Source organism: Cygnus olor, chromosome 3 (genome assembly GCF_009769625.2).
Source record: "Cygnus olor isolate bCygOlo1 chromosome 3, bCygOlo1.pri.v2, whole genome shotgun sequence".
Taxonomy (NCBI): Eukaryota; Metazoa; Chordata; class Aves; order Anseriformes; family Anatidae; genus Cygnus; species Cygnus olor.
In genome coordinates, this window is record NC_049171.1 from 40,116,952 (window position 1) to 40,188,561 (window position 71,610).

At 39.0% G+C, this 71,610-nt stretch overlaps 2 long non-coding RNA genes across 2 annotated transcripts; one reads left to right on the forward strand and one right to left on the reverse strand.

The window, feature by feature from the left end:
* The first annotated feature begins 11,422 nt into the window (after positions 1-11,422).
* Positions 11,423-24,021, forward strand: LOC121068414. Its single transcript, XR_005818860.1, has 3 exons — positions 11,423-11,533; positions 23,413-23,530; positions 23,827-24,021. It is a non-coding gene; the product is annotated as an uncharacterized LOC121068414 (long non-coding RNA).
* A 28,387-nt stretch (positions 24,022-52,408) lies between these two features.
* Positions 52,409-56,507, reverse strand: LOC121068036. Its single transcript, XR_005818570.1, has 3 exons — positions 56,280-56,507; positions 55,200-55,349; positions 52,409-52,806 (listed from the first exon to the last, which is right to left on the reverse strand). It is a non-coding gene; the product is annotated as an uncharacterized LOC121068036 (long non-coding RNA).
* Between the last annotated feature and the right edge of the window lie 15,103 nt (positions 56,508-71,610).

Genomic DNA, 71,610 nt, shown 5'->3' on the forward strand with positions numbered 1-71,610 from the left:
TCTTTATTTTGATAGCTCTCCAAACCATCTTGCACATGGAAACAACATGCCCACTTTATGCCTCCTATTATTGCCCTTTACTTATTGCTTTGAAGGACAGGTTATCTCACAGAGAAAAGCCTTCCAACTGAGATTTTGGTACACTTTCTATCTTGTTTAAAACGCTGTCTTGTCTTCTCACAACTTACTATTTTAAAACATTGGATTTTAATGACATAAAAAAGCACTGAGCCAGCTGTCACTATATTACAAATGTGAGTTTGAAAGCAAAACTGATGAGAGCTAGAATCCACTAGGACTAGAATTATTGTGGAAGAGGTCTAAGGTCCTCTTCCTATACTGTTGACTGTGCAGACCTTATTGGATTGCAGACAGACATTTTTGAGTCAATGAGGAAGAAAATAATATTGTAATGATCAAGTGAATTATGTTTAAATGACCCTAACCAGACCCAAAGAGAACCCCCTTTCTTCTTCCTCTCCACCCTTACAGCCTCTGACAGGTTTCCTTTCTGACTTCAAATGTGGCAAACTGCTTACAGCTCTGAATAAGGCAAACCAGCCAGGTAGCTAAGAGTATATTGACAGTGAGGTGGAACACCACATCTATTTGTGTTAGCTTCAGAATAAAGCAATATTTCACTTGGTTTCTGCCTGACCTGAATAGCAAAGCCCAGATTCCTGGTTAGAGCCTGGTGCTGTACATTATTGTTGCCTGAGGTTCAAACTTCAGTTTCCAGAAGTTTGCACTGTGCTAGACAGATTTGCCAACCAGAGTAATGCTTCCTCAGGTGTTTGTGATATATTCTAGAAAGCTCAAATGACCAGGAGTTAGAAGGACAAAGGTCTTTCTTTTTATTTATAAATGAACCTCTAGCTTCTCAACCACTAAACTTCTAATTTTGATAAACAAACAAAAAAAGATTTAGATATTTTTGCTAATCTAACACTAACTATCCTCCACTTTCTTTTGTTTTGCAGAATTGGATGAAAAAGTGTTGAGGTCAAATGCTGGTTATGCTAACAATTTTTCTGCTGAACTAAGATATTGGAAATCCAGGACACAAATAGGTATATCTCTTACAATTCCATTGCCTTAAGTCAAAGCTGAATTCAGCAGGGATCTCATTTTATGATAACTAGTATCATTATAACATAAATTGAAATCAGAATAAATGTTGGTATGTAGTACTAAAAATAACATTTCATGCTGGCTTGGGATTTAGGAGGTTAACATGGGAACAGACACATTTTGCAAATGATTAAAATGTTAGACTTTTATCCATCTTTCTTTGCTATTCAGCTGTGTAATCTATTTTACTCTAACTCAGATTTTGTGCTGATACAACAGTGATGACCACAGATGTTAAGCCTTTATTTTTAAATGACTTCTCTGTATTTTATATCATATTTCTCTATAATCTGATCTATGAATGTTAAATAAGCCCTAGAGAAGCCTAGGTTGTTGGCAGGGGTATCATATATGCATCCTGAAACCACTGAGTAAAATATAATTGAAATATATGGAACAGCTAGATCAGTAAATCAGGTCCAGTATCATTTATTCCATGCTCAGTAATAGCCATTGAATACTATAATAAGTTGCATCTATATCAGTGCAGTTCTAGTGGAAAGGAGGCGCTGAGTTTAAACCTGGCCATAGGTCTCAGGCAACTCTGCTGAGTTTGGTGGAATTTCCTTGGATTCACAGCCACAAATATGAGATTTTATTCTAGTAGGATTTCTAACTGCAGAAGATGAATGCAGAAAGTTAAAACAGCTTCTGTCTGTTTTATCTTTACATGAAATTTCTGCAGGGCTGGGTAGGAAGGACTAAGAATGTGCTCTCCAATTTACCCTCTCCATATTGGCTGGAGATATCCTTTATCCCTTTAACTCATCAACTTGCGTGGCTACTCTTTGCTGTGTGAGTGTTCATTCTTTTTTTAAAGTTCACCACTAGTCTGAGTGAATACAAGAGGAATCTATTAGACAGCTGAAATGAGAAAATGTGTTCAACGATAGTCCTAAATTTACATGGAATTTAGTGCTAGAACTGAGACTCAAATTCTGCCCAAATGCAGGTTTATGTTAATTTTTTAAATTATGTTTTGATTGTCATCTGCTTGATATTTTGAAAATATTTAACCTCTTTTTTTTTTTTTTTTTTTTTTTCCTAAATTGAATTGGATCCAAATTAAGCCAAGGATATGAGAAACATTAAAAATGGGGAAAGTAGAATCTGAAATTAATGTACTGCTTCAAATTATTTTCCTTTTTTTTTTTTTTTTTGGTGGCTCTGCCTGTGTTAGAATGAACTCTGTGCCTTATTCAATTAATGTCCTCATGACAGCCCTTAGAATTGCAAAGAGTTAAAAACTCACAGAGAACTGTAATGGTAATGTGTCCTGAGAGATATTCATTTGGCCTCAGCTGTCCATTTTATTCCAAGTGCTAAATGCTTTAATATACATAGACTATCATTTACATAGCAAGTGGCTATGCGTGATGAATTATTTATTTTGTGACAAATACCTAATACCCAATGTACTGTCAAATACAAAGAACTTCCTTATTTGACCCCCATGTGTAAATTTGCATTAGAGAATTCATTATCTTTGCACATAAGTCACATTGAAGTTATGTGCAGATATCTGTCAGTGGAACTGCAGATTATCTCCGCTTTGATTTAATTGCACTATTTCCTGTTATGCCATACCTGTACAGCAAGGAACACTTTTTTTTTTTTTTTTTTTGAAAGCTTTGTGCCACAGAAGCTGGATTAGTAAAAGCTATACTTTCAATGTAAAAAAGATAGGTGAAATAGAAATAGAAAGTCAAATTATGATGAAAATATGATGAAAGTCAATAATTTAGGTGAGACAAATTGCACCAGGATTTCTCACCTCTGGAGGAAGACAGGTTGGAATGCAAAGCTCCTAAGTTCAACAAGACAGTGTCACAGAATCACAGAATGGCTGAGGCTGGAAGGAACCTCTGGAGGTTATCTGGTCCAACCCACTTGCTCAAGCAGGGTTACCTAAAGAAGGTTGCCCAGTCCCATGTCTGGGTGGCTTTTGAAGATCTTCAAGGAGGGAGACCCCACAACCTTTCTGGGCAACCTCTGCCAGTGCTCCATCATCCACACAACAAAGAAGTGCTTCCAGGTTGTGCCCATTGCTTCTTGTGCTGGCACTGGGTACCACTGAAAAGAGCTTGGCTCTGTCCTCTTTACATCTTCCCTTCAGGTATTTATACACATTGATAAGATTCCCCCCTGAACCTCCTCTTCTCTAGATTGAACAGTCCCAGCTCTCTCAGCCTTTCCTCACAGGAGAGGTTGTTCAGTCCCTTCACAAACTCTGTGGCCTTCTGTTGGACTCTTCCCAATATGACCATGTCTCTCTTGTACTGGATACCCCAGAAATGGACACAGTACGTCCATAGAGATGTGGCCTCACCACTGTTGACTAGATGGGAAGGACCACCCGCTGGTGATACTTTGCCTAATGCATCCAAGAATACTATTAGCTTTCTTAGCAGCAAAGGCATATTGCTTGCTCATGTTCATCTTGGCGTCCACCAGGACTCACAGGTCCTTTTCTGAAGAGCTGCTTTCCAGTTGGGTGGCCCCAGAATGTACTGGTGCCTGGGATTTTTCCTACCCAGGTGTGTGACTCTGCACTTCTCCTTGTTGGACTTCATGAGATTCTTGTCAGCCCACCTCTCCAGCCTGTCAAGGTCTCTCTGCATGGCTATGCAGCCCTCTGGTGAGTTTGCCACTCCCCCTACTTTTTTGTCATCTGTGAATTTACTGAGGGTACACTTAACCCCATCATACAGATTGTTAATGAATACGGTAAACAGGACTGGACACAGTACTGACCCCTGGGGTACTCTGCTCATTACTGGCTTCCAACTAGACTTTGCACTACTGACCCTTGCCCTTTGGGCCCAGCTCTTCAGCCAGTTTTTGATCCATCTCACTGTCTGCTCATCCAGCCCATACTTCAACAGCTTCTCTATGAAGATCTTTTGGGGAACAGTGTCAAAGGCCTTACAGAAGTGTCCTGGTTTCAGTTAGGACAGAGTTAATTTGCCTCCTAGTAGCTGGCAGGGTGCTATGTTTTGGATTAGGATGAGAACAGCGCTGATAACATGCTGATGTTTTAATTGTTGTAGAGCAGTGCTTACACCAAGCCAAGGACTTTTCAGCCTCTCTCTGTCCTGCTAGCGAGCAGGCTAGGGATGCAGCAGAAGCTGGGAGGGGACAGACCCAGGACAGCTGACCCAAACTGGCCAAAGGGGTATTCCATACCATCTGACGTCATGCTGAACAATATATAGGGGTGGCTAGCCGGGGTGGAGGGGTGGCCGGCTGCTCGGGGATAGGCTGGGCATCGGTCAACGGGTGGTGAGCAATTGCATTGTGCATCACTTATTTCGTACACATTATTACTATTAATACTATTATTATTATTATTATTGTTGTTATTCTTTTCCCTGTCTTAATAAACTGTCTTTATCTCAACTCACAGGCTTCACTTTCCCGTTTCTCTCCCCCATCCCGGAGAGGGAGGGGGGAGGGTGAGCGAACGGCTGTGTGGTGTTTGACTGCCAGCCGGGCTAAACCACAACAGCCCATTTGGCGCCCAACGTGGGGCTCGAAGGGTTGAGATATCGACAGATTTGACCAGAGTGTGTTAAACTAAAATTGGTATAAGTATTCGACCTGCTTAATAGTTGCTAGTCACAATGTTGATTGCCTTAATCTCAAGTCTGCTGTGCCTGTTTCCCAAATTGAGTTTTATAGCAAGTTACTTTCTGTATGTGCTCCCTGTCGTGCTGTTTACCCTTTCCGGGCCCTGGTTTAAGATTGTTATGGTACTGTGTGGTGTAACGATGGCTTATGAAATGATGAAGTATCTGGTCATGACTCTAACCTGGTATTTGTACTCAGCACTGTCGTCGACTCTATACTTCGGAAACCATATCTCAGAAACTATTAGCAATTACACCTATTGCCTTTTTTCATCAGGGAGTCAGTCTCTGGAGGGGACAGGGGAAGATATTTTTTCCTACCTGTTCACTCTCCCTTCCTCCTTCACCACCCTCTTATCCCCCGAGCTAGTTACGGTAGCTCTCCAAGATGTTGAATATCCTTGGGATACTCAGACCAGCATGTTCTTGTTGTTATGTCTCCTGAATGCGCTTCAGGTTTTGTTTAAGGTTAAACAACTACTTAGGAATCTCATCCGGAGATCTGTCTTGAGGCGGGATATTTGCGAGTGGCAGGGAGTGTGGGAGGATATGGGCAGGTTTCTAGGGCAGTGGGCACCTCCAGTGTTTTGGACATTCACCCCTGAACAACTGCAAAATCCTAAAAAACTGGTAGAATGCTTGAAAAAAAGGTGTCATGACTCTGGCAGTTCCAAAGTGACACAAATCACTGTGGCGTGCTGGGGTCTGGCTTGTGCCTATCGAGCTGCAATTGATGCTACTATCAACCTAGTGACAGACCCTGCGGCCGTTCCAGTCCCGGCTCCTGCAGCCACTCCAGCTCCAGCTCCCGCAGCCGTCCCGGCTCCAGCTCCCGCAGCCGTTCCGGCTCCAGCTCCCGCAGCTGTCCCGGCTCCAGCTCCCGCAGCCGTTCCAGCTCCCGCAGCCGTCCCGGCTCCAGCTCCCGCAGCCATTCCGGCTCCAGCTCCCGCAGCCATTCCCACTCCTGTGGCTGGGTCAGAGAAACGAACTGTAGCAGTGCAAGTTGCCCCTGCAGAGGGTACTCCAACCCCTGTGGCAGACCCTGTGGCTGGGTCAGAGAAACGAACTGTAGCAGTGCAAGTTGACCCTGCAGAGGGTACTCCAACCCCTGTGGCAGACCCTGTGGCTGGGTCGGAGAAACGAACTGTAGCAGTGCAAGTTGACCCTGCAGAGGGTACTCCAACCCCTGTGGCAGACCCTGTGGCTGGGTCGGAGAGGCGAGCTGTAGCAGTGCAAGTTGCCCCTGTAGAAAAGGTGAAAAAGTGGTATAGAGACTCAGGTCGTTTAGAACGCAGAAAGTCTTCTGCTAAGTCTGGGTCTGGAGAAGACGAGGCTGGGCCATCAAGTGTGCAGGAGGATGAAGATGAGGATGAGGATGTCAGTAAGTCAACAGTAACTACCCGAACCCTATACCAGCGTGAGCTACGAGATGTGCGAAAAGATTTTGGTCGCTGTATAGGTGAACAGCTTGTCACCTGGCTGCTCCGGTGCTGGGACACTGGAGCCAATGGTGTGAAATTAGAGGGCAGGGAAGCCAAGCGGTTGGGATCCCTTGCTAGAGATGCAAGCATTGACAAAGCAATTGGAGATGGAGCACGATCTCACAGCCTCTGGAGGCGTCTCCTGTTAGCTGTGAAGGGAAGGTATCCCTACAAGGAAGAACTTGTATGTGTACCAGTCAAGTGGACCACCATGGAGAAGGGAATTCAGTACCTGAGGGAATTAGCCGTACGGGAAGTAATTTATAAGGACTTAAACGATGCACAAACATCCACAGATCCAGATGAAGTCCAGTGTACTCGACCCATATGGCGGAAGTTTGTACGGAATGCACCATCAACATGGGCCAGCACATTGGCAATAATAACCTGGAAAAACGGTGAAGATCCCACAGTGGGTGACATGGCTAAACAACTCCGGGAGTACGAAGGAAATCTCTCCTCTTCCCTACAGGCCTGCGTCTCGGCTGTGGAGAAACTCTCTGAAGAGTTCCACCAACTTAAAGAGAATTTATCTTCCCCCCCACCTGAACAAACCAGTGGCCACCAACTAAAAGAGAATACTTTGGAGAAACTTTTTGAAGAGGTCCAGCAACTTAAAGAGAGTGTATTTTCTTCCCCACCTGTACAAACCAGCGTCTCAGCTATTAGGGGTAAACGTGCATCCATGCAAAGAAGACAATATGGTGGGTACACACCCCGCACCACCCTGTGGTTTTACCTACGTGACCATGGAGAGGACATGAGAAAATGGGATGGAAAATCTACTGAGACCCTAGAGGCACGGGTACGTGAGTTGCAAAAGAAAACAATCGGGAGAAAGGGGTTCTCTGAAAAGTTTGCTGCTCCAACTTCTAGCAGGCAGTCTTTTAAACACAGAAATGAAGATTCTGACCAGGACTAGAGGGGCCCTGCCTCCAGCCAGGGGGAGGAAAGGGACAACCGAGTTTATTGGACTGTGTGGATTCGATGGCCTGGCACGTCTGACGCACAGAAGTATAAGGCTCTAGTAGACACCGGTGCACAATGTACTCTAATGCCATCCAGCTGTAAAGGGCCAGAGCCCATCTGTATTTATGGCGTGACAGGGGGATCCCAGCAGTTAACTGTATTGGAAGCTGAAGTGAGTCTAACCGGAAATGAGTGGCAAAAGCACCGTATTGTGACTGGCCCGGATGCTCCGTGCATCCTTGGCATAGACTATCTTAGAAGAGGATATTTCAAGGACCCAAAAGGGTTCCGCTGGGCTTTTGGCATAGCTGCCTTAGAGACAGAGGACATTAAACAGTTGTCTACCTTGCCCGGTCTCTCAGAGGACCCTTCTGTTGTGGGGTTGCTGAGGGTTGAAGAACAGCAAGTGCCAATCGCTACCACAACCGTGCACCGGCGGCAATATCGCACCAACCGAGACTCCCTGATTCCCATCCACGAGCTAATTCGTCAACTGGAGAGCCAAGGAGTGATCAGCAAGACCCATTCACCTTTTAATAGTCCCATATGGCCAGTGCGAAAGTCTAATGGTGAGTGGAGACTAACAGTGGACTATCGTGGCCTGAACGAAGTCACGCCACCACTGAGTGCTGCAGTGCCGGACATGCTAGAACTCCAGTACGAACTGGAATCAAAGGCAGCCAAGTGGTATGCCACAATTGATATTGCTAATGCATTTTTCTCCATCCCTCTAGCAGCAGAGTGCAGGCCACAGTTTGCTTTCACTTGGAGGGGAGTCCAATATACTTGGAATCGGCTGCCCCAGGGGTGGAAACATAGCCCTACCATTTGCCATGGTCTGATCCAGTCTGCGCTGGAGCAGGGGGAGGCTCCTGAACACCTGCAGTACATCGATGACATCATTGTGTGGGGTGACACTGCAGAGGAAGTTTTTGAGAAAGGGAAGAAAATAGTCCAAATCCTTCTGAAGGCCGGTTTTGCCATAAAACAAAATAAAGTTAAAGGACCTGCACGAGAGATCCAGTTTTTAGGAATAAAATGGCAAGATGGACGTCGTCAAATTCCAATGGATGTGATCAACAAAATAACAGCTATGTCTCCACCAACTAGCAAGGAGGAAACACAAACTTTCCTAGGTGTCGTGGGGTTTTGGAGAATGCATATTCCAAATTACAGTCTGATTGTAAACCCGCTCTACCAAGTAACTCGTAAGAAGAATGCTTTTGAATGGGGCCCTGAGCAACGACAAGCCTTTGAACAAATTAAACAAGAAATAGTTCATGCAGTAGCCCTTGGGCCAGTCCGAACAGGACCAGATGTAAAGAATGTGCTCTACACCGCAGCCGGGGAGAATGGCCCCACCTGGAGCCTCTGGCAGAAAGAACCTGGGGAAACTCGAGGTCGACCCCTGGGGTTTTGGAGTCGGGGATACCGAGGATCTGAGGCCCGCTATACTCCAACCGAAAAGGAGATATTGGCAGCATATGAAGGAGTTCGATCTGCTTCGGAAGTGGTCGGTACTGAAGCGCAGCTCCTCCTGGCACCCCGACTGCCGGTACTGGGTTGGATGTTCAGAGGAAGGGTCCCCTCTACACATCATGCAACTGATGCTACATGGAGCAAGTGGGTTGCACTGATTACTCAGCGGGCTCGAATAGGAAACCCCAGTCGCCCAGGAATCCTGGAAGTGATTATGGACTGGCCAGAAGGCAAGTACTTTGGGATATCGTCAGAGGAGGAGGTAGTCCGTGCTGAAGAAGCCCCACTGTACAACAAGCTACCAGAAAATGAGAAGAAATATGCCCTGTTCACTGATGGGTCCTGTCATATTGTGGGAAAGCATCGGAGATGGAAAGCTGCTGTATGGAGTCCTACACGACGAGTTGCAGAAGCTGCTGAGGGAGAAGGTGAATCGAGTCAGTTTGCAGAAGTGAAAGCCGTTCAGCTGGCCTTAGATATTGCTGAACGAGAAAAGTGGCCAGTTCTCTATCTCTATACTGATTCATGGATGGTAGCAAATGCCCTGTGGGGGTGGCTACAACAATGGAAGCAGAACAACTGGGAACGCCGGGGCAAACCCATCTGGGCTGCTGCATTGTGGCAAGATATTGCTGCCCGGGTAGAGAACCTGGTTGTAAAGGTACGCCATGTAGATGCTCATGTGCCCAAGAATCGGGCTACTGAAGAACATCAAAACAACCAGCAGGTGGATCAGGCTGCTAAGATTGAAGTGGCTCAGGTGGACCTGGACTGGCAACATAAAGGTGAATTATTTATAGCCCGATGGGCCCATGACACCTCAGGCCATCAAGGTAGAGATGCAACATACAGATGGGCTCGTGACCGAGGGGTGGACCTGACCATGGACACTATAGCACAGGTTATTCATGATTGTGAAACATGTGCTGCAATTAAACAAGCCAAACGGTCAAAGCCTCTCTGGTATGGAGGACGATGGCTGAAATACAAATATGGAGAGGCCTGGCAGATTGATTACATCACACTCCCCCAAACCCGCAACGGCAAGCGCCACGTACTTACAATGGTGGAAGCAACCACCGGATGGCTGGAAACATATCCTGTGCCCCATGCCACCGCCCGGAACACTATCCTGGGCCTTGAAAAGCAAGTCCTATGGCGACATGGCACCCCAGAAAGAATTGAGTCAGACAATGGGACTCATTTCCGAAACAACCTTATAGACACTTGGGCCAAAGAACATGGTATTGAGTGGGTGTATCACATCCCTTATCATGCACCAGCCTCCGGGAAAGTTGAACGATACAATGGACTGTTAAAGACTACACTGAAAGCAATGGGTGCTGGGACATTCAAAAATTGGGAAACACATCTGGCAAAGGCCACCTGGTTAGTCAATACTAGAGGATCTGCCAACCGAGCTGGACCTGCCCAATCAAACCTGTTACGCACTGTAGAAGGGGATAAAGTTCCTGTAGTGCACGTAAGAAACATGCTGGGTAAGACAGTCTGGGCTACTCCCGCCTCAGGAAAAGGCAAGCCCATTCGTGGGATTGCTTTTGCTCGGGGACCTGGATGCACTTGGTGGGTAATGCAAGAGAATGGGGAGGTCCGGTGTGTACCTCAAGGGGACCTAATACTGGGTGAGAATAGCCCATGAGTTGAATTATAATATGTTAATCATCATATAACACTGTATGTCACCGCTACCATGGTTGCTATATATCATAGATGAAAATGGTGATTAATTAGAAAGTATTGGAAAGAGTGTAACCTGAGCATGACATAAATGGTATGGAATAAGGGGTGGATATCTGTCCTGGTTTCAGTTAGGACAGAGTTAATTTGCCTCCTAGTAGCTGGCAGGGTGCTATGTTTTGGATTAGGATGAGAACAGCGCTGATAACATGCTGATGTTTTAATTGTTGTAGAGCAGTGCTTACACCAAGCCAAGGACTTTTCAGCCTCTCTCTGTCCTGCTAGCGAGCAGGCTAGGGATGCAGCAGAAGCTGGGAGGGGACAGACCCAGGACAGCTGACCCAAACTGGCCAAAGGGGTATTCCATACCATCTGACGTCATGCTGAACAATATATAGGGGTGGCTAGCCGGGGTGGAGGGGTGGCCGGCTGCTCGGGGATAGGCTGGGCATCGGTCAACGGGTGGTGAGCAATTGCATTGTGCATCACTTATTTCGTACACATTATTACTATTAATACTATTATTATTATTATTATTGTTGTTATTCTTTTCCCTGTCTTAATAAACTGTCTTTATCTCAACTCACAGGCTTCACTTTCCCGTTTCTCTCCCCCATCCCGGAGAGGGAGGGGGGAGGGTGAGCGAACGGCTGTGTGGTGTTTGACTGCCAGCCGGGCTAAACCACAACAAGAAGTCAGTAAAGACAATATCCACTGCTCTGACCTCATCCATCAGGCTGGTCATTTCATCAGGTTGGTCTATCATGACTTCACCTTGGTGAATCCATGCTGATTACTCATTGATTTCCTTCTCCTTCATGTGCCTAGAAATAGTTTCCAAAATAGCTGTTGCATCACCTTCCAAGGTATCAGGGTGAAGCTGACCAGCCTGAAGTTCCCTGGGTCCTCCTTCTTGCCCTGATTGAAGATAGGAGTGACATTTGCTTTCTTCTAGTCTTCAGGCACTTCTCCCAGTAGTCACAATTAAGTGAAGACTACTGAGAGTGACCTCACAATCACATCTGCTATCTCCCTCAGCACTCATGGGTGCATCCAGTCAGGGACTGCATAATTCAGTCAGCTTTCCCCAGGCAATAGGTGATCTGTTCTTATGCAGCCAGCTCCATGTTTACATTCCAGAAAAAGGTAAAAGAAGTCAGCTTGCATAAGAAATTGTATCACATCAGATTTACAATTCTTATACTGCATACAGTTCTGTTCATTCTTACAAAATCTTACATTAAATTTTGATACTCTCTCTCCTTAGAATCTAAACCTCATATTAACTACATTTTAACCATTTATATACCTGTATTACTGTAAAGATTATAAATTGTATCCCAGGATAAATATCATACTGCTCAGCCTCATAACTGTTTGCCAGATATGACATTTGTCACCACGTACTTACATGACAGGGATGAGAGGAGAGGAGAGGAGAGGAGAGGAGAGGAGAGGAGAGGAGAGGGGAGGAGAGGAGAGGAGAGGAGAGGAGAGGAGAGGAGAGGAGAGGAGAGGAGAGGAGAGGAGAGGAGAGGAGAGGAGAGGAGAGGAGAGAGGAGAGGAGAGGAGAGGAGAGGAGAGTCCTCAGTGTTTAGTGTATCAAAGATGGAGAAAATGCTGAGTTCAGAAACATTGCATCTTCTCTCTGACATTGGATGGGTATACTTCAAAGGGTTCTGGGGTATGATTTAATTTGTGTGCACAACACACAAAATTCAGATATTTATTTGCATAATTTGGAGCCATAAAACATGATTAAAGATCTCACATAAAAAAACTACATCTTATTCATTTTTTTTTTCCTACGCTTACCCTTCTGGTTTGACATTTGACATAACATGTGGGAGAAAGAGTAAATAAAACATTTCTGAAACTTGAAAGAGATTTTGCCTGGGATGAAGTCAGAATGGGAAGGTCAGGTCAATTTTTATTGAATCAGTCCAGCTTCCCACCCTTTTCTGAGATACAATTTCTGAAGCTGCTGCCTTCTAGGCTGGCTCATTTTAGCAGTTAGCAGATGAGCTGACAGAGCATCAAATATTTTCATTCTGTAGGTTAGAAAGTTGGTAGAGTCACAGACCAAACTCAGCCAGAGGGAGTTTATGCCTGCTAAGTGAACTGAAAATTAGTATTGACCCTGAAAAAAAACTCCTCTGTAGTTGTAGAATTTGTTTATCTGCACTTTGACACATCTTGGATAATGAAAGCCTTTAAAGCACAATAGGCCAATTACAGACCTGGTGTGAATGGGCACAATGCCACTGAAACCAGACAAGCTGCGCCCACTCACACCAGGTTTGAGTTTGGCACATTGCCTTTGTCAATGGCAAAACAATGTTTTCAACAAATTTCCTGGCAGAAGCTATGCTGCATGGAAAATGCATTCACTTAATATGTTTATTTGCATTACAGCTCTGAGCTTCAGCAGAGCTTATTATTCATTATGCAAGTTCATTCCCTTCCCAGGCAGCTTTCTGAAATGCACATCAGAAAGTATAGTTAGAGTCTTTTAGAACTGAAGAGACATTCTTCTGTTTGTTTTTATTAGAGATAATACAGATCTTGTTATCTCCCCCTACTTTTTCCCCCACAAAGAAATGACTTGAATGCTGGGCCAAACCCTTCAAAAAATGAGAGTTCAGGAGTAGATAAAAATAAGGTCTTATTCAAAGACCTACTTGGTTTTCAGTAGCGTGGACTGCTCTCCGGCTCTTCTGCTGATGCATTCTTTGATTCTTAAACAATCTCAAAGAAACTAATAGGAGCTCAGATTTTAATTGGGCAGTGAACTAAATATGGATTTAGGAGACTGACTTCAGGCTTCTATTTTCAAGAATCGCTCCAGATTTTCAGAAAGAATGATCATTCAACTTAAATCCTCCAGTAAGAAAACTTCCTGTGGGAGGTAGAGGATGATGTATTTCTATGGGGAGAAAATATAGTTTCTTCTGCTACCCTATATGAAATTTTATTTATTTGGTACCATTCACTATTTAGTGATTTTCTACCTGCAGTTTTAAGGATTATGACCCTCTGAGCAGGCAGTAAGCCATGCCTTTTATTGGGAAGTATCTTAGAATCATAGAATCTTAGAATCATGGCTTGTATTGGAAGGGACCTTAAGCAAACCTCCCTAACATGGGCAGGAACACCTCCCACTAGATCAGGTTGCACAAAGCTCCATCCAACCTGGCCTTAAACAATTCCAGGGATGGGGCATCCACAACCTGTCCAGGCAACCTGTGCCAGTACCTCATCACCCCCATAGTAAAGAACTTCCTCTTAATATCTAATCTAAATCTACCCTCTTTTATCTTTAAACTATCACCCTTTGTCTTATCCTTACACTCCCTGACAAAGAGTCCCTCCCCAGATTTCCTGTAGGCCCCGTTTAGGTATTGGAAGGCTGCTATTAGGATGAAGGTCTGTTAGCAGAAAGTACACGCATACATATACAGATACACTGTATGTCCGCCTGCTGTCTTTAAACACCCAGGACTATCCAGTAGCTGGCCCTGTATCCCTTGTCTTCCCAGCTGCTGGCACCAGGATGCATGAACCCCCAAATACCATAGATCTACTTCATTTACTGTTGCTTAAACCTACACACGTATGCATGGACACATGCACTACGGATCCCCCCCCGGTAGCGGGCCTTATACTCCCATTCTAACCAGTAGCTACTGATGGGTTTCCCTGGTATCCCTGCTGCCTCATGCACAAACACACACATGCAAATGAGTCTTTCTGGTAGATGGTCCAGACTTATAACCTTGCCACTAGCCAATTCCCAGACCTTACCTTCTGCCCATATGCTGAATTAGACCTCCTGGTTCCTCCAGTAGCCAGCACTCTGTCTTTATGGTCTCTCTGACAGACTAATGGTTACTTCAATATCTGACTCCCAAACTTCTGCCCTATTCATGAGCTAGTCTAGCTTCATCTTTGCTAGTGGTGACAGACTGACACACACACTCATGCAATGTGCACACACTGTAGTCTCTTAAATTGCTGGCACCCTGGGTACGCGGTGCTTATGACCCATGGCCTCCACTCCAATTGATGGCACTTAGACCTCTATACACATACACGCACACACAGTAGAGTCTCCTTGTCCAGGAAAATAATTAGAAATGTAGAAGACAGTACAGACTGTACAGATCAGATGCAGGACATGACTAGACATGCACACTTGCCAGCAGCCTGTTTATGTGCTTGTCTGGTCCCTTTTATCACCTTATCCTTCAGTTATACAGGAGTCCCATACCACTGTGGCAGTATCCACCCTCAGACTGTAAGGTGGCCTGGAGAGCCTACCCCACTGTCTGATGGTGATGGGTCTTGTTCCTGGGCCATAGGGCTGACACCCTCCTGCAATGCTTGGTGAGAGGATGCGTCAGAGGCTCATTCCTCTCATTGTGTTACTGGGGTTCCACCACTTTCTGTTGTGCCTTTGAGCTCGTTTGTGTGTGTAAAGATGAGCCTTTAGTTGTCTAACCTAACGTTTTCAACACATAGATATCTGTACCTAGAGTCGAGAGAATTAGTGGTGTCCTGAAAGAAAACAGAAAGGGTGGAGGGGTGAGTGAACTGGGAACAGAAAATGAAGCCAGTTTCAACTCCAGTAATAAGAAAAAACAGCAGAGACCTACCCATTATCCAGTGGCTTGGGAAGAGTATCAAACTGTCATCTGCTTGCTTACTTTCTTCTTCTTCTTCCTCTTCTTCCTCTTCTTCCTCTTCTTCTTCTTCTTCTTTTCTTCTTCTTCTTCTTCTTCTTCTTCTTCTTCTTCTTCTTCTTCTTCTTCTTCTTCTTCTTCTTCTTCTTCTTCCTCTTCTTCTTCCTCTTCTTCTTCTTCTTCTTCTTCTTCTTCTTCTTCTTCTTTTTCTTTTAATATACAGTGCAGTTTGAAAAATGAGGCGTAATACAATACAGAGAGAACAAGGTTCAAAGACCAAGTGAACTGAAGTAGAGAGGATGGATGAGACAGAAGCATTATAAAGGAAGACAATAAACTGATGAGTCTGCCCCTGAGGTTTGGGTAACTGAAGGTGATCTTCAACATTCCTTCCCATTGAAGACATATGGTGGCAACATTTGCTGTGATACTGACTGTGAAGCATGCAATGAGCCTCATGTCCGCTAAAATATATGCTATCACTTAAAGTTTTGTAGAAATATGCATTGTTTATAGTTCTATCTGAATAAATACAGGAACAAACATTCCTATTTACAGTTTCAGAATGTGGTTAGTTTTACAGCACAAAATATTTTTCTAAGTCCTGTGTTGGGCAGTTATTGAGGTCATGAATTTTGTTTCCCAAAGCTGCATGTGCAAATTATTTAACTCATGTTGTTTCATATCCATCATATTCACCAAAGGTCCAGAACTGCAAATGTAAGCTTCAAGTTATACTTTACCTGTTTTTACAAGTGACCATTTTAGCACACAATGATAAATAACAACTGTCATCACAGAACTCAGAGGAAAAGGCTTTCAAATGTTTCTTAATATTTCTGTAGGAAGAAACCAATGATTATGTGGACTCAAAATAGAGTAGTAGCATCTTGATACTTTTCTTTTGTGTGTGTGTGTAAACACTATGAGAGTTTATGTGGGTGCTTATCTATCTATAGAACTATAAATAGTTCAAAAATAATTTAACATTCTTGGTATATATGTGTCCATTTGTTCTGTGGTGAATTTGCTGGTAGACATGATATTTGTAAAGTTGGCAGTGTGCATATTTATGACTGAGATTTTTCTTTTCTACTTAAAGAAAACATGCAATCAGTAAAAAGCTGTGTATAATCAAATTGAAAGAATTAATGTATTTCGTTCCTAAATAAAATACTTTTTTCTAGACCTAAAGCTTAGGATTTTAGTTTTCCATTGCCTTGTAGGGCTTTTGGTCTCAGACTCTGAACTGTCTATCTTGTTTGAATTGACATCAATGGGACTTTTATTTTTTAAAGCATAAATGAGGGAATGATCATTTAAGAAAACTGAGTAACATTAATCGGATCTGATATGAGATATTGTAAATCTCCAAATGCTCCAGGTTCAATCAAGAATGAACAAAGTCTTTTTCTTGTAAGCATGAGACAATAAAAATAATAGGGTGTTTATTATAAACTATGTTTCATCAACACATTTCCTGTTTAATTCAATGTTTTCTTTCCTTTTTTTTTTTTTTTTTTTTTTTTTTACTGTATTGTTGCAGATTCCTCTAACACTTTACCAGCTATGTTCTTAATGAATATTTTAATAGGTAGAGTAGATAATAAACGTTGTGTGCAGTAGTTTCATTCCAGTCCTTCCACAGCCTAGAACAGTAACTTAAAGATAGCCCTTCTGATATGATATGGAGTTGAGAACAGCCATTAACAGCAACAGACATGGACTTGGAGTCACTATGGTATTGTGGCTTCAGCCTTCCTAATTCAATTCCCATGTCATGAAACTTCATTTGGAGGTATGGATCCTTGATGTATTCAGCTTTACTGTGACTCTTTCCAAAGTTTTCATTTCACTATTCATAACTTGCCAGTAATAAGGAACCACCTCTAATGGATATTGCCAATTCCTATTGTACTGGAATCATTAGCACATGTGTTTGGCCACGAGCTTATGTTCCATTGAGATACTTCCTTTCAAATATCCACATTCTCCTCAGTTTATATTCTTCATGTTGAGTCAAATATATTAGCACATATATATTAACAGCATATCTTCTCCTTCTGATCTGAAATTATTAAATGATTACTCTAGGATCAAGCTATTTGCTCACATCTTTGAGAAAAGTAGGAATTTTGCAGTTTAATGATTTGTCGAAGATCACATTAGTTTCCTCTTCTACATTAATACCTTTAGTTGCACCAGAATTGTGATGCTCAGCCCAAGGTGGGGGACAAAAGGTGACATCTGAATACACTATTTACTGACTGAAAAAATGGACCGGATGAATTTAAAGCCACTTTCATTAGAAACCTTTTTTCCCTTTCTTTTGTATCCAGTGATTCATTACAGAGCTCACTGCAAAATTATTATTATTATTATTATTTTTTGTGTTGGGAATTGATCTGTTGTTTAGAGGAAATTATAGTGAGGAATAGCATTATAATCCATTATAACCCAGACTTTGGGTCTGCCAGTTTCTGATTTGCCTGAGATGTGATCACAGTTGGAAAAAGGATACCACTGCTACTTGAATGGATTACATAGCCTTGCTTTACTGTGCTTTAAAGTTTAGGTCAGTGGTATGCAAGGATGCAGACAGTTACTCTTTGATGTGAAATATTTAAATGGAAAGAGAAAATGTATAAATAATTAAACTATCTGCATTAGTTTTTAACTCCTAATCATGAACTGAAAATTAAACTGTTTGTCTTGCTGGAGAGAGAAATGTGCAGTATGCTCCAAAGATAGTTTGCAATAAACAAATGATTGTAATAAAGACAAACAATAGTTTGTTTTCTTTACTGTTTTAAATCTTTTCTTATATTTAAAACATTATGAAGCATCCATCATGCTATGTCCAGATTCTGATATGTTTGAATGAACAACAGATCAAAAAATACATTTATAGAACTATATGAGATAGTATTTATACATTTGCATTCTTTTTATGTTAACTACCCCAATTTAAAAAAATGGGAATACACCAACATGAAAATTGGGCTTGTAAAAACACTTAGGTACGAATGTAATGATGTTCACACTACAAGTTCTACCAATGACGTTATCTCCCCTGTAACATAAAGTACTGAAATTGACTGATGTTAAAACTGTGAAGAAATAGATGCTGTGTGACACAGGAAGAGATGGAAAGAGATGAAAGGAAAAAAAGACAACTCAGCCTCAGAATATGCACCAAACACGAGTTCTGTACTTTTAAAACTTGTAGAATCCCCACCCCACCCCTCTCCCACCACATTTTTTTTTCCTTTTAGCTTTGAAATGTGATTTGCAAACCCTACTGGGTTTATGGGGGAAGGTTTTGGTAACAGGGGGGCTGCAGGGGTGGCCTCTGTGAGAAAATCCCAGAAGCTGCCGCATATCAGATAAGAGCCAGCTCCAGATGGCTCCAAAAGGCACCTGCTCCTGGCCATAGTCAATCCAGTGAGCAATGCTGGGTGGGCCTCTGGGAGAGCAGATTGAATGAAGGGAAAAAAAACTGCTGTGTGACAGCATCTGGGAGAGAGGAGGGAGAAAATGGGAGAGAACCAGCCCTGCAGACCCCTCGGTCAGTGCAGAAGGTGGGCAGGAGGTGCTCCAGGCAAGGAGCAGAAGTTCCCCTGCGTCCTGTGGAGAGGCCCCTGGTGGTGCAGGCTGTCCCCCTGCAGCCCATGCATCCCACATGGAGCAGATATCCACGCAGCAGCCCATGGAGGAGCCCGCGGTGGAGCAGGTGGATGTGGCCTGGAGGAGGTTGCGGCCCATGGAGAGCCCCCACAGGAGCAGGCCCCGGGCCGGAGCTGCAGCCCGTGGAGAGGAGTCCACGCAGGAGCAGGGGGTCTGGGAGGAGCTGCCGCCCGTGGGGGACTCATGCTGGAGCAGTTTGCTCCTGGGGGATGGACCCCATGGTACGGAGCCATGTGGGAGCAGCTCTTGAAGCTCCCACAGGATCAGTTTGGGAGGGACCCCACGTGGAGCAGGGGCAGAGAGTAACCATGAGGGAGCTGCAGAGACAAGTGTTTAGTGACTGACTGCAACCCCCAATCCCTGTTCCCCTGCGCCACTCAGAGGGAGGAGGGAGATAGAGTGGAGTAGATGTGGGGAAGGTGTTTTTAGTTGGCTTTTCACTTGTCACTGCTCTAGTACGCTAGTGATAGGTAATAATTATTAATCTTCCTATGCTGAGTCTTTTTTGCTTGTGACAACAATTGTTGAGTGATCTCCCTGTCCTTATCTCGACCATTGAGCCCTTTTCATCATATTTTCTCCTTCTTCCCTTTTGAGGAGGGGAGTGAGAAAGCAGCTGTGGTGAAGTTCAGCTGCCCAGCCAGGTAAAACCACCACACAAACGTCTATCAGCTGGGTACTAGTTCTTACCATATTTTTTATCATTGTTCTTTTGGGAGGAATTCTGGATGCTGCAAAACAATATTCATTTGGCTGCTTAGTTTTCAATTAAATGGTGCAATATCAACTGCAGTAACACAGTCAGGGGGATGGTCCAGATAAACCAATGCTGTTTTGATAAAAAATTTTTTCTTTGAATATAGCAAAAAGCCAGATGCTGTGAATAAATGTTCTCTTTTTATGGACAGTTAAATCAGCACTTGTACTTCTGTTAAAAATTACTGTAAAGGAAATTGTAGATATGGGAGACTTAGTCTAGAAAATATTCTGTTAAAATGTAACCCATATATATAAAAGGCATGTTTAGTTTAACACTTTTACAAAGGTGAAAACAAGTTAATGTATTTTATAAACAACTCAGAAGGAAGAGTACCAGGAATTAAAAAAAAAAAAAGTGCTTGGGAAACAATGAATTATCTGCTATTATCAATCTATCAGCCTTAAATTATGATTCTCTATAGACTTATTAGTCATATGAAGACCTCCTTAACAATCTCAAATAAATCTGCCAGTCATAAATTCCCTGAAATGTTGAATTTACACTGTAACAGTTACTCTTACATGAAATGACACTTCTTTTAATCCTAGCTAGATCATAGAATCATAGAATCATAAAATCATAGAATCATAGAATCATAGAATGGCTCGGGTTCGAAGGGACCTTAAAAATCATCTAACTCCAACCCTCCTGCTATACTGGGTTTCCCAGTATGTTTTGCAAAGGTGGTTCCTTGACCAGCATGCTGGCACTGTCTCTGGGAGTTGTCATCTCTACTGACAGCTGCAGATGAAATGTTCCTCCTGCCAAAGTTGAACCCACACTTGCACCATTCTTGAGTTAGAATTGTTCATACAGGATTTCATTTAAGGCCTAGCTGTATTTATTACATAGACTTACAAGAAACTGCAGCTGTCACAAGAATGGGTGTCTATACCAACAGTAGGAGATAATTTAATGTACTTATGAGAATTCTGGAACTTGTCTCTTCTATACTTCTCTCTAGACAGAAGGAATTTACTCATTTTACTGTCCCTTCATCCTGGGTGCATTAATTTTTGAAAGACATTTCAATCACCCACAAATGAATACAGAAACCCATGCATTAGTTAGCTCCCTCATATTGTAAATATATCATCAGTACACAAAGGGCTCACATGTGAGCTGTACTAACTTATATGGACTACTAAAGAATCTGTGATGAGCGTAAAACAACCTTAGTATCTCTATCTCCAAGACAAAATTATTTCATAGTGACTGTATTTGTTTTCTATGTACTATACTTCTGATCAAGAAATCTATAACCAAACCTTGGTCAGTTCTTGCCTTGTGTCACCTGAACTTCATATCCCTTAGTAAAATATTATTTATAAAATCTTATGATCTGAGTCTTATTTTCTCTCATGTTGTAAAGAGGGTGATGAGGATGGTGCGCAGGCAAGCCCAGCAGTGCAACACATTGGATCATTCTTTACACGTCAGAATGGGAAGGATACTGTAATTGTGAAACAGCCCTCAGTGGAGGTTTTGCTGGCTACTCCAAACTCACAAAAATGCGCAGATGGCAATTTAAGCCTAAGGAAGAAGTTGGGATTATGAAAAGTTATAAAGTCCTTTTCCAGCTAATGAACTATTTTTTTTTTCTGTTTTCCAACTTATGACATCTAGTTTTTTTTAGTCTTTGTTTTCTAAGACGTTATTTTCTTGAAAATCTGTTGTATCATACATGCACATACTACTCACACACATAACATACCCCCCCCCAATTTAGTTCAAAATTTTCTCTTGTGATCCTTGTTAACAAACACTTGAGCAACTGTGTATTAGAAACTGGCTTCAGACTGTAAATATTTTTTCTTTCATGACTCTCATATTGCCCACAAAGTATGTTAAGCTTTATTTTATGATCCCCTGGATGTGTTATTCTGAATCTAAATATACATTCCTGATTTAGTCTTCATACTTTTCTTTAAATATATTAGATTTCAGTATACTTTGTGAATCAGGAAGATATTGCTTCTTTCTTTTCAAACAAGCAGTACCATTTAACATTGCTAGGAATTATAAACTTACTGTTTATATTTTAAATAGCATAGTAGAGTAGAGATGTTTGTCTACTTCTGAAATCCTATAATTTATAGAACACACTGACACCAGAGTTATACTAACTTATATCAGATCTTGGCTGTACATTTTTTTCAGGTTGTGAAAGACAGTTAATCTTGAAATTGTAACATCAAGTTGAACCAAAATTTAGTAGACTAATCAAAAAGTCATTATGTCAGATGACTTAACCTTATGTCTTTGCATTCTCTTGTTTCAGAAGAAAAGTTTGATCCCATGACTCTATCAAAGAGCATCAACTGTCTAAATGTTTGATTTTCATGAACTAGATACACATACTTTTCCCCAATAATCTGGATTTTTTTTGGCAAGATTTTCACAGGTCAAAAGTTCTAGGTGTCTAGAACAAGTAGGAGGAATCCACCAGCACAGGTTTATCCTGTTTTTACAATGCAATTTTAAAATATTCAGGTTATGAATATGCTATATTGAAAGCTATAGGGACTGGATTTCTACTTCCTCTTCACAGAATACATTTGGTGAAGGTACCCTCAAAAGGATTTTTTCCTGGACCCAAACATTCTATTTGTAGGGATAAGAAAATAGAAATTTAAAAGTATAGTTTCTACAAAGTTTCTTACATTACACGATCAACAGCAATGCAACTTATTTACAGTTATGCTAATAGGTTTTGTGATAAATATGAATGTCACATCGGACATAGACCATGACTGACTCATTTGTCACCATATAGGTTATACTACTATGTCTCTACCAGCCTCAAAAAGCTTAATGTGAATACCAAGGCAACTTCTCCACAGATTACAACCTATAAGAAACCATTTTTAAAACACATGTTGCCAGAAACTGAGGGTTTTACAAATTGCAGTATATTCAGCTCAAATTATTCCAATCAGTGAAGCATTTTTCTTGTACACTGTCAGGCTTCTACTGTAATTACAGTCCACATTGCATTTCTAGTGTTTTTTGCATGCCTATAAAATCAGAGCCTTTCAATACTATCTACTAGTAATTTCATAAACATTCATCATAGCTTTCTTTACTATTGGCTGTCCTCAAGTCTTCTGCCGTTCAATGTGCCTGCTTAGATAGCTCAGCAACACAATGTTTATTGACATTTCTTTTTGCTCTTCTGCAGCCATGCTCTGTAACATTTACTCTGTCAATTACTTTCATCTTGATATTCATAGTTCTATTTCTGTGTGACTTTAATTGCATTTTACTAAATTAAAGAGACATTATAAAGTTGTTATCATTTGATTTTATAGCTTTAATTTCACTTTTCTTTAATCTTTGGAGAACACCAGATTATCAATTAGCATAAGAAACTGGTCACTGTGGAATTTAGTAACAATCCTGGATATTCAGTGAAGTGAATCAACACATTTTATGTTTGTAGTATAACAACAGTATGTCCAATAAGCAAGAAAGTATCTAAAATCTTACTCACTGTTTCTACAATATTTCTATACATGAATTAAAGGATTTATTTATTTATTTATTTATTTATTTTTGGACAATGGTCTTCTTTTGAAAGTTTTATCCACTCAGAAGTTGTAAAAAATTCAGTAGATCTTAATTCTTTATATATTTTCTTCATGTTAGAAGGTGTAGTCACTGTTAATAGCAGGCTGAATAAAATCAGTTGATATTGTAGCACTATCTTAGAGAGCTCATTTCAAAATAATGACCTCTAAACTACCATTGGGTCATAGTATTTGCTTTATTTTAGTGGGCAATACTTAATAGCCTATTCCTTTCTGATACCCTGGAGAGAGTAATAACCTTTGTGCTTTTCCTGTAGTTGAGTTGAGCTTTTGTGTTTATTCTCCTAAATTATCCGGTTTTTGAAGGGAGGCCAATTCTACTGGTGCTTATTATGCATGCCCTGAGAACACAGAGGAAAATTAGAAAGCAACCTATTTCTTCTGTTTTGGTCTGTCTGCTTAGACAATGCTGAGGTCAGCCATAGTAAGTGACAGGATTCTAAGCATCTGCTTTATGATTTCTTAACCAAATGATGTTTGTAGTGGATTTAGACTCCAGGTTTATACGAAAGCCAAGAGGTTATAAAGTTATAAGTAGTCCAATTGTAGTATACCAAATATTCTATTGCATTCTGTGCTTTTTACTTAAAATGCAGAGGCTTATCAGGCCACAAAATATATGTTTCAAAATCTTCTAGGAATAGCAGACAACTCTAAGAGATGCCAATAGTTATTCATGCAATCTTTTAAATAACAAAGAGTCATTGTGGTTGGATACAGGAATTGTGAACAAGTCACTGCAATTACCCAAAGATTTCTGAAGCAGTTAAAGGAGAAGTGGGAAGGAATTATATAAAGAAAAGAAGTGAAAAAAGAAGATCAAGAAGAAAGAGCAGTCAATCTACACATTCACCAAACCAGTGGCAGTCCAGCTGTTTTCCCTATAAAGAATAAAAGTTCATTGTTACGAGGGTATAAGCTTTTCTGAGTCACTGTAAAAGATTTCTCTCTGTATCGTACCACAAAACCTTCTAAAAAAGTTTTGAAGGAACATACGCATACAATAAAAGGTGTTTTTTTGTTTGTTTGTTTGTTTATTTGTTTGCTTTTTTTGAATATTCTTTGTAATTTGGGTGTATTTAAGAGTGGCCTGCCTAAGTGTCTGCTTTTCTTTTGCTCATTGTCACCTCCTGTCTACAACAGAATTCTGCTGAAAGAGAAAAACCTTGGTGAGCTGAGTTCCTCTACTGTTGGTCCTGCCAATCCATTTCCATGGTCATTCTGGATGAGTCATTGCCAAGGACTGGTGAAATTGGCCAATGATACTTGATGCAGACTTGGCAGCTCCATGCTTCCCTGTCAGGTTCACCCTAGACAGAAAACACAGGGCTGCCAAACAGAATGGAGTCTATTTCACATGTGAGAAGTTGGGGAGAGAGATGTGAGTGAGAGCTCCTCTTCTGAAATATTTCAGTTAAACCATGTCAGTTGTTTCCCCTCCTCTGTTAACACCAAAGCTGAGCTTAAACATGCTGCATTCCAGACATCATACGCTTTCTATTTGTATTCATTGCAGATGTACACTAAAACTACTGCAAATAGTTTAGGTAATTGGCAAACCACAGGGGCATTTACCCTGTTCACTGGCCTATTTTAGGCGGGTTCATCATCACCATTATAATTGATGACAGATCTCTAGTTTTCCACTTGCCAGGCTGTAAGACAAGGAAGACTAATAAAGTATTCTGGCAGTGTGAATGTTGTAGTTGTTCCCAGCCTTTTGCAAACAAAGAGCTACTCCTGCCCCACCCCTGCTGCTAATGCACAAGTGATGTGGTGGGGAACTTTTTCAATAAAAGAATACTCTCTTTTCTCCATCCTCTCAGCCTATGCAATTACCTAATTCTTACACGATTAGGGCTTTTTTAATACAATACTGTAAGCTGTGACATTTTGTTAATACAAAGTAATGCCGTAAAAGTATATGACACTCTTATTGCAATAAATCTTTTCTCCCTTAAATAAAGAACATTTCACAAACTGAAATATGTTTTATTTAATGTTTTTTTCTTTTTTTTTTCTTTTTCCTTTTTTTTTTTTTTTTTTTTTTTCATTGTATTCCTAGATACTCAGCATTTATATTTATGTTTATTAGTTGGAAAAAATTCTCATATGTGTGATACTTTCTGCACAGACTCACCATAGAAGCCAATTCCTGCACCCCCAAAAAGCTCTCTAGCTAACAGGAGCAGAGATAATAGAGAACAGTATTGTTTCCACCGTACAGTGTGCAGAGGTACAGAACTCATGGAGCTGCAACAAACAAAGGACTCCTGGACCTATAAATTATTTTTCCTGTGTCTCCATTTTCCTGTCACCTTGTAGTGAAAATACTGTAGAATTTCTCTATAGTGTGCATAAGTCACATGAAGAATTAAATTCCTCAAGGTAACAAACCCCCAAACCCCACCAAACCAAACCAACCAACCAACCAACCAACCAAACAAAAAAACACAACACCAGTGCTTGCTGAACAGAACTAATGTTAGTCAACACAAAACACTAAGCACAAGTGTATACAACACAAACGACTGCATGTCACCTGTCATGGCTTGGCTCACAGTTTTAGATAAGCTCAAAGTTATCTCCTCAGAGAAGGCAGTGGAAGTGGCTCATGCCAAATTTTTGTGTAGCATTGTTGAACTGCGAGGACCTCACTTGTGTCTCTGTTTTCTACTTCTGCTCCCCCTGGTGCTTATCACATTACCACATTGTCTTTGAGCTGGAGTGCATTTGTCACTAGCCAGTAGAACAGTCAAAGGAAATGAAATGCTTAAAGTACTGAAGTCTTTTATAGAACATAACTCTAATGACTAATCCAAGATCAAGTACTTAACCTAAGGCATGCTTAATAATTGTGTATGCATTTCTCTTTAGTTGGTGTTTTATCCACCTTATGTTCAAAGTAAAATCTCATCACCCATCTAAGGCCATAATTTCATATATGACTTAAGTCAGCATAAGACATTCTGCTGTTGAAAGTGCTGCCTTCTGTTTGTTCTTTTTCTCTTTCCTTTTGACAGTGCAAGCATTTGAATGGCCACAATGTCCAAAAAAAAACCAAAACACAAACACAACAAAAAGAGGGCCATGGTATGACAGTAATACAAGAGACTCATAGAAAATTCACTCCAAACAAGGCATAGTAATACAAACTGGATAAAGGTTTCTTCCAGAGGAGTATGGGAGCAAAACCTCAGGAGGGTATGTGACTTGGTCTATTCAGTAGTAGACCTGGTCTATCTGTCATCACAGTTGGAAGAATCTGTTGTTGTGCTTGAAAGAACATCATGTTTACCATTCCTTTCAATCTCTTGAAGATATCTGGAGATAGGGTATGAATTTGTGACAAGGTGCATAATGTATAATTGCAAGACACGAGAGACCTAGGCTTGACCACAGTTCTCAGATCTTTTCGGAAGCTCAGAATTAGAATTCTTTCTTCATGGTTAGTCAAAGTCAAAATGATTTCATCACAAGTTAGCTACAAATTCAGTAAAAGACACAGCAACTTTTGACTGACTTGTTTAAGACCATTAAAATAATTCCCAGCACTTTAGTCCTGTTAAGCATGGATGAAATTCCTGTTACCCAGCATCAGATACTTTACGTATAGAAGCTTACTCTAAGAGAACCTGCTCTAAGGAACCTGCTTTGGCAGTGGGGTTGGACCCGATGATCTCTCGAGGTCCCTTCCAACCCCTACAATTCTGTGATTCTGTGATTACTTCTAAAAACTAAAGTTATTTATTGAAGTTACTTTCACAGTCAATGGAAATGTAATTCCTTATGTCCTAAAAAAAGCTTCGTAATATAGTACAGTGGAAAACACCTCATAAAAGTTCTTATTTTGTCCCATGACTGTACAGGGAGTTAAAAGAGCTAGCTTCAAATAGTTCACCTGACATTAGGTGAGATGAAGTACGCTTTCAGTGCCCTCATTTTAGGTGCTTCCTTTTGGCTCATGCATCCAACTTTGCACATTAACAGCAAAGTGACATGTAGTATGCTGTGTTTCATGGAAGTAGCAATGTGTGCTCTATTAATTTTTGTTCTGTTTTTTCCTACAATAATGATTCAAACAAAATAGAGTAGAACATGAAGACAGTCTTTATACTGTCTTTGGATGAGTCTCTATACTGTTCCTTGGATAGGAAGCTATTCCTTGGTCAGGAGACGTGTTTGAAATGTCACCAACTTCTTTTCTTCTTGGATTCAGTATTGCTGAATGGCAATATTGGATGGCTAGGGATGGAGTTTGAGTGAGTTAATTTTGGTATCACTTTCATCACACCATAATAAAGGTTAAGTTAGAGTTCAGTGACCACTATAAATTAAAACCACTATCCTGCTTGGGTTTCTGGGCAGAAACATACTTCTAGAACTTTTATAACAATATGCAAAAATATAAATAAAATAAAAATAAAAAATAAAAATAAATAAAAATAAAAATAAGGTTTCTATGCCTGATGTTTCACAGTTCCAGATTTAGCACTAAGTTTAGTACTAAATTTCATCACTCTATTCCAAAGACCACCCAAGTAATAAAGAAATCCTCTGAAACATTCGTCCCTGAACCTGTCAGCGTTAATTGATGCAAAAAAAGGAAAGGAGTAAGTGTTCACTGTATTTAACACTTCTCTAAATCAGGCCTGAAGGGAGAAATACACTATTGAAAGGGGAGAGCATAGAAGGGAGTGTTATTTTATTCATTATAAATAAATGTCTGGAGCTTAAACATGTTGACAAGCTAAAGCTCTATTCTGAGAGGCATTGAGTGCCCTTGAATCCCTTTGAAGTTAGAGGTAGGTGAGGTTACTCAGTACTCTACAGAACTGAGCCCTGAGGATCACCTACAAGGACAGCCACAAATTAGAATGATGCCTATGGGTTTTAAGCTGAACACTACTTCCACCCCATTCTTTCTCTCTCCTAAATCTATGTCTATCTAGACGTGTATGGTTAATTCATTTGAATGTATTACACACATACTAGAAGATTTACTGTGCAGTTCAGCATAGTGTCTTTCAGTTTAAATGTCTTTCAGTTTAAATGGCTTATTTCTTTGAGATGTGCTCTTGTGAGTGCCTTGGAGAGCAACGGAGGCAATGCTTGTGCAATCCAACCTGTTTGCTATGTACTTCAATCTTGCCACATAATCCTGAATTTCCCAGACTAATCTTGAAAATAAAAGAAGCTATTCCTGGAAATAAAGTGAAGATGGAATTTAATACCTGGGGAATTTAATGACATAAATATTTTAGAAAATATGAAGGATCTGCAGGGAAGTCCCAAATTATATTTTGTAGCAGTTCTTATACATCATGGTAAGGAAGTTCAGAACTGCTTTATCAGTTACATCAGATTCCTATCAAACAATATTCCTATTGTTTCTTGTGAATACGTTGCAAATCCTAGACTTCTCTCTGCAGCCTGCTCCCTCATTGTAACCACCCTTCTTGTAATGTATATTCCTTAAATTGAATTGGCATTTCCCATGTCCATTGCTTCTTGTCCTTTTACTGTGCACAGCTGGAAAGAGTTTGGCTGTATCTTTCCTATATCCTCCCTTGAGATAATTGTAGAGTTAAATGGTCTACACAGAAGCAAGAGATTACGTTGTTTCACAGCAGCTGTGCAATCTTATTGGTGTAGAAATTTCTTTTTGGTTACACTTCAAAATTGAGTAATCGTTTGCAAAAACTCTGAAGTGTATCAGTATTTGAGGAAAAAATGAAAAATCCTTCCAGGACCAGGATAATTGCCATATTTCCTGTCAGAAGGTGAGACTTCACACCTGCTCTTCTGAGCAGTGCAGGATGTTTCTGGGGCTCTTGGGCTTACACTAGATATTTCAGTTGTCCTTCGTCTTTTCTGAGGACTGGGTGGTGAATTTCTAAGTGCAAGCAGCTGTGGATACCACTATTGCACAAACAAATTACACATGTATATGCATGCATAAACATGTCCACATATGTATTATACACATGCTGTATATTTGTAGTTTAATTTATAGTGGAGACAATAATCAGATCCTATACAGTTTAGTCACATATGCTGTTATGTTATATACTTAGTGAATGGTTATTTATTTATTTTTTAAGCAATGACATTAATGACAGACTGCCTTTGATTTCAGTATTGATGAATACAGTGAGAAACAATTTTTCTTATGTGAACTCATCACAAAAAGCATCTAAAAGACTGGATAAAAGTACTCAAAATATTCCCACATTGCATGTGGAAATGATTGTCTACTGCTGATCTGAGGCTTGTGTACATTTTGTATTTAACCCCTTATCAACCTGTCAGAAGTCCAATAGTTCCTTTAGTATGGAAACTCAAGCCTCCTTTTATTGGCAGTAATTTCTCCATTTCCCACTGAAACCAAAGTGAATAGAGAACACTGATATTACAGTGACGTCTTTAATGGTCATACTAAGGAGAATAGCATAATATTTTTCAAAGAGATTTCAAAGATGAAATCATTTGAAATTTGAGCATTTCCACAGCTCACTACTGTATTTACTAAAAGTGACTGCTCTTGTTAGATTGATTTCCCATATGAATAATATAATGTGGAGTTTCAAAAACAAAACAACCAGTAATAATAATAATAAAAAACACCTCTTCAATAAAGTTTAGACCAATAGGCACTGAAATTAATATCATAGAATCATAGAATCATAGAATCGTTAAGGTTGGAAAGGACCTCCAAGATCATCTGGTCCAATCATCTCCCTACCACCATTATCAGCCACTAAAACGTCCCTAAGCACCAAGTCCAACCTTTCCTTGAACACCCCCAGGCACGGTGACTCCATCACCTCTCTGGGCAACCCATTTCAATGCCTGACTGCTCTTTCTGAGAAGAAATTTCTCCTAATTTACAACCTGAACCTCCCCTGGTCCAACTTGTGTCTATTCCCTCTTGTCCTATCACTAGTTGTCTGCAAGAAGAGGCTGACCCCCAGCTCCCCACAACCTCCTTTCAAGTACTTGTAGAGAGCAATAAGGTCTCCCCTGAGCCTCCTCTTCTCCAGACTAAACAACCCAGTTCCCTCAGCTGGTCCTCATAGGACTTGTGTTCCAGGCCCTTCACCAGCTTCGTAGCCCTTCTCTGGACACACTCCAGGGCCTTGATGTCCTTCTTGTACTGAGGGGCCCCAAACTGAACACAGTACTTGAGGTATGGCATCAACAGAACTGAGTACAGGGGGACAATCACCTCCCTGATCTTGCTGACTACACTATTCCTGTTACAAGTCAGGATGCCATTGGCCTTCTTGGCCACCTGGGCACACTGCTGGCTCATGTTCAGGCGAGTGCCGACCAACACCCCCAGATCCTTTTCCTCTGCACAGCTTTCCAGCCACTCTGCCCCAAGCGTTGCATGGGGTTGTTGTGGCCAAAGTGCAGGACCCGGCACTTAGCCATGTACAACCTCATCCCATTGGCCTCTGCCCATTGACCCATCCTGTCCAGGTCCCTCTGCAAGGCCATCCTACACTCTGGCAGACTGACACTTTCCCCCAACTTGGTGTCATCTGCAAACTTACTGAGGGTGCACTCAATTCCCTCATCCAAATCATCAATAAAGATATTAAAGAGGATGAGCCCCAACACTGACCCCTGGGGAGCACCACTCCTGACCAGTGGTCGTCAGCGGGTTTTCACTCCATTCACCACTATTCTCTGGGCCCGGCTGTCTAGCCAGTTATTAACCCAGCAAAGAGCGTACCTGTCCAAACTGTGGGCTTACAGCTTCTCCAGAAGAATACTATGAGAGACCATGTGAAAGGCTTTGCTGAAGTCTAGGTAGACTACATCAACAGCCTTTCTCTCATCCCAGTCATAGAAAGAGATGAGACTGGTCAGGCAAGACTTGCCTTTCATGAACCCATGCTGACTGGGCCTGATCCCCTGGTTGTCCCACATACGCTGCATGATTGCATTCAAGATGACCTGTTCCATCACCTTTCCTGACACCGAGGTCAGGCTGACAGGCCTGTAGTTCCCCAGGTCCTCTTTATGACCATTCTTATAGATGGGTGTCACATTAGCAAGTCTCCAGTCATCTGGAACCTCTCCGGATGACCACAAACGCTGATAGATGGTGGAAAGCAGCTCCACAATCACATCTGCTAACTTCCTCAGCACCCCTGGGTGGATGAGGGTCAAAACTCCTAGTGACTAAAATAAAAGCAAGTCAGAGTGCTGTGCAGTCAGAATTACTGTAAAGTGGGCAACCATTCCTTTCCCTCCTTCCTCATTCTCTCTGTGTCTTTCTATCAGCTGTGTGATCAAGTCATGGAGATGAGGAAATGTCAACCCTGATGCTAACTGAATAAGACATGGCTAGAGCCAGATGGTTTGCAACATTTGTGGAAAGAGATTGAAAGTATAATTCTGAATGTCATCAAGACTGCACACTAAAAATAAATATAGCTGATCATGCAAATGCAATAAAGAGATTAAAAAAAAAAGGACAGAAAGGAAGGAAGGAAGGAAGGAAGGAAGGAAGGAAGGAAGGAAGGAAGGGAGGAAGGAAGGAAGGAAGGAAGGAAGGGAGGAAAATCAAATAAAACTGAAAAGTACAACATCTGAAATGTATGGAAAAGTATTATTATATTTAAAACTGTTATTAGAATAAAAGATATTTTGACTTATATGTCATTTTTACTTAAAAATATTATATTAATTTGCAAATATAATCTGAGAGATACTAAAGATATATCACCAGATAACCCATTCTCTAGTTGGGTTTTCCTCAATCTAATCTTCAGCCCAAGCTCCTTAATCAAAGCACATCATGTAGGTTTTGCATTAGGGGCCACTGACCTGCTCTGTTAGTGAGCAGCAACAGTGAGAAGAAAACCCTGAATCAAAAATGTGGTGAAGATAGGGAAAGTCTTCTGTTTTCAGGAGAAATTAAGCTCATTTGTCTCTGAAGATAAGAGGCAGAGGAAATGCAAACAAGGAATGTACAAGACGTGTATGCTTATGGCACAGAATTCAACTATACTGGTATTCTGCTTGTGATCATTTCATCTCAAATATTCTTACAAACTTAAATCCTTGTTATACATTTCAGTAGTTAGCTTCCAAATGAACAAAGAAAACAATTATTGATAAGTATATTCTCTGTTTTACCCTGAATAAGTAGTATACTGAACTGTTAATGTCAAATCTGCCCATGGTCTGCTTGTTAGACTCATGAACTGTTTTTAATTCTGTCATGGAGTTCTGCTCTTGAGATCAACCAATGTATAACATAGGTATTATATTGGAAATTTATATGTAGTTAGTTATTTAGTTAGAGAATTTTCTATCAGGGAGGGTTAATCTTGCCAGGGTTTGCTTGCTAGAGATCCAGTGTCCTTCTCGCACCCACACAGCTGTCTGTCACAGAGCAGGTGAGCTCCAAAATGTGATGGCAGAGTGCTCAGAGCTGCTGCATGGATTCATGAAGATATTCTGCCTGACATGTAAGACAAGTTCTGCAAGCAGCTGCAGCTGTGTTGACTAAGTATTCCTGAGAGTCACATGTGATGCCACAAAATAGATGCACTGGGAACCATATTTTATGATGTAGCAAGAATTTTAGGTGAGTTTTAGCATGGTAAAGGCTTCATCATGCCGTAAAACAGACTCATGCAAAAGAAGAATGTATTTTAAGGGAGGTAATTCAACAAGCTCACTTTCTTTAACACTGCAAAGACCTGATTATATCTGAATGTACTATTTGTCATGAATACTTCTGTCTTGTCAATATAGTTCCTACTATATCTGTATCTATACCTGCATCTACGATAAATATTATAATTATTTCATCCATATGGTATACTATGTAGAGAGAATATATTATGACTGTAGGTAAAGAGAAACCTAATTATCAGAAATATTATAAAAACAGCATGTACTATGTTATGAAGAACAGCAGATTTCCTAGTTTAATGTATGGGGATATAGTCACACAACTCTTTCATACTAACAGAGGTACGTGGCCAAAGACTTTGCATCTAACGTTGAGTGATCTCCTAACAGCTAGTCTGTCAATAAAAACTCTGTATTTATATTTAATAATCTTAACACTTGTGTGGAGATATGAACATTTTGAAATTGTCTGATGGAACATGATGTTCTGATCTTTTGATCATTTGATTCTTTTTACTCTCTCACTTTGTCCAGGACATATTTCTTCCTTCATTCTCTTTCTTCCTTCCAGTCTAGAAGAATCACTTTTCAAAGACTTATGTAGCTATTTTTCAACAGGGTACACATTTGGCTGTGGAGGATTCTGCAAGATGGCCAAGTGAGTCAGTAAAAAAAAAAAAGTCTTAGGGAATTACTATACAATTGTTTCTGAACTGATGTGAGAGATACTTTTTTCCCATATTAATTGGATATTTCCAGCCCAAAAGAATGACTGTAATGACTCTGGCCAGCAGATGGTGAAAGCAAAAAGGGAAACGTGCTTTGGATATCTTTTCTTGTCATAAAGAGGCTTGGTTGGCTCAATTGTCCTGCTCAGATAAATTATTTGAATCATTCAAATTATGTTCTATCTGAAGCTTACCTACAACAAACAAACAAACAAACAAACAAAAAACACACCACAGTAAGAATAATCTTGTATCTCATGACACAAGACATGGTGAGATGCCAAGACTGAAGAAAAGCCATTAGAAAAAAAACAACCTAGCAAGAAATTTCATTCTTCCCTAAGCAATCTCTGGAGATTTTATTTTCTGCCAGCAAAGACATAAAAGCAGATGATTATTAATGTGTAACCAACACAAAAGCATGATACGCTTTGCTCTTAAATTGACACAGTTTAGATAACAATGAATAAATTTTGATAGAGCCGTCTTATTGCAGGCCTATCAACTCACCTGGCTCAAGTATTTACTTCAATTGATGGCAGAGCACAGAGCCAAAGAACAGCACAGATTTACTCACAGAGTCCTTGCAGATCTTCATTATGCTCTTGCAGATATCCATTATGCCCTACCCCCTTGATGCTGACCACAATCACCCAGGAGTTACTAAGCACAAAAAGTCTTGTTCTCTTCAAACTAAATAGAATGGGAACAAAAGGTGTGGATCTTCAGCACCAACTCATTAGCTCTAGAGATCCACTGGGTTGCATTGCACTGATCATTAACGTAAACATTACTTACTCTTCTTATACTCTGTTTATGCTCCTTTTCATGGAATCCTTCTATCCTTTTGCCTGCTGCCAAACATCATCAATAAAGAGATAACTATAAATTGAATAGAGTACCATAGGAAGAACTTGGGAACCACTCAACACAATAAAACACATGAGATTTTTTGCACATAAAAATATTTAACATGTCCATTGTCCTAGTCTGAATAGGTAGAAAAATAGCTTGAAGACTATAAGTCTTCCTCTAAAAGAAATCATGAGAGAGATGACAAGGAGTGATGATTCTTGTTCAGTATCAATTCTTACACTTACACACTACAGGAATCTCATTTTATTTCAGAAATTGTTGTGCCAATAATAAGGGATAGGCTTTTAAAGGGAGCTGGACACTATATACTTTTGGCTGCTGGAGAGGAACAAAAAAGTATAAGGAGAAAGAAAAGAAGGTACCCCCCTGCTGGAGTAGAATGAAAAATAATTTCACAAGGTATGTTCACTCATGACCATTAGAGAATGATTTTTCTGAAAGAAGAGGCAACTTTGAGAGCACATGGGTTCTTAGTGGACTTTAGTAACCTGAGTGCTTCAGCTTGGACATAAGGTAAAGTGTCAGAAGAGAAGAAAATATCCCTTTATTATAAGGGATTTTACACAGGACTAAATATTTGTAAATGAAGTAGAAAATTAACGAAGACAACTAAATGACTTTAGATAAGATATGTATCAGATTCTTCAAAAGACAAGGGAGCTAGGAATCCAGCAGAGTCCAGATCCAAACAAACTAAGCAGGTACTAAACTATATATGTACTAACCCATGTGCTAGAATAAACTTGTACTAAATATGACCACACATATTGAAACAAACCTAGGTAATCATCAATTTTAACCCATACAATTAACAGTAGCTTCATAACAAGCAATATATCCAGACAAGCTTCTGCTGTAAGAGATGCATGAATAAGAAACTATTCCAAAATTTATTATTCATGAAGAACAGTGAATTATTTTAATCACATTTTCTGCATTATGAATACTCTAAAAAGTGGTGCTGAAGGCAAATGAATGGCCATCAAATGTGTGATCATTCATACAATCCTTTTTTTTTTCCAATAAATTTTTTTTTCAAATTAAAGGGAAAAAATAATTATAGAGAAGTAAGTTGTGAAAACTATGAAGAAGACTTTGAAGACTACTCAGGAAATGACCATTTGCTCCAGAAGGACATCAGAAGCCTCTTCAGAGCAAAATCATATTGCCTGCATTAAATCTTTAGACCAGCCCCAGACAGTAACACTTGTCTTTAGAAAGTTTGTTAAAATGCTTTCAATTTCAGTACCAATTAATATATACTTGTGGGCTCTTCACTTTGCACAGTCACGGAAATAGTTTTATTCTGAGTAAATGGATAAATGAGAATCCACTAAAATACAATGAATGTGAATGTTTTGTTTTATTTTATAATTAGAAAGATAAATCAATGGCTTGGCTAAGCAAAGCTAGGTGAAGCTTGACTTTCAGGATGCTTACAAACTGTTTTGCATATGAATTAGTATTTTGGGTATTTTATAAAACTTCAATGTGTTGACATGTTTGTGTCTCAAGTATTTTAAAAGCATTCAAACGTAATTTCAGTTGTGTTTTCACTGAACAGATATTTAAAAAAACACAGCTTTTATGGACTCTAATACCTATTATTTTTCCTTTTCTTCTAGACTAAGGAATCAAATCCTGTGCTGAACATCATTGTCTCCAGAGGAAGGAGAGAACCACTAGGAAACTCCTTGAGGCCTTTAACATTGCCATTCTAAAATTCTGAGAGGTGCTAAAACTCTCAGAAAGGGACTAAAAAACCTCTAGACATTCTTTTTGTTCCTATATTCTTTAACCGTATATTCCTGTACTATCATTAAGGTTGCCAGTACAAAATGTAAATGGGAATCCCTAGCAGCTTTCCAAGCGAGGTATCTAGTCATTTTTCTCTTCTGAGGTTTAGTGACGTTATAAGCTTATGCCTCGTGTTACAAGGTTTTTGTTTATTTGTTTGTTACAATTTTAGATTTGTATCCTTCTTAGTAAGTTGTCACAAAGGTCTTAGCTCCAATTCCAATAACATACCTTAATGGACTGTTTCTAAATGCCAGTTTGCTGTGAGAATGACAACAGTATTGTCTGTACAGTGGAGAAATGCTTAGCCTGCATTAAGCTCCATACTGTCTTGATTAAACTGCTATCATACTAGACCAGTTATTTTAAAAATAGCTTAGCTGTGTAAGTTTGTGACTAAAGTATAGACCCTGTCATTGAATGGTCGATTAAAATGGATTTCATCATAATCAAAAGATGCTAAGCCTAAGGAAAAAAAAAATCAAGACAGCATCTTCTAAGTTGGATTCTCATGAAGGGCACAAAAAAAAAAAGACTTAGGGGAATTTATGCCAACAATATATAAATTTAATTCTTCAGGAAGGTGATTTAGCACATGTGGAAATGTGTCCAATACAGGCAATGTTCTCTGAGAAGGGCGCCTACATGATTTATGTAGAGCTAGAGAGCTAATCTGTATGGGACCAAGCTTTGGTGAGATGAACCCCTCTCAAAAGTCTTTTGAAATGGAGATGTCAGTAGGCATTTTTTGCTAAGCAAATGTAGCGTTTTGGGTAAGCCAGCAAGAAAATGACATAAAAAGAGTGAAAAGTATAGCTACTGTGAGACATTATTTGCTTAAATGAACTGGGGCCAAATGTTGGTTAAGAAGGTATCTATTGTCTTTACTACTATAGACCTCCTGCCATCATATTTTTCTTAGAGCTATTGCTGAAAATCGTATGCATACAGAGAAAAAAGTAAAAGCCTCAGAGCTAGACAACGGTTTATTCAGCCCCCAGGGAAGTGTACTGATCCTCTTTTGGCATGGTATGCCACAGCCAACTGTATTTAGTGGAGAGGAGCATTTTCAGAGATGTATTCCTTCATGCTGGTGACCAGGGAGACCAGGAGCAGGGAACACCTAAAGTCTTTCTCCACCTTTAGTGTACTTTCTTACATAAAATGTTGCAGAAAGAATATAATATTTTGGATGTAGATTGAGGTCATTCTTCTCTTTTGGGAAGCTGGGAGACTAAGAGAGAGGCTAAGAGTGACCCCCTAAGTTACCGTCTTGGGTTGATGTTGAGGCAACACCACTGCTCCATACACTGGGCTAGGCTGGAAGCAGTTTTAATGAATGCCCTCCAGTATTTAGTTTGTCACTTGCACCCACCTTTCCTTTCTTATTAAAAGGGAGATGTATTTCTCATCTTAGTGAAAGGAGAGAGCTCTGCTGATGGCATAGAAGCTGGATCATGCTGCAATACAGTTAATGTTACAGGACAGCACAGTGTTGCCAGCGAAACTAATCCTGGCAGTGGCATATCAAATCATCCCATTTCCATTTAGCATTGATTGGTATCATACACAGGCAGATATGGATTCTGTCCATGGAGTGTTATTTGCTTTTAAAGTCTTTTTTTTTTTTTTAATTATTACTATTACTATTTATTATTATTTTTTTTTATTCCTCTATACGTCATGTATTCGGCACTAATACAAGATTTCTGTTTAGGAATGAATTCATTTAGTTGCTGAACATGCATCAGCTATACTGCTGATCAGCAGTGTGATAGAGAAATTTTAGGTTTTCTCTTCTGCATAAACCTCATCTCTTTTTCTCTGCTTTGCCTGGCTGTTCATTTTTGACATGTAGCATCTTAGTTGCTGTAATTGTTCTGGAGATTGCTTTGATATTTGCTCTTTTGTTGTGCTAATAGAACAACTAGTCTCTCTTACTTTGACCTTGCATTATTTTGTCAAGGCTCTCAGGCTCCACAATCTTCTGTATAGGCAGTGCTAATTTTTGCAAAGCTTTAATTACAGATTAGCCCTTCCTGCAGCATTGGAAATGAATGTGTTTAGGCAGCTTTATAAAATACGCCAGAGAGAAGTCCAACATTATTATTTTTTTCTGGTCATGCAATTGGTTGTTATTGGATTTAGTTTACCCTTGTGTTTGTCATGCATCTTGGAACAAGGTCAGATATTTATTTTTTTGTGTGTATTTGGTTCTGATTCTTCTCTGTTGATTTTGTGGTTAGGCACCACTAGATGTAGCCCAGTCAAAACCTGTAGCTTTTCTTTTGGTTTCCAATGTACAGTAATCTATTTTGACATATAGTTCATTTTTCTTTCATTGAAGTATTTTCCACCAGAAATATGTCAGATGCTTCTGGACATACCACAAAGTGAAAAAAATAAAAAATAAATCTAGATCTGTCTCAGTATTGAGAATGCTGAATTTACCCCATATAAGAATTTAAAGCCTGGAATGAAAACTGTTCAAACACTATTGTGAGCTTGGAAATGATTTTTCAAAGGAGAACATGGATAGACATGAGAATCTGAACATTTATGCAACATTATTTCTAGGGTTCTTCTCACATCAAAATCCCTTTTATGAATATTCACATTACCACCTCAGTCACCTAGCACTTCTCAACTCTTAACCACAATCTCTGGCTGAATTTTGTGATGTTTCAGGGATGTACTGTAGCTAAATCTTATACAGTAGAAACGTGTTCTCTTTAATGTTTGCTTTTCAAAATGTTTTACTCTTGCTAATTAAATTTTGTATGGTGTCGGATAGGGAAGATTCCTTACAGTATGAAGATTTCGTTCCATTTTAAGGTTAAAGATTGAAGACATATTGAATTATCCATCTGATTCAGGCTTGTCTCTTTTGAATTTTCTGTTAGCATGTTTTAAGGGGAAGATATTCTTGTTTATATGAGATTACAATTATTCCTGAATTTTGCTAGATTACTAGTCTTGTATTGTTTCCAAATATAATTGTGTCATACAAGAAGATAATTCTGCTAATCAGATTTAAATTTCCACAATTAAATTTTATGTTCCTCTTTAACTTTCATAGAAAATCTCATACCTGCAAGTATCTGTGAAATAACATTTCAGCAAGGGAAAGCAATATTTTCATATAAATGTATGCATGTACATATGTCTCAGTCAGATTTATTGTGTTTCAGGCTTCCAGCATGAACAAATGAGTCTGACATATTGTTTTTTTGGGACAGTAAAATCTCCCTCAGGTCAAATCATATAGTATATTTATAATCTCAATTGTAACTTTTGTTTGTTTATTTTTGTTTTGTTTTGTTGTAATTAAACCACTTATTTTGTAAGATATTAACAATAAAACATAATGCAGATACTTTCCCTTCACTGTTTCTGTCTTTGTTTCTAACATAAACACCAGTCTTATTTTGAAAAAACAGCAAACAAAAAACACGTCAATAAAGAAAAAAATGTTACCTTATGAAAAAAAAGAAAGAAAAATGTAGCTGTAAACAGTACCTACTAATATTTCTAGAGGATCTACTCAAATACTATATGAAAAAAAATATTAAGGGTTTATTTTGTTCTAGAAACATTTATCATGCTTGCCTTTCTTATAAATAAAGCAATATTTTAAGATAGATTAAAGTAAGCAAACAAAATAAAAGTAGAATAAAACTTTTTGCCAGTAGACCTGTAAACAATTAGGAAACTGATATGAATCCATGTTTCTGAAGGTGTGTTGTACTTTAGCCCTGCCAAGTACCACACAGCTGCTCACTCACTCTCCCCAGGTGGGATGGGGTAGAGAAAGGTAAAAGTGCGAGAACTCATGGGTTGAGATAAAGGCAGTTTACTAGGTGAAGCAAAAGCTGCATGCACAAGCAAATAGAACAAGAACATTTGTTACTTCCCATTAGCAGGCAGATGAGGTTCAGCCACTTCCAGAAAAGCAGGGCTCATCACACATTTCTTGGGAAGACAAAAGCCATTATTCCAAATATCCCCTCACTTCTTTCTTTATCCCAGCATGATGGTATGGGACATCCCTTTGATCAGTTCAGCCAGCTGTCCTGGCTGTGTCCCCTCCCAGCTTCTGGTGATCCCCAACATCCTTGCTGGCAGGGCAGCATGAGAAGCTGAAAACTCCTTGGCTCAATATAAACTCTGCAACAACTATAAACACTGGTTTATAGAAAATACTGTTATCACCACTACTTTTATCAAAAATCCAAGACACAGCATCATACAAGCCTCTACGAAGAAAATTAATTCTATCCCAGCAAAACCATGACAAGGTATGACAAACTATATGGTATGACAAACTATACCATGTGAGATCAAGCATTGTCCATGGAGTTTTTGCAGCCTATGTCACTTAGAGTGTTTTTTCATTTTTCCATTTGCTCGTAAAGTCATATTGGCAAAAGCACTTTAATAGATATTGTTGTATTAGCAAACTATTTTTGAGCACAAATCTTTTTATTTTTTTTTGACCATTTGATGTTGGCTAAATCCAGGAAAGAACTGTTTCCAAGTTGAGGTATGTCTCTAAACATACTGGTTTGTTGCTATAGTTTTATTGGTATGACTACATTTACAATTCCTTTTGATTATACATAGGAGCTCAGAAGAAAATTGGTATCTGTTGTCTTTCTCTCACGTTCAAATTTCATGGCTTATATCAATAAACCAGTGGACTATCTCTCACCTTGAACTAGCAATGAACTAGCATTTTACCTCAAATGATTTCAGGTTGTAATGAACAGTTGATGGCTGAAAAGAAAAATAGAAGAAAAGCCAAAATGTTAGTCTACCATAGACTAAAATCCTCAGAAATATTTTCCCCTTCTTTATTCTTCTTGATTACAGCCCTGGAAGTCCTTGTTGAGTATGAACCATTTTCTTGACACTACCATGTAAAAATATCACTTAGGAAAAATAAAAGTATCTATTAACATGGCTCAGCTCTGATCTTTCTAAGGTTCCTAGGAAAGTAGGGCTAGTCTTATTTTGTCATCTTTTCTGAAGTCATATAAAATTTCTTTTATGTTTTTCCTCTGACACAGTGGTGGATATGGTAAACTTTCATTCTCTTTTGAAAATGTATAAGGTTGATATGAAAAAAACAGCATCTGTAAGGCCTGTGCACTTCTATGAGTCATGTTGTCTAAGAGAAAATCTGAGTCCTATTAGCATTCTCTTACGTATGTTCAAGTTTGGAAAAGCTTTTCTGTTTGTTCAGTTTTTCTTAGGCCTTGAGATTTAAGCATGCATTACAATATTCTATACATTTTATACATTTTCTAGTGAATAGTTTTGTTTAGTTTTGTTTTATTTTGTTTTGTTTTTTACCTCCTGGGAATGAAATGGTGAATTTGAGCCATGTTAGTGATAGACTCTGAAGAAAAATATATATAATATATATTTAAAGCATAATTTCTTTATGAATTAAAAAGGCCGTAAATGTTTGAATGCTTTCTGAGCATATATTTATAAGATTTGTAAGCAATTAGTAGCATTTACAGAAATAATAAAGTGTCGTGAATAAGACAAGTGCCATTCCTCCGCAGATCACTTGGACCCAACGAAATGAATATTATTCACCATGGAATAGTTCTATTGAACAGTTTGAATGGGTTAGGTTTGAATGTATTAAGACTGGTTTATTGCATCATTGGCCACTACAAGCAATATGTTCATATCTCATACCTTGGCCAAGAATTGTTTATGATTACAAATACATGTTTCTTCTTATTTTCTTTGGCATTACTTTTTCTGTTTCATCAGTATGACACCAGATAGAAAATTGTGGGAAATTAACGGGATGGAAATTAAAAGAGGATTCAGACTTTCTCCTAGTGAATTCTAAAAAAGCAGAAAACAATGTTTATCCACAGCAAATACGGAAGATATTTCATAATCTGCTTTTCAAATGGAACTTGTGACATGGTCCTGGAAAATTCTATTGTACTGAGCAAAAACTGGACTTTAGAAGAGAAAGCCCAATTGCATTCATATGTTTTCCGTCAATAGGTCAGGAACACTGAAAAATAGAAAAATACTTTTAAAAGCCCACTACAGTACCCATATTGCAAACACATATAAAAATTGTTTCATTCTATAACAAGGTATATTCTACACCCGACCACTTTTCCCAGTAGACCTGTTTGTTCTATTCCAGTTACACAAAATGCCATATTCCGAATTCACCTGTGTCACACACCACCCATCTTTCTGTTTTCAAACATTAGTTCACCTTAGGGCCAAATCAGACTTTTATTGTCATTATGGCTTGGACAGAAGAACAGGAAGGGCAAATTTTCAAATTTGCATGGCCAGTTACTTACATACCAGTTAATAAAAGTTGTAGGACCTTTCTCCCAAGCCTCTGCTGTTGTCACTAAGATCCTTGTCACTTCTTAAATTTAATTAATACCTTTGTCCTTGTTCATACAAGAGAAATAATATTGATGGCATTGGAATACATTCACATTAGACTTCACACATTTTCTCTCTTGGGGCATCTGTGCTAGGTATGAAGCAAAGTCTGCAGGACCAGCTGGCATTTTGGACCAATGTCCTAAATGGGACTAGTTTATCAGCCACTGTCTGTTTAGCAGCATAAGAGTTTTTATCTGGCTAGAAGCATCCATTAAAAACACACTGGCACAGAGAAGACATAGATCTTTTGTTCATCTCAGCTTTCTGAACATATTTTAGGGCCAGTTTTCTTTAATGTTTTCTTAAATTATCTGGATGCAGTACTCAAATACATATTAAATAAATTTGCAGACTACGCTAAATTAGGAGGAGCTGTTGACTCCCTAAAGGGTAAAGAATCTCAACAAATTAGGGATTAAGCAATCTTGCAATCTTGCAATTAAGCAATCCATCTACTTGAAATTTAACAAGAGCAAGTGCTGGATTCTATACCTGGGATGGGGTAATCATGGGCATATATACAGATTGGGGGGTGACAGGCTGCAGGGCAGTCCTGCAGAAAGGGATCTAGGGGTTCTGGTTGACAGCAGGTTGAGAATGACAGCAGGTTGAGAATGAGTCAACAGTGTGCCCTGGCAGCCAAAAGGGTCCACAGTATTCTGGTGTGCATCAGCACAGCATCGCTAGTCAGTCAAGGGAAGTGATTGTCCTGCTCAATTGTCCTGTGGACTCAGGGTGAGTCCGCACCTGTGATGATGTGGATTCACCTCGAGTACTGTGCGCAGTTTTGGGTGCCACAACATAAGGACATAAAACTACTAGAGAGCATCCAAAGGAGGGCAAGAAAGATGTTGAGGGACCTAGAGGGCAGGATGTACGAGGAGTGGCTGAAATGGCCACTTGGTGTGTTCAGCCTAGAGAAGAGAAAACTGAGGGGAGACCTCATGGCACCCTGCAGCTTCTTCATGATAGGAGTGGAGGGGGAGGTGTTGATCTCTTCTTTTTGGTGACAGCAACAGGACCTTAGGGAATGGCATGGAGCTGTGACAGGGGAGGTTCAGGCTGGACATCAGGAAAAGTTTCTTCACCAACTGGAACAGGCTCGCCAGGGAAGTGATCATGGCACCAAGGCTGCCAGAGTTCAAGAAGCATTATGACAATGCTCTCAGATACATGGTCTGATCTTTGGGTAGTCCTGTGTAGAGATGGGAGTTGGACTTGTTGAGGAAGTGTTGGCCCCTTCCAAGTTGGGATATTCAATGATTAATGATTCTATTACATGAAGGTGATATAAACCTGTATTGTTGGACTTAGATGTCAGAGAGAATTCAAAACACTGATCTATGTTTGAATATACCTGTTTAAGTGGAGTAATAATGCCTGTATGACATAGGCCAACTCAGAGATCTTTATGAGAACCTGTGCCTGGCAAAGCTGAGCACAATCTGCCAAGGTGGCACGACTGAAGCTTGCAGTAGGAAACATTCAAAACATCTTTTTTTTTTTTTTTTTTTTTTTTTTTTTTTTTAAGGTTTGTGGAGCTCTCTGGTTCTCTCCACTGTCAGAGGAGAATTTGAAGAAAAAGGTCTCTTCACATCCTCCTTGATAGGCTGTAGAAGCTTTTCAAATGTAAAAAAATGTTGTGGGAAGGAAAACCCAGCAAAGCCTGGTGAGCTTAGCAGGAGCTTTAAAGAGATTATACCCAAAGTTCACAGGCAGACTTATCAAAAGTTGAACTCGACTGTTATCTTGAAAAGCTTTCAAAGGCAGGGATCATCAACACCACCATGGCTCTCATCTCTGGCAAACAATTTCAAGCAGCTTTAGGTATCAGATAGTGTAGCCTGGGGACTCAAGAAAGAATTTTCATGACTGCTGTTTCTTTATAGGTTTCTGATTCAGAAGCAAAGTTTACCATTGCTACATGTAGAGGAAGAAAAATAGCAGTTAGATACTGAAGATGTATAAGGTCATTCTCTCAGTGTAGTCCATATTATTTTCAGTTGCAACAAGAGTAAATCTGAAATGATTTTTTTTTTTTAATTTATATATTATTTCTAGATCTAACTAAAGCAATAGGTGTGTTTGGAAATAGTACAATAGGAAACTCATCCCTCTGACAAGGATGGTGTATTGTCTGCTCAGAAGGCAGGCATTATTGGTGCCTCACAGTGGCTTGGTGAGTACATGAAATAAAATCTTGGCTTTCAGCTTGTTCAAAGGGAAAACAAAAAACAAAAACAAACAACAACAACAACAAAAACAAGCAGCACCACCATGGTACCTTTGTTGACAGTCTTATTATAAACATCAAAGATCGACTGAGTATGTTATCTGAAGTGATCGCTTAATGTTTTTTTAGTATTTGGTTTGTGGGACAAGTGACTGGGCAATGTTCCTTTCAAAAGACTGGCAGACAGAAAATGCTAATATAATTTGCTAACAAGCTCTTTTTAAAGTCCCCTGTGTTTTGGAAAACGAGAGATGAGGTTCATGGTCTTCATCCCTAGAAAGAATGAATAATGTATAATATAATTATGCCTGCCTACTGCAACGGTAAGCACTGCCACAAGCTGCCAGACCAGCAATGTGGGTGACACAGATGTCATAAATGGCAAACACTTATATAGTTCTATGTAAGATCACATTCTTCCAGACTACAAGTCTGTTACTAGTATTAAATACAGTTTTTAAATCAGTTAGTCAAGGCAAAGGTCAGCAGTAAAGATTGATTTGATGGTTTTAGCTTTTTTTGCTATGTTGCATGTTACAAAACCAGTGGCTCAAGTGAGATTTCACAAGTATCTGAGAGTCAGATGGAAGCATATTATAATCAGTTTGATCAAGCTCTCTCACAACTGATAACCTCTGCTCAAGCATCTTGGAGAATAATAACAAGAGTGACACGATAGTACTGAAGAACATTTGCAGACTCAAGGAAATGTAAATTTTCTTATCTTTAATTTATTCTATTACATCAAAAAATGTATGTAAAATTCAGTAATTTTAAGGGAAGAAAATAAAGTCAGTATCTAATGCATCTAGATGGTGCATTATTTTTTTAAATGTATATTCTGTTGTAGTGGCAAGAAGCTATCCCTAGCTACCATGCTGAACACTGTATTTGACAGCTGCATTCTCAGTAGCTGTTAAGAAATTGACATGTTCATTTTAGGAACTTCCCCTGACCTCCAGCAGCAAAGATTCATACAAACACTTCCTCTGCCTTCTATTACACGATGCTTTACCGGATCTCATATTTGCCAGTACTCAGAACAAAGACATGTTGCTTAGGTTGTTTTGCATTATTAACCTAGTCATTAGAATTTAAGCTGCAGTAAGTAACTTCTGTTCATTTTTATGATGTGTATACTCAATCTACTACAAGGAAAAATGTTGAGACAATAAGTTTTCCATGCTTATCTTAGCATTTATATAGTTTATTCATCATTAAAATCAATGTGTACTCATAACTGGATGTATGACAAGGCTGGCACACACAGTGACAGATCAAAGGAGGCAAGTCATTTACCTAAGTCTGTACATTTGGGTAAGACATAAAAGGCTATGGTGGTAAATTTTCCAAATGATAATTTTAAGCTAATTTTTCAATGCAGATTTATATAAATGCCCTTGAAATTTAGTACAAGGACAAAATATTAAAATATGTAACTAATGAAATATCTCAAAGTGCTAAGAATATGATAGGTACATGATAATGTAACTGCTTGCACCTGTAGTTTTCTTATCTATTTTAATCTATTTCAATGCTCACACTAACAGGTAATTAACAGGTCTTTTAACAAACTGGGACTAAACATATGAATTAGTAGTCTGTCCATGACAATAAGAAATCTGAGATGTTGTATATTGAATGTATAGAATAATGTATAGAATAATGTATAGAATGTATAGAATAAACATGGGTCCATTTCTTAGTCTTTATCCAAGAACTGAACCATATTTTACAGAAGTTAAGCATGAGCTAAATCCTGTTGCCATTGTAGTCTCTGAAAAGCTTACAGACTCTCACCTTTTAGTGAAAATCTTTTCACAAGCTGACAGCAAAAAGCTTTCAGATGAGAAATGAATCAGGTGCTGAATGACTGCAGTGCTACAGAAGCAAGCTTTGAGATGTTTCCCATTGATTTTGATGAAGAAGGCACTTAGCACCTCTTTGTAGTTTATAAAGGACCAAGTGGCAATATAAAAATTACTTTGGGGCAAATACATCCTTGATTTACCTATACTTAAATCTCAGACACTGGAAGGTTTTTTTTTTTTTTTTTTTTTTTTTTTTTTTTTTTTTTTAAATTCTTGATTGATATCAGCATTCAGTACAGAAGGATTTTCACACAGCCAGGAAGGCACCATAATTGTTTCAGATCGAATAGTGGGTGCCTTGCAGATATGGGTACATTTTTTGTTGTTGTTGTTTGTTTGTTTGTCATATAGCAAGCTACACACAACACTTTTTTTGTTTTGTTTTGTTCTAGATCATAAAAAATTTTAACTAGTTCTATGAACAGCTGTATCATGTTTACTTTGAATGACTTACTGTAGTGGGTTGACCCTGGCCAGCAGCTAAACACCACACAATCTCTCCCTTACTCCTCCTCTCTGCAGTGTGACAGGTGAGAGAATAGCAAGAGCAAAAGCAAAAAAAAAAAAAAAAAAAAAAAAAAAACAACACCCACCACATTGGGTTATTATTACTGTTTTAGCCACAAATCCAAAACACAGAACCATATGGGTATCTATGAAGAAATTTAACTCCATCCTGGGAAGACCCAGTACATTTTCTTCCCTAGCAGAGGTATACCACAGACACTGACAATGGCAAAGACAATGAACCATTCAAAACAGGATAGCTAAGATAACACAGCAGTAAGGATTGAGACTGGCAGGTAGACATGTGTGCTAAAAACAGCAAAGTAAATAATTTTGTCTGGAATATTTATTTATTGTAGCACTATTTATTTATGGTGTGCAACCCAATTAATTTGGATCTTAAAAGCACACGACAAAAGAAAGTAAACCCAACTTTCTTACTAAAGTCTTTGAAAACAAGTAGCCAAATTATAAGCATACTTCAAGGTTTCTATATTTCACTGAGTTTTATTTTTAAATAAGAGTTCACATGGAGTTTACTGGACACCAATGTGCTTATTGAAAGCCAGACACAGGAAATGCTGAAGGTGGAGGTAATATTAGGTCGATTTGTCACATATTATTTACTCCTCCATAAACTGTGCAATTATTGAATACACCTATTTAGAGTTCCTACCACAACCCTAAGGTTTTGAATTCAACCATCATATAACTGTATGCATATTATAATTATATGTGCATAGTGGGAAAAGAGGATGAATTAATGTTTCTGAATGATGTAAGGAAACTGATAACTGTTTCTGTTGGCTAAATGGAACATCTGGAAGAGATGAAAACTAATGACATTTATACATAAAGATTACTTAATGAGTCAGTGCTTCAAGGCACACTGTCTCCTCATGGGTATTGAATGTCCTCTTCTCTAATTTAATGAGATTTTCAAAAGCATGGTGAAAGCAATGTGGAAGCACTTGCCACAGTTCCCTAGAGGGAAGGAATGGGTCTTAATGCTTGCAACTTAAAGAAGATATTCAGCATGATTATGAAATGAATTGCACTCAATGACACATTGAATGGCAAAAACCATAGTGATGTGGTCTTTCCCCCTTCCCCCAGTAATCTGAATATCTGAATTTTCTCTCCAGCATGTATATTGTGGTTCAGGAGAGAAACAGTAGAGTTCTCCTTAGCTTTCATAAGATTTCTAGGTGTCTGTTAGAGTCAGCAATGTGTGCCGTTATATTGTGGAAATATGTTTATGTTGAGTTGATTTTCTTACTAATTTATTTTCTGCAGGATGTACCTTTATACTTAATTATGCACATGGACAACCTGGGAAGCAATTTTAAAAGAAATGTCAAATGCATCTACAAATGTATGTCCCTTACAATGTGTGTGTGTGTGTCACTGGAGAACCATATCTTAGAGTTTGGATAGTATATAAAAAAAAAACTAATAGCTAACTAATAAACTAATAAACTAATAGCATTAGATTATAGTCATTTCAGGAGTGGTGCTGAGCTTCGTTACTTTGAGAAAGTGAAGAGACGATTATGCCTTAGCAGTCAGTCTTCCCTAAAGTTTTTTGTTGCATGCAGAAAGCATGCTCTTACTACAAGATTGCATACATCTCACCAACACTTAAACATTTCCAAATCAAGGTGTCTTTGAAACACAGGATGAATTGCCTTGTAGAAGTTTTATTTCTTGATTACAGAGGGAGCCCAGAGAGTGCCTTTGTTTAGATGTTTATTTTCCCAGATGAATGAAGGTAGACAAAATGAATCCAATCTCTAATGTCTTCTGGTATAGTTTGACTGAGATCTTTCTTATACTGTCTTCATCTTTTTGCTCTCTGGATGGCAGATTTTGTAGAAAGCCCTTGCTTTTGCATATGGGTATGTTCAAAGGGCAGGAGTTTCTCATGTGCTCTTATAACATGCCCATACGCTGAATTTGCAGGCTGTGTGCAGGAAAAAGCTACTTTTTTTTTTTCCCCCAAAAAAAATTTTGTTCATAAACTACTAAACCTTCTAAATGTTTTTTTTTTTTTTTTTTTTTTTTTTTTTTGTATGTGCATATATATATATATTTATAAAAAATCCTAGTAAGATTAGACAAAGCTGGTCAAAAGACAAATGCAAGTTATTTCAGGGCCAAAGCAGCACATGAAGATGTATCATTTGGCAGAGTAAGACACCCTGCGGGCTGAGCACTGTTTGGGGATATAGATGGTTAAGGTTCTGCTTGTTGCTGTGCTGGTCTAGACTGATTAAATAAGGGTTTGAAACTAATCTTCTGTTAGCTTAGCAAAGTTCCCCAGCCAACCAACTGTGTGCAGAAACACCCTTGCTTTTCTGAATCTAGAGAGAAAATTGTGTCTCGGTCTGAGAACAAACTTGCTGACACATCTATTTTTACCTTGAAGAAAAAAAAAAGTTGATTCCACAACAGAACCACCATGTTAAAGATGGTCCTTTAGGAAGATCACCTTGGAGCCTGCCTGAATTATCACACTAGTGACTAAGGAGTATAAGAAAGTTATTTCTCCTCTTTCCTTTGATAACTGAAGATCCTGGAAAATTTCACAGGTCAATTTCCTCTCCTAGATCAGATAATAATGTTTTTAAATGCTAGGATTTATAATGTTTTTAAATGCTAGGATTTCTTGTGGAACAGCAATTCTGTAGATGAGCAGGCTGCTAGAAATTCTGTGTTAAGAGGATTTTGCAAGACTGGGTGCAGCAATACACAGCAGCTGGTCTAGTACAGAGATTCTTGGAACTACAGTAACTGCAATAAAAATTACATATATTAAAGATGCTTGGGAAAGAAAGAAATGAGATATATTACATTATATCTTTTGAAGCAATATGCCAGACTGCGGTAACGTTAAATGTCATCTGTTCCATTTGACAAAAGTAGTGATAGATTCAAACAAAAAGAAAACCTTAAGCCCATCACTGATCTATAAAATATATATTTCAGCTACAAATGAAACATTTATTGCCTTTTTTTTTTTTTTTTTACAATTTAAACGTCTATTTAATATTCCTCAGAAAACAGGATTAAGAAGGATGCAAAGGTCTCCTAAGATCTGCACATTCTTACTTTTGCAGCATTTAGTGTCTTTTTCCTGTGCAGTATGTATTGACACTAGATTTGCTCTCTTTTCTCCTCTGTCAAGCACCCTCTTCTTGGATGTTTAGTCCTGTATTCCATGGTAGCTTTCTCTTCTGCTTCTTTCTCAGACAGATATCTGTGCCCTATAGATGTATTAACATTTGGTATATTATGTACCTAAATTGTTTTATCTATGTATTGGTTTGTAAATTCCTTGATTCAGAGACAATGTTTACTTACTGGTTTGTCCAGCATCCAGCACCCAGCACCCAGCTGATGTATACAAAAAGAAATTAGGTCTTTAAAGAAAACTATTAATTTTTAAGCATCCAATTTAATACACAATTAATGGACATGCAAATCAGGAGATGCTGAGCATCATCATTAAATAGTATCAGCCTTAAAATTACTGGTGTAGGTAATGCTGATGACAGTAACTAGCTGGAGTTCTGACCACTGCTGTGTTTTTCCTTCTCTGAGAGATGAGGTGATGTATCTCCAAGGACTTAGAGTTCTCGAAAGACTCATAACCCAGTTTGAGACCTCAGTAGAGCCCAGAACTTAGACAGCCTCTTTTATCCAAACTGGTGATCCAAATATTGCTTCAACATGCTACTAGGTTTAAATTTCTTATCTAGAAACAGCATTGATATCTATGTTCTTAGGCTTCTTACATGTAGGTAATCTATCTCATGTTGCAGTGGTTTTGCTCCAGTCTAAAGCCAAAGGTGTTAATGAGGCGAAAGCTTTCACATTTTTTTTTTTCCCCAGAAGTGAGCTCTGCTTACATTTGCTCTAAGAGTCTGTGAAAAATAACCGAAAGCAAAAGAATATATTTTTGCAACATGTATCAATCTTCAGGTAGTCTTTGATCTCTTTAACGGTATTCACGGTCTAAATGATTACCACACTTTTATAGAAATAACCAAAACCTGGATTTGAAATAATTGACACCAAAGGGAAAACATTAAATACAGTAATCTCTACCCATCACTTAATTTCTTTTCCCAGTGCCGACATTAAAGTTAAACTAATATTTTTTTTTTTTTTTTTTTTCTTTCTTGAAAACCTGAGATTTAGCCAAAGTAAAGACAATACACTATGAAAGCAGACATATACACTATTCACAAGGAGGACACCTAACAAAGATGTAAGAAAAAAAAGATTTATGTCAACAAAACAAGTTTCCTTAAGCATTTTTTTTGTTATCTTTTGTTTGGGAGATTTTTCTTTTTTTAGTTCTAAGTCGTAAGTGAAAATGAAAAACAAAACAAAAGAAACCTGTAGCACACATTGTGTTCAGGTACAGCTTCAGAAAGTGCAAGAAAGATGTATTTACCTTTTATAAATTTGCTTTTTGCAAAACTTGTTGAGACTTTGTGGCAATGTAATTTCTCTTTTACATTTCTGGAAAGAACTTTTGATTAAAACAGTCAGTGGGAAAATAAAAACATGGAGGACTTGCTTCTACTGGTTTGGGCAGATTTTATAACAGAGGAGGGTATTTATTCTTGCAGCCTCTGTTGAATTTCATGGGCCAGATCACATAATGCTGTGCAAAAAAAAAAGCAATGTGATGCCCAGAGTTAATCAATAGAGTATGGCATGTAGCTCTTTGCTAGAGATATAGATGCTGAATGAAGCAGATCTCCGAAAATTCCCTGCCTAAGAACAATTTCTAAACAAGCAGGGGAAAATAAGGCATCTAAGAACCCCTGTGGATTGTTGGGACTGACAGAGGCATCTGCAATGGGGCTCAGGGTTTCCTGGTTGCTCTGTCAACTCTGGTGGTAAAACTTCTACCTCCTGGGCCCACGCTTTCCACAACATCATAAAAACATTGTCTATAAAGACATGATATGGCAAAGCACTGAGATGCATCAACTATGTGCTAGAATTCCTTTAAAAATGAATACCGACATCATCAGTGTTCAGCTGAAGATAAATTCTTCATAGGTATGTCAGAGGGTACTGAGGTGATAGGTAAATTATTTTTACTTTTTCCCCTTTTTCTGTTCATCCGTACTTGAAACCATGATCATTAAGGTGGCAGGGAGCTGCTGTGTAAGAACAGAAATTCAAAGACTTTTACCTAAAACTAATGATAGAGAATTGAAAATGCGACAGAATGTAATTAAATCACATCCAATTTAGAAAGTAATATGAATGCCTTTATTCAGCGCTAATGCCTAAATTTCACTTCTCTAAAAGAAAAGTAGTAGCCCCTAATATTAGTATTTGACATAGTAGCTTGTAATTCATTTGGGATCTTGATTCCATTTTTATAGGATATTCTTCATCCTTGTTATATCTTGCCTACTTCAGCCAAGAAGAAGAACAGCTTATTGAAGATGCCACAGAAGAGGTGGTTGAATCAGTCATCTTGGTAAAATGTTCAGGGTTAGGCCAGGTTCATCTGTGGTCAGGCATTGCATCGTTTTTTATTTCACGGACATCTCATTCACTGATTACAAAAAAAAAAATAAAAATGTGTTGAGATCAAAACATGTATCAGAGGTAAATCCAGTTGTTGGAATGGGGGACACCTGAAACCATTTGCCTCTGACTGCAATCTCCATGTTACACAACATTTGAAGTTCAGAAAAATTCACAGATTCACAGATTAAGCCTTTTTTTCCAATAATTGTTAAAGCTCTCTTAGTAGATAGAAATATAATATTGAGCTCATTGTCATTCTCCTTAGATGTTAACAACAAAGAAAAAGGAATAAAGTTCAATGTAAGTTTTGAGAGATTTCCAAAGAAAAAAAGTAATTATAACTTCTCTTTTCCAAAGGGTCAGTTGTTCATTGAGGCAGTCTTTGAGGGTGATATTACATTATTATACCAATTTGTCACCTAAATTAAATCCATTTAGCCTGTTATTTAGTGTGCAGCTGCAGAACTGATGTATTTTATTTTATTTTTAATGTTTTTTTTTTTTTTTTTTTTAACAGATGGGAAAAAGAAAACTATGTGGAGGTTAAAATCACATCAGAACCCTCTAAAGATGTTGCTCATGATAGAAACTGTCCCTTACAAGAGGAACAATAATCTAAACAGATCAAAGTGCTCTCCTTTGTTACATATATTGTATTTGTTGGTTAAAAACACAGCAGTACAGAAATACTCCTTTACACAGCTATATCATTTTCTTTAAGTCTGTTCTGTTTTTCTGACAATGTGGTTTCTCTAAAACAGGTGTAAGTACATTCATACATCCACAGGAACTACTTTGTCATGATATGGATAATGTTGTCCTAATTATGAAATTGCTTAATTTCTCTTTTATATGTTGGTGCTAGTATTATTTTATATGTTTATACATTTTACTTAATGTGTTTAAAAAGTTTGGCCATTCTATCAGGCATAAGAAACAATATCAACAAGATAGATGACCATGTGCAAAATAGTTACTGGAAAAAAAGCAAAAAAATTTTAAAATGTTGTAAGATGAAATATGAACAGCTCTACTTCCCCTTTAATCTAGCTAGAAGCATCTTCAAAATTTCTTGAAACACTGGTCTAATTTTTATCCTTTTATTACTTCACAATCCAGAGTGATTATCAACATACTGTATTAACCAGAGACATCATTTGTGTCAAGATCATAAAATGGAATCCTAGCTGGTCAACTCTCCACATCTACCAATGGTTTTGATATACAAAACCATTTAGATATACTAAACAAATTTATTTGCCTGAAGTTCCTGAATTTTCTTCCTGTTTCTATACCTAGCATTTATTCCGAGAGTTGTTGGCCTTCAAATGACCACACTCTTCCTATTCTTTTGCTCCCTTTTTTGTTTTGCACTAAAGTATTTTTTCTTCCATTCCTTCTTCTTGTTTTCCCTTCAGTCTCTTTGCTTTTGATTGATTTTCTAAATTGCACTTCAGCTTTTGGTGTCTCCTCATTATAACTCTGTCATCTTTTCTTTCTTTTTTTTTTTTTTTTTTCCTTTTTTTTCTTTTCAAAGAACTGCATTTATGTGTCAGAGAATAATAGTGCTGGATTATTCTTATAACAATGCTCATGTCTCCTTTTATTCAACCCGAAGTAATTGTCATGTGGTACAATCTTATATGTGAAGACTCTGTACAAGTCATTTACTTCCAGTTGCACTCTGTTATCTTACTTTAAAGCCTGTCAGCTCCATTTGGCATCTTTAAATCTGCACAAGAGTAAATGCACAGTATTTATAATTTTTATCAACATACACACTCACAAACAGGCATATCATGGAGTCATGTTTTCCATGGGCAATAGACATGGAATTAAATCAAAGGGGTGCCAAGCTGTAGGGTGAAGCTATAATGAATAGCATCAGGCTGACTTTTTAGTGATGCAATCATACACAAAGAGTATAGGTGCTGGCAGTTACTGGAGTGAGCTTGGATTAGTTATGAAGGCTCATAGTTCTGCCCTCTGACAGAGTTGTCTGATGGCTGGTAAATCCCAAACTCTTACAGTTTGGTTGCAATTAAAAATAATTTCCTCTTTCTGCTGCTGAATATGACACTGGGGAGTATGGGGAGACCTCAGATTAAAATTCAACACTACCTGTTTCTTATTTCTGTCTATTGAAATGAAATTTTTGAGATATTTTCTGAAATGATTCATGACCCATCAGTATTTCACTGAGGTGTTGTTGCTAGTCTCTTTAAGAAGTCTTCCTTGTATAGTGTGATAGGAAGTAATGTCAACCTTGATAGAAGGACTCAGTAGGGAATGTCGTAGCACCCTGTCAGGCATCTCTGCACCTTTTTATCATAGCATAAGCAGAAAACACTGCTTTGTAATGATAACTCACTGCTTTTGTGCAGTTCAAGAGAAAACAGTAGCAAAAATACTACTCACATCAACTAGTTTCCTTCCTGCCCCTTGGAATTCTTCATCTGTATACAGGCTTCCATTCTTTTTGCATCATGAGGCAATTCCCTTTCAGCAGAGACTCATGCTGTTAGAAAGGGCCTAACTCTTCATTGCATCCCTGAATTTTCTCTGTTGCTGAAAAACAGGTGAATTTTTGCATATTTTTTTTCAAATTTTTTCTCATCAGTTCCTCTCTTATGAAGAGCTCCTTTCCTATGATACGGCTGTAAGAAATATGTTTTCCTCAGAAATGTCTTTTTGATTTCAACTAATCTAGCAAATCAGAGTTTAAACTGCAAAATTAAATTAATTTGTTCATCTAGGTGCTTAGTGTAATTATATTTTGACATATCTGAAAAAAAAAGAAGCATCTAAGTTGTGTAAAAAAGAAACAGAGGGATTCAAGTTCTTTCTGATTTGTAAACAATGTGAGGATCTGCAGTCTGACAGTCTTTCTGCCAAAAGCTCCAACTTAAACAATTAACATTTCCTTCCATCCATATTAAGAAAACAGACTTATTTTAAATAACACTTTATTTAAATATTAATTATTTAACCTTTCAGTAAAAAAAATTATATATATATTTTTCATCTTATAAAAATAAATAATACCAGAAATTATATTTAAATAATAATATATATATATATATTACTTAAATTAATGCAAGGCAAGGAGATCTAAACTCAAGTTGAAAGTATGTTATTTGTATTCAATTTAAAATAAAATAAGCCAAAGAACAATGGTAGAATAGGAAACAGTCATGGGAGGTACAGGGATGATAAATGAATTATTTTGAGGACCTTAAACATTGTTTGTTTGTTTGTTTTTAAGTCCTCTTTCATATCAATTATTAAAAACAGCCACAATAACATACCTCTGGAAGAAATAGTTTCTTTAATTCTTAAAGCTTTAAGAAATTTAATGTAAATTTTTATTAACTTCTTAAACATTTCTTTGACCAGATCTGAAAGGCGTTGGCATATTAAAAACTAAGCAATACAGGTAACCTGATCATAAAGACAAAGCAGATGAGGCCCTTTACAGACAGATAAAAGCAGTCTCACCTTCCCAAGCCCTGGCCTTCATGCGGAGACTTCAACCACCCTGGTATCTGTTGGAGGGACATAGCAGGGCATAAGTAATCCAGAAGGTTCCTGGAATGCACTGATGGTAACTTCCTTTTTGAAATGATAGAGGAGCCAATGAGGAGAGGCTCTATGCTGCATTCTCACCAACAAGGAAGGTGTCCTGGTTTCAGGTAGGACAGAGTTAATTTTCCTCCTAGTAGCTGGCAGGGTGCTATGTTTTGGATTAGAATGAGAAGAGCGCTGATAACATGCTGATGTTTTAATTGTTGTAGAGCAGTGCTTACACCAAGCCAAGGACTTTTCAGCTTCTCGCTCTGTCCTGCTAGCGAGCAGGCTAGGGATGCAGCAGGAGCTGGGAGGGGACAGACCCAGGACAGCTGACCCAAACTGACCAAAGGGGTATTCCATACCATCTGACGTCATGCTGAACAATATATAGGGGTGGCTAGCCGGGGTGGAGGGGGGGCCGGCTGCTTGGGGATAGGCTGGGCATCGGTCAACGGGTGGTGAGCAATTGCATTGTGCATCACTTATTTTGTACACATTATTACTATTAACACTATTATTATTATTATTATTATTATTATTATTATTATTATTATTATTATTATTATTATTATTATTATTTTCCCTGTCTTAATAAACTGTCTTTATCTCAACTCACAGACTTCACTTTCCCGTTTCTCTCCCCCATCCCGGAGAGGGAGGGGGGAGGGTGAGCGAACGGCTGTGTGGTGTTTGGCTGCCAGCCGGGCTAAACCACAACAGAAGGGCTGGTGAGGAATGTGAAACTAAAGAGCAGCCTTAGCTGTAGTGACCATGAAATGGTGCAGTTCTGGATCCTGAGGGCAGTGAAGAAGGAGCACAGGATGTTCACTACCCTGGACTTTGGGAGAGCAGACTTTGGCTTCTTCAGAGATCTGCTTGGTAGAATACCATGGGACAAAGCCCTGGAGGGAAGAGGGGTCCGAGAAAGCTGGTTAATATTCAAGGATCACCTCCTCCAAGCTCAGGTGCGAGTTATCCCAAGAAAGAGTAAGTTGGGCAAAACCACCAGGAGGCTTGCTTGGATGAACAAGGAGCTCCTGGCCAAACTCAAGCAGAAAAAGAAGGCTTACAGGGGATGGAAGCAATAGCAGATATCCCAGGAAGAATAAAGAGAAATTGTCTGTGCAGATGGGGATCAGGTTAGGAAAGCTAAAGACCTATTAAAATTCAATTTGGCCAGGAATCAAGGTCAAGGGCAACAAGAAAGGCATCTATTGGTATGTCAATGATAAAAGGAAAACTAGGGAAATTGGCTCTTCCTGTAAGGAAACAGGAAACCTGGTTACCTGGGAAAAAAGAGAAGGCTGAGGTACCCAATGATTTTCTTTGCCTCAGTCTTCACTGGCAAGCACTCAAGTCACATAGCCCAAGTCCCATAAGGCAAAGGCAGGGACTGGAAGAATGAAGAACCACCCAGTGTAGAAGATCAGGTTCGAGACCATCTAAGGAACCTGAAGGTGCACAAATCCACAAGACCTGATGAGATGCATCCACAGGTCTTGAGGGAACAGGTGGATGAAGTTGCTAAACCACTGTCCATCATATTTGAGTAGCTGTGGCAATCCAGTGAAGTTCCCACTGACTGAAAGAGGGGAAACATAGCCCCCATTTTCAAAAAGGAAAAAAAAAAAAAGGAATACCCAGGGAACTACAGGCCAGTCAGTCTCACCTTTGTGCCTGGCAAGATCATGGAGCAGATCCTGCTTGAAACTATGCTGAGGCACATGGAAAATAAGGAGGTGCTTGGTGACAGCCAACATGGCTTCACTAAGGACAGATCATGCCTGAAAAACCTGGTGGCCTTCTACAATGTAGTTGCAGCTTTGGTGAATAGGGGAAGAGCAACTGGTGTAATCTGCCTGGAATTGTGCAAAGCATTTGACACTGTCCCGCATGACACCCTTGTCTTTAAATTGGAAAGACAAAGATGGGATGGATGGACCACTCAGTGGGTAAGGAATTGGCTGGATGGTTGCACATGTGTTCTTGTGGTCAACAGCTCAATGTCCAAAGGGAGATCAGTAATGAGTGGTGTTCCTCAGGGGTCTGTATTGGGACTGGTGCAGTTTACCATCTTTGTCAGAGACATTGACTGTGGGATCGAGTGCACCCTCAGCCAGTTTGCCAATGACACCAAGCTGTGTGGTGTAGTTGACACACTGGAGGGAAGGGACGCCATCCAGAGGGACCTGGACAGGCCTGAGAGGTGGGCCTGTGCAAACCTCATGAGGTTCAACAAGACCAAGTGCAAGGTCCTGCATCTGGGCCAGGGCAATCCCAAGCACAAATACAGGCTGAGTGGAGAATGGATTGAGAGCAGCCCCAAGGAGAAGGCCCTGGCGGTATTGGTTGATGAGAAGCTTGACATGAGCAGGCAATGTGCACTTGCAGCCCAAGAAAGCCAACTGTATCCTGGGCTGCATCAAAAGAAGCATGGCCAGCAGGTCGAGGGAGGTGATTCTCCCCCTCTACTCTGTTCTTGTGAGACCCCACCTGGAGTACTGCATTCAGCTCTGGGGCCCCCAGCACAAGAAGGACATGGACCTTACTAGAGCAAGTCCAGAGGATGATCAGAGGGTAGAGCACCTCTCCTATGAAGAGAAGCTGAGGGAGATGGGGTTGTTCAGCCTAGAGAAGAGAAGGCTTTGGGAACACCTTACAGTGGCCTTCCAGTACTTAAAGTAGGCCTACAGGAGAGCTGGGGAGAAATCCTTTATCAGGGAGTATAATGCTAGGACAAGGCGTAGTGGCTTTAAACTAAAAGAGGATAGATTTAGATTAGATACTAGAAAGAAATTCTTTACTCTGAGGGTGATGAGGCACTGGCATCAGTTGCCCAGATGAGTTGTTGGTGCCCCATCCCTGGCATTGTTTAAGGTCAGGTTGGATGGGTCTTTGAGCAACCTGTTCTAGTGGAAGGTGATCCTGCCAACGACAGACGGGTTGGAACTAGATGATCATTAAGGTCCCTTCCAACCCAAAACATTCTTCGATTCTATGATTCTATTTGTCAAAATTTGCTGTTTTAGCAAAGCTAAAATAATTTATGAAGAGATAGCTGGATCTATGGCATTTTCAGAGGGAGGCAAAGACCAGAATAAAGTATCAAAGACAGAGATTCAGATCCTTACTGTATCTTATTTGGAGTGATTTTGGGGAAATCATTTAATTTTTAATCAGAAAAAAAAAAAAAAAAAAGTCCACTTGCCGTTTTCTCCTTCACTACCTTTGCAAATGGACTAAGACATCTTAAAGGACACATTTCTTTAAAACAAAATGAAAAGCTTCTATTTCTACACGATGGGAAGAGAAAATAGAAAATTTTGTAACCTTGATTCTTGTTATAGTAACAGAGTGTCATTTACTTTGCAGATCTATTCTAAGGGCATCTTTCTATACGTTTTATGAGTATACTGACTCATATACAAACTCCAGCTCATGGTTCAGTTGACACGTCCCCACCTAGTGTATGTTACCTGGCTTGCAGGTGCTGCCTTTGAAGATATCCCCTAATGCTTGTGTCATGTCCAACAGCTGCATGTATATGTTTTGGATATTGTAGGATGTCTCAGATGAGACTGGTTATTTATGTATCCACTAAATTTGTTAATTCTACTGCTGGCAACACCCATCCCATCCCCTATTTGTTTTTCACTGGTTTAAAGGGAAGTGTCTTGGTTAGATAGTCTTCATACACATAAATAGGGATTAAGACTGCATTTCTGAGGTAGGTCCCTGTATGTAGGCAGCATATGAATGGAAAAATCAGTTATGACTGGTTCATCTTATCTGGAATAGCAGTTTTAAATAAGTTAATTAGGTATATACTTAATTAGGTGTTGTATTAGTCATGGTACTGTTTAGTGAATAAACTTTTTGAACTATATAAATGATTTTAGAATGGTCAAACTTTTGAATGCAAAAGGCTGCACAAGACTGTTCTATAGAAACAATGGTTCTTTAGTCATCCCTCAGAAACACTACTGAGAGGGAGGCCATACCAAATATCTGCATCTGTCTAAAGAAGCCTTTGTGTATAGAGTGCTTTCTTTTATATTCTTCTAATTCTCTCTACCTCCCTCTTCCCTGTTTTAAGGGAATTTAGTATGAAGACAAGAAACTAACCTGGGTTGCAAATATACTTAGAGTTTATTTGAATACTGCTAAAGCTGAAGAGGTAAGCTTTACCTGAAGGTTGTTTCTTAAACCTGCAGCTTTCTGATTATGATTCCTTCCTCTTACCACTATCATTAGAAGTCACTCTGCGAAGAAAGATGAAAAGTAAGTGGGTACCATATATTATTTCATTCAGAATCCCTGGAGCACACTGAAGATGGGAGGAAAATCAAATAACTTGACAGATATCAAGTCCATAACTTTCTCCATTTTACCCTTCTTCGCTTTCCTCTACTCCCCCAGTTGAGATAAACAGACCTAGTATGCACATGGATAACAGCTCTCAAATTCATGGAACATCCAATTTGATTTTGCTTTATTATAAAAGCTAGATGAGAACATAAGACCAGAATACTATCAATCAAATGGGGGCTCTTTTTAGCTGAGATAGCAAAAAAAAAAAAAAAAAAAAAAAGTATTTGTGAACCAATGCTGAGATGTTTTTTACACAAATTGCAAATTCAAGTTTTGTATGAAAAACAGTTCAGTAATAATATATCATCCTAGAGTAGGTTTTAAAAAACCTTATGGCTAGAGTACTACTAAGTTTGCAAAGGCAAACCCTTCAACATTAACAAAAGATTTTTGACTCAGCAACTTTAATTTAGATTTGTTTATTTCCTATCACTGTAATTAAAGTGATCATGTAACTTTTTTTTTTTTTTTCCCCCCCATGGGACTCCATCCTTATCTGATGCTCAGAGTACCATGCATTAGACAGTGGATTATCTGTTTTAAAAAAAAAATCATTAATCACATATGAGATGTTGGAGTAAGCAATAGCACTGATAGGGTTGCCATCTTTTATTTGGACAGATTTATTGAAATTTGTTTTTTGTGGTGAACCAAAGACTTCCCCATGCAAATTTCCTCATAACAGTTTTAAGTTTGGCAGTTATAAAAAAAATGAAAACCCAGATCCTATGATAGATATCCTATGATATCCTATGATATTTTCCAGGTGTATTTCATTAACTGTTAATATGCCAAAGAACAGCCAACAATAGTAATCATTGTCTTGGTGTCAGATTTTGTTACATACAAACAAGTCTCATTATTTTTTGAAGGAGCCTTTGGAATGAATTGTACAAAGTATGCTAATACATTGTAGATGGTAATAGGCTTAGCCAAATGAAATATATATTTAGCGTTTAAAAGTTTTTGAAATCTCATGGAAATTGTATTGTGTTAAATCAATCAGCTTTTTATTTTATTTTATTTTATTTATTTTATTTTATTTTTTTTAGCCAAGAAGGTTGAATAGAAATGTGGAAAAAAATGAGGCATAATTAAAACTTACGTATTAAATGATTCTCATTTCTAAGGGTGTAAGAAAGTAACTACGGTATCTAATACCATTTTTCTTCCTTTATCTCCAGAACTGCTAAAAGAGCAGTGGGAAGTAAAGGCCGTGACACTGAGCTGGAGCCGTTGTAGACGAGTTCTGTTCACAGCTCTGAAAGTGGTTTGCTTTCTGACCTCTTCACCTTCTTTCTCTCCTTTTAGACTGTGATAGTTTATATATATAAATATATATATATAAATTATTTTTTTTGGTGTGTAGTATCAGAAATGTTATACCTTGATAAATCTTTTATGTATGCCTAACCAAAATAGGAATCTATACAGAAAAACAGACAATAATAAGAAAATAAAAAGTTATATTTAAACCTCACCTTTTTAATAATCCCTCTGAAAAGAACAGAAAAGATTTGATTTCATACATTTTTAATATTCCATTTCTAATTTTGGGAATCTTCAGGTTCTTATTTAAACTATGACTGGTACTGATAGAAAACTGTCTATAGGACTTGCATTTTATCCTTAATGTATTAAGATACTTTGAGATAAAGTATCCATGGTATTAAAACTGTGACAGTCTTGGCCAAATTGTACCCTATCTGTCTTTAACCACAGTCCAGAAACTGCCAGTAGTTTCAGCACTCAAAGGAAAGGCTGCCGTTATTGTTGATGCTAACCTTGGCTTAGAATGTCTAATTTGTCCTAGCCTTACAGGTAGCTTGTCAGTTCTTCTGGTCCCTACCACATTTTAGTAACTAAAGCTCATCTAAAGCTTCTGAGCAGATGAGGTTAAAAGCTACAGCAAGTCCAAATATTGGGCCTACCTCACTAATCTCTACCAACATTTTTTTTTTTTTTTTTACCTAGACCAGACCAGATGAGGGCAAACGTAATGAAAAACTAGTTTCCTCTTCTAGATTGTTTCCTAAACTGTGATTATAGGATGTAAGCAGACAGAACTTTAACTCAGCAACCTGTGAAAAACATGTTCTTTAGCAATAGTATTAGTTTAGTGGCTTTTTCTGGTTTGAGCTCTAAACTCTTGAACTCTACCCTGCTTGAACTTTGCAGAGTTGACTGTGTCAAGCCTAGCCTAAAACAAACAAACAAAAAACATATAGAAATAAACAATAGAAAAAACAACAACAACAAAAAACAATAACAGGTTTTCAAACCTTGCTATATTTAACCATTATTCCCAAATCCCTACTATTCTACTATTTTGTTCTTATCCATCTACTTCTCTGTGTCTTAGCCTTAGACCTAGTAAAAACTCCTTGGATTTTGCAGTTTACCTAGTCTGTTGCACCTTATTAGCCAAATATTTTTTTCTAGCTTTGCAGAAAAGGACCTGGGGGTCCTAGTGGACAACATGTTGAACATGACCTAGCAATGTGCCTTTACCAAAAAGAATAATTATATCCTGGGCTGCATTAGGCAAAGTATTGCCAGCAAGTTGAGGGAGGTGATCCTCCCCCTCTATTTGTCATTGGTGAAGCCACACCTAGAGTATGTAGCCCAGTTCTGGGAACCCAGTACAAGAGAAACATGGATGTACTGGAAACAGTCCAGCAAAGGGCCACAAAGGACTGGAACATCTCTTCTGTGAGGGGTCCCTCCCACAGGATGCCGTCCTTCCCGAACTGAGCCTGTGGGGGCTGCCCACAGGCAGCAGATCTTCAACAACTGCTCCCACATGGCTCCGTACCACGGGGTCCATCCCCCAGGAGCACACTGATCGAGCATGGGTCCCCCACAGGCGGCAGCTCCCCCCAGACCCCCTGCTCCTGCATGGGCTCCTCTCCACGGGCTGCAGCTCTGGCCCAGGGCCTGCTCCTGCAGTGGCTCTCCATGGGCTGCAGCCTCCTCCAGGCCACATCCACCTGCTCCACCAGGGGCCTCTCCATAGGCTGCAGGGGAACTTCTGCTCCTTGCCTGGAGCACCTCCTGCCCTCCTTCTGCACTGACCTTGAGGTCTGGAAGGCTGTTTCTCACCCCTCTCTCCCAGATGCCCAGATGCTGTTATGCAGAACACCCCCCCCCCCACCCCCACCCCACCCCTTTCATTAAATATGCTCTCACAGAGGTGCAAACAACAGCTTTTGTTGGCTTGTCTCTGGCCAGCAGTGGGTCCCTTTAGGAGCATCTGGACCTGGCTTTTATCTGATATAGGGAACCTTCTGGGCTGTTTTTACAGAGACCACCCCTTTAGTGCCGCGCTACCAAAATCTTGGCACATAAACCCAATACACTGTTCACAGAATCACAGAATCATCTAGGTTGGAAGAGACCTCCAAGATCACCGAGTCCAACCTCTGACCTAACACTAACAAGTCCTCCACTAAACCATATCACTAAGCTCTAAATCTAAATGTCTTTTAAAAACCTCCAGGGATGGCGCCTGAACCACTTCCCCGGGCAGCCCATTCCAATGCCTAACAACCCTTTCAGTAAAGAAGTTTTTCCTAATATCCAACCTAAACCTCCCCTGGTGCAACTTTAGCCCATTCCCCCTTGTCCTGTCACCAGGCATGTGGGTTTAAAACAATTGTTCAGACATTTAAGGAGTATGACACTCCCCCTCCTAGTTTCCTTGTAATTTAGCTCTAGTTTGCATGGTTTTCCTTCCTTCAACATATTTTTTAACTCAAGAATTTTGTCTTGTCACTATATATCATAAAAGCAAGCCAACAATTCCACATATGACAATCCCCAAAACATCCATATCTGAAGAAATCCTCTCCTTTAGAACATGTTTTATGATGCTTCTTGTTGCACAAGTTGATTTGCTCTGTTTTCAGTGACTATTGTGCAGTTCTAATAGCACTCAAGTTGAAATGTAGCTATATGTATACATAATGTGTATATATATGCATATATGTATACACACATATACACACAGAAACATATATATATATTTGTCCCCACAAACTACCATGCTCTAACTTTACTGAAATACCAAGTGTGTGGCAAGCTCTTTCTCAGCCGTTGTAATAAATGAATGTTTCTTTTGAGACTGCAGATAACATTGCTTTGTGGCATGAGAGGATTTTTCATTCTTGTACTGATGTAAATTGTTTAGGTGTTATTGATGGAGAGGGTGGGCATTGAATAGTATTGTCCTGGATGGAGCTACTTTGTAGAAAATCGAGGCACTCTGTAGTACAAAGCATTGACTCTTTCTAATGAAGCATGTGAAAATGTACAAGTGCTTTGCACTAAATCAATCTGTGGTTGCATTATTCACAACACACCATTACTGATGATTGTTCTGATTAAACTTGTCAGAGGATTATTGTGAATCATCCACTTATATAGCAGCACAGTTTATAAACCTCATGCAAACAGAAAAAAATGGTGTAGGGTTGATATTTGGCTTTTTTATTCAGTAAAGTATTCTCACTATTCACTTTCATTGAAAGTATATGGAATGCAAACAGATCTCTGAAATGCTTTTTGGAAATTAATCCCACTTTATTATTTACATGTACCTTGTTGTGATCATGATATTGAAAATGTTGCATCAGTTCTTATTTTATCTTCTAGCAGGTATATCCTATTTAACTACTTGTTCATTATTCTGTCACTGGTGGAAGTTCTGTAAGTGGCTGAGGACCATATCAAGGGCTTTATCTTATTCTCTTTCTGTACAGTCCCTGAAGTCCTCTGATATTCTGCATACAGCTTGCAATTGCAATCTATTTTTTAAATGTAGTCAATTACTCATTTGCTTTGTAATGAAATCTACATTAGAAGCCCTCTATTCAGCTTCTGTCAAAGGACTTTCTTTTGTTTTGACTATGGTGTATTTTCCAAGAAACAATCTGTTGATTTAACTTGAAGAAAACATACTAGAAAATGAAGGGGGAAAAATTGTTTCTGATATATTTAGTAATTACGATGTGAATCATCTAAAGCTGTCTTATGGAAGTATTCAAAAGTGTAGAGTGATATGTATAAGTAAATTTTTGCTGAATGAGGGCCTGAAATGTTATTAAATATGCTCAAAACTACTGGTTAAGTCATGTGTGTGTAAACATTGTGAAAGTAAATATAGCCATTGATCATTTCCCTAATGGTGCCGTTCTTGACCATGAGGATCATTGCTGATTCCAAACACTAATCTGATATCACCTTGATTTTTACTGTTCCCCTTAAAAAGAAAGAAAGAAAAAAAAAAGCGTGCATAAGATGTAATAAGATTCAAATGGCTAGGAAGATTTTTCTGCTTCAGACTGAATTTTGACAGCCTGAGTCACTTTATAGCAATTTGCCTGACCACCCAACACTAAAACAAATTTTGAAAGAAGTTGGTATTTCCTTTTCAGACATTTCTGTGATTGTTTTGAAGTAGCACATGCAGTAGCCTTAAACTAGCTTTCACTTCCGTTATTAATAGAATAGAATAAAATGGAATAGAATAGAATGGAATAGAATAGAATGGAATGGAATGGAATGGAATGGTTCAGCTGAACTAAGACTAAGATCATCTAAGATCATTTAGTCCAAATGACTGATCTCTTCAGGGCTAACCAAAAGTTAAAGTATATTACTGAGGGCATTGACCAAATGCCTCTTGAACACTGACAGTCATGGGGCATCAACCACCTCTCTAGGAAGCCTGTTACGGTGTTTCACCACCCTTCTGGTAAAGCACATTTTCATTACATGTAGTCTGAACCTCCCCTGATGCAGCTTTGTGCCATTCCTGTGCGTTCTGTCATCCGTTACCAAGGAGCAGAAACCAGCGCCTCCAACTCTATTTCCCCTCCTCATGAAGTTCTAAAGAGCAATGAGGTCACCTCTTGGACTCCTTTTATCCAAACTAGACAACCCAAGTGTCCTCAGCCTTTCCTCACAGGACATCCCTTCCAGTCCTTTTACCAGTTTTGTTGTCATCCTTTGGATGCTGTCAAGGACCCTAACATCCTTTTTATCTTGTGGAGACCAGAACTGCGTACAATATTCAAGGTCAGACCACACGAACACTAAATATAGTGGGAGAAACACTTCTTTTGACCAACTGGCTGTGCTGTGTTTAATGTATCCCAAAATGCGATTTGCCCTCTTGGCTGCAGAACACGCTGCTGACTCATGTTGAGCCTATTGTAAACCAGCACTCCCAGATCCCTTTCTGCCGAGCTGCTCTCTAGCCACTTGTGTCCTGGTCTGTATCTGTGTGCAGCATTACTCTGTCCCAGGTGCAGAACCTAGAATTTTTCTTTGTTGAACTTTATGCCAGTGCTGATTGCCCAATGCTCCCATCTATCTAGATCCCTCTGCAAGGCCTCTTATCCCTCCAGAGGTGAGATTCATTAAAATAAATAAAATGGTATGACACAATCATGTGCTCTTTGCTGGTATTTTACTTGAGATTAGGATGTTCTCCCAGTCAGCTCTACTTATTGTTCTCAGGGTGATCTCAGAGTACACAAACTGGTTTCCTTTCATCTGAAGCTAAACAGGAAGATGTGATAAAGGAGTGGACCAAGTTAATTCACTGCAGACACAAATGGACGTTCAGCCCATACTAGCCATATAAAAGCTAGTCTGAAGTAATCTCCCTGCCCTGAAACATGTGCAGTATGGATGTCAGATCTTTATCACCAACTGTCTCACTCTATGCGTCAGTACGGAATGTACTGGGCCATGCTATTTGCTAGTGCAGACACTACCTAAAATGTGCATTTATTAGTCTAAATCTTCTGCAATGTGATCGTATCAGTAACAGTTCAGGCTTGAACATGTGTAAAACCCCAAATGAGTCAATAAAGGGAAAGCAGAAGGTTGCATAGATACAGGAGCAATATCAGTATCACACACTTAAACAACACAAGGTAGAAGAAAGTCCATCAATGATGGGCCACATATTTGCACATAGCTTTGTTATAATATATCCAGAAAGAACAGAACTGTCAAGAGCAGACTTTCTGTGAAAAGTAAGTTTTCAAAGTAGCCTATGTGATACTTCTGAAGAAATATGGGTGGGCTAGGAAATTAAAGCTTGAAATTAAAAAAAAAAAAAAAAGGAGTAAACTGACAATAGAAATTCACTATGTGCTGTCTGATAGCAGAAATCAAAAGGGGAAACTGTCTAACCTCTACTCCCAGGCACAGCTATTTAGAATGAGTGGTAAATATGCACTAGTTGGAATGATGAATGACTGTTTTCACGTTCCTAATAATGCCCTTGAGTGGGCTAATTGCTGCTCCGAAAATACGCCAGATAGCATGTGCTGTTTCATTCTCATGGGAAAGATGTAGTGTGCACATTTTTGATGCTGTTATGATTATTATTATGGTCAGCATAGCAGCAAGACTGTGTAAATCCTTACAGGAAAGGGTCTGCAGCGTTTAAGTGTGTATTTATTTATGTACGTAGGAGAAGAACAGTCCTCATTCTATAGTATGTGCTATCTAAAAAGTATTACATTCTTCTGACTTCCCTATGGAATGGTTAATGATCAGCCTAAGCAATGAACAAGAAATAGGGTTCTCTAAACAGTAACTTTCTCCTTGATCCAAATTAGACAGAATTTTATTTCTGTGGAATGTGTACAGTTTGGTCACTGACCTAAGTTCAGTCATCTAAAATTTGACATCTATTTTGAGCTTATGCATTTTGGCTGCTCATCTATGGTCACTGAAGAAAGAGAATGACATCTCTTGAAGCAGACTTATGCCACCTGTCTGAAATACTGAGATGGTTACAGTGTGCGAATAACCTTTGGAAGTCCCTATTCCTCTCCAGAACTATAAAGTAACCTAGAAAACTTGTGCATAGTATATTGTGTGTATATATATATATATATATATATATATATTTTTTTTTTTTTTTAGAAGGCTGAAGTCACTTGAGCTGAAAATCAATAAAAAGAGCCTAGCAGCTCCAGAAAAGATGAAAGTAGTCATGGGAGCCATGCAACCTCTTCTTGACAGCTGAGGGTGGCACCTGAGTTAGTGTCCTTAGCCCTCCCTTCTAGCCAATGAAGAGAAGAAAGTGCTTCTGAGGTGCAGTTCACTTCCTAGAATCACAGAATTATAGAATATCCTGAGTTGGAAGGGATCCATAAGGATCATCGAGTCCAATTCCTGGGTCCTCAAAGAACCACCAAAAAAATCAGAGCATTGTCCAAGTCTTCTTGAACTCTGGCAGGCTTGGTGCTATGACCACTCTCCTGGGGAGCCTGTTCCAGTGCCCAACCACCCTTTCAGTGAAGAATCTTTTCCTGATATCCAACCTGAACCACCCATGTCACAGCTTCAAGACATTTCCTCAGGTACTACTGCTGGTCCCCAGAGAGAAGAGATCAGTGACTGCCCCTCTGCTCCCCCTCATGAGGAAGCTGTAGGCCACCATGAGGTCTCCCCTCAGCCTCCTCTTCCCCAAGCTGAACAAACCAAGTGACTTCAGCCGCTCATCATACGTCTTCTCTCCATACCCTTCACCATCTCTGTAGCCCTCCTTTGGACACTCTCTAACAGTTGTAAATCTTTCTTAGATTGTGGTGCCCAGAACTGCAGAAAGTACTTGAGGTGAGGTCACACCAGCGCAGAGCGGAGTGGGAAAATCACTTCCCGTGACCAGCTATCAATGCTGTGCCTGATGCACCCCAGGGTATGGTTGGCCCTCCTGACTGCCAGGGCACACTGCTGGCTCATGTTCAGCTTGCTGTCGACTAAAACCCCCAGATCCTTTCTTCAGGGCTGTTGTCCAGCATCTCGTCCCCCTGTTGCTCCTTCCCAAGTGTAGAATACAGCACTCACTCTTGTTAAAATTCATATCGTTCATGATTGTACAGCTATCGAATTTGTCTAGATCTCTCTGCAAGGCCTCACCACCCTCTACAGAGTCAACAGCTCCACCCAGTTTGGTATCATCTGCGAACTTGCTCAAAAAACCTTCAAATCCTACATCCAAGTAGTTTATGAAAACATTTCATCCTAAATTAGTTGTCTGAAATGCTCCAAAGATATTGTGACGTAGAACACCTATTTCCTTTTATATAAGGAGCCTAGGGACATTAGTAGTCTGTGTTGTTTCAAGTTAAGTGATGTAAATTAGCTTTTGAAAGTGTAATCCTTATCACCAAAATACAAATGAAGGATTTAATGTAGTGTTATCAAGACTAATAAATATCTATTTATGCCTTCTTTGTTCACACTGGATGAATGTGGAGAAGTAGTTTCAATGGGCTACTTGTATGAGAAACTATTCACTTGCTATAAGAACAAGATAACAATGCAAGCCAGCTTTGTATTGCATAGCAATGAGGTTAGTTTTGTTGGGAGAGGAGAAATAATAAAAATGGTGGCACTCATTCTGTTATTAATGTTGCTTTGTGGCTACCATGCTTCAGACCACATGAGAGAATAGCTGAATCACTGTGGTCCCTAGCAATCTATGCAACAGCAAAATCCAGTGTTTTATTGAAGCTTGCAACATTGTGTAAAGACAAATAATTAAATACAGTTTGCTGTTTCTCCATTTTTCCCATTAAGGTTTCTCAGAACTGCCATTCTTAGTAGAATACTGCTAATAGGGGAAAGCTCATGGAAATAATAACTTGTAATGGTAGAAAAATCCCCAAACTCTACTAGTATTTGAGAAAAGCAATCTGAGGAAGAATTTCTTCCTAAGAAAAGAAATATAGCCAAATGCCAGGGAGAAATACATAATTAGAGTAAGTAAATATGGAAATCTTTTCTTTTCTCTTTAGGAGAATTTGTTATTGATTCCTTTCTCTCTCTGAAAGCTCCTGTTTCCCTTTGCTTTTTAATTTGCCTGAGTGATTGCACAATTTTTATTAGCAGAACATATGGTGACTACCTGACCCTGTGTATTCAATCAGGCAGAATCCAGCCAGAGAACCAGTCATTGCTGCACACTAAACTGTTTCTGAAAATGATCATTTGATGTGACCATTTTTCTTCTGGGTCTCTGTTGCTGCTGTCAATAACCAACTTAGCAAAATATTCAAGACTATATTTATCTGTGGGGGAATATGTCTGCCTTTTTGCTGGATATCTGCTGCACGATATGTCTTAGGGCATGAAAGGGTGTCGAGACGGCCAAGGACTAGATTATGTGCACATTGTACAAACCATACCATTTCCTTGACTCTTCCATGGCCTGCTCAGCTATAGAAAAGACTAAGACCATTGTACTTAACAGAGATAAAGATGTCTTAAGAAAATTAAAAAGTGGTGGGAAAGATTTTCACATTCTGGAATCTCAAATCTTTTTCTGCCCAGATCAGAAAAATATGTTTACTGTTGGAGACTTGCTGTTCAAGAAAAGGTTTTTAAAATATAACATTATATTCTCAGAAATGGCATTGAAATGAAAGCCAAGTTTTGAATTTGAAAAGTGCGATGATTCTTCTTTTAAACATATCTAAAGTATTCTTTCCACCTTCCTTGTGCATAATTATTATTTATAACAATAACCTGCCATGGCTCTAGAGAGACTAATTCCAAAAAGAAAATACAGTGGGGTGATTAAGACTGCTTCTTGATTTTACCACATTCAAGGCCTACTTTAAGTCAGACAATTTTTTTCAAATCCTTCTTTTCCTGCAGTTCCTTGATGGCAACCGTACCTTTGATTTCAGTGGGGTTTAGCTGCCTGGACTTTTGGCCTTAGTCAATTAATTTTATGAAAGGATATTTTCTAACTGAGAGGAATCATGTTGACATCTTTACTTTGTGCTCACAGAATGATATTTCCTTTTTCATGCCAATCTTCCATGTTGACGATGGGAGAAAAGAGCTTATATAC